Raw genomic sequence first — 72,089 nt, 5'->3', positions numbered from 1 at the left:
TAGTCAGCTTAGGATAGGATTGTACCATTGGTTCTATCGTGTAAGACCCTGAAAGTTGGAAATTCGAAAAACAAGGAATAAAGGATGAAATCCCAGAAAAATGCAACTTTTAGCACCAGGTGATGACGAAAAAGGCCATCACCGACCCTAGTTAGCACTATGGCTCGTGGTGAGCCACCGTGGTGATGGTTTTGAAATTCAGTCATGTAGGTAAGGGACCACGAAAATGACTAAGGGTCGTGGTAAGAACTACAAGATGTGGTACCCTCCATGGTGACCCCTCCTTTGAGACCTTAGAAAATATTCCCAAGGAAGGGACCACGCCTCACAACCACCGGCCGTCTAGTCCTTCACGAACTGTGGTGGTCAGTCCTACAGTCCCTCCTGCAGTTTGTGCACCACTCTCGAGATTCACAGACCAAAAGGACTCCACCGACCATGAAGGTCTCCATGGAGGAAGTCTTGAAACTACTCCCTACAACCCCGAGATTCAAAATCAAGTCAAACACCACGGATGAACAGCACGGGCCATGATGACCTTAATGGACTGTGATGTGTCCCATAGTGGCACCACCTTTTTACAAGAAATTTTTTCTAAAGTTAAGTACTAACTCCATAGACACCACCATGGACCGTGGTGAGCATCATGGCCTATGATGGGTCCTCCATATAATCCCAATTTTTAGTTAAATAAAGGGTATTTCGGTCATTCCCTACTCTTTCATTATTAAATGTGGACATTTTGGGGACTAGATTTATTATGTAATTATCCTAAATAATCCTAAGTCTATTATTTTCCCTCATTAACTCCCAAATAAATTTAAGACTTCTCTCTCAAGGTTTGTTCAAGAGATCATCTCATTCATTAAGGTTTAGGCTAGGGTTTCTTCCAGAACAAGTCTTTTCCTCTCTATTTCAAGGTCAATTCACCAATGTATATGGGGATTGATCAATGGTTCTCTTTAACCCATGGAGTCCCAATTTTTTCCCCAAAATTCTCTAACATTTCCATTACTTTTAAACCTTAAATTTTGATAAACTGTGTTGGGTTGTTTCAATTATGTTTTTTATAGTTCTCAATAATTATTATAAGAATGATTTTATATTAATTGCATGATTTCAAGTTGAATTATGAATATCCATCCATGAAGCTAATTTCAATGGTGATTTACATGAATTATGATTATGAAGTTCAATAATTTTCAAGTATTCCATGATTTTCAATCAAATTGACTATGTATTCAAGTTTTACTCTAAATTCAAGTATGAACTATGGTTATGGATTTTGATATGATCAAGGTATGAATTTCATGCAAGTTGTGAAGAGAGGTGACTTAGGATCCTTAATTGGTGACCTAGGAACCTAATGACATGAATATGCAAGTATGATATTGTGATATTGAAAAGCATATGCTCACATTGCGAATATGACATGAAAATAATCTAATCTACAGATTATGGAGTTTATGAACAAGTTTATGATATATGTTAAGTATAATTACTATGTTATGTATTCTGTAGAATTTGACTTAGCACCAAATAATGACTTGAGGTGGGGGATCGTCCTACGGGGTCCTTATATAAAGTCTCTTATCTCATAACTATATGTCACCATAGGATTGCCCTTTTTGCTAGATAGTGGATCCACATATAGCGTATGTATATGACCCGCCTAGCAGGATAAAGTCTACTTTGGCAAGTAGATTCCCCTTTCTTCTGTTGTATGGAGAGATATCGGGATTCCATGCTATAGCTCACATGGTCTAATTATTTGTTATGGTCCTATCCCACATATGTATATTCTCTTTATGATGTTTTATGATTTAAACTATGTGTCTTAAATGCTTTGATCATTATAGTTTTCTCATGACTTTACTTATCCTCTTTATCATGTATGTTAATTGATCATTGCATTCTATGATTCATATTACATGGCATGCCCACTTACTTAGTATATTCAAATGTACAAATGCACATTGTTGCCTATATTGTCTTATAATAAAGAGGTTGAGGATCACATTCCCATACATGGCTAGTTGAGTTTTCATCCGGTGATGATTTTGGTGTGTCCTGATCTATCGAGGGAGAATTATGAGTTGTTTCCATTTTAAAGACTTTTGTTATAGTTCTATTGAGAGTGAGCTAGGGACATGTCTTAGCCCCTGCCCGTCTTGGGTAGTAAAAGCATGTTTGGAAAAATAATATAGAGTCTATATAGTTTTACACTCTCTTTTATGATTCATGTTTTAGACTCCCCCTATGTTATTTCCGCATTTACTGTACCCTATGCATGCTTATGATATGTTAAGAGTCTTGGTTGGAGCCTTTTGGGGTTTTCATCATCGTGTTACGGCTAGACCCTAGGTTGAGTCATGACAAACTTTGTAGCAGATCTCAAGGGTTAAGATATCCTAGGGAATCCAACATGCAGCGTCAAGTAGAGTCTTATTCATGGTTATGAAGTACACCATATCTACGAATAGGAGGCTATAAGGCATTCTAGTAAATTTTCACTTCTTTCATGATCTATGTCTTGTGATAGAGTATACTCTAAGATCTCCTTTCCCTAACCATTTTTCCTTTGCAATTTTCAAAAATTTCTCCAAGAAGAGCATCTATGAAAATAGGGGTCAATTCTAATGAATACCAAGACCCTCTGTGCCTCAAGACAGTGGTCCCCTACCTGATCAAGTGACTAATGCAAATTTTCGAACCACTATTACCATGCTATCCCAAGTTATGGCCAACCAAGGGGTTGCAGTTCCTTCTTATACTCCTACTCCAACTTCTAGAGTGATGGACTTTGCAAGGATGAACCCTCTCAAGTTCCATGGTTCAAAGGTTGGTGAGGATCCTCAAGAGTTCATTAATGAGGTTTATACCATAGTGAGTATTATTGGGGTATTTTCAAAAGAAAAGGCAGAGTTGGCGGCTTGCCAACTCAAGAGTGTTGCTAGAGTTTGGTATACTCAATGGAAGTTGGAGAGGGTGGATGAAGGCCCATTGAATGGGAAGTCTTCATGTTTATTACATCTTCCCTCTTGAGCAAGGTGTTGGAGTTTATCAATCTTCGGAGAGGAAATATGTATGAAGGATTATGCCCTCAAGTTCACCAAGCTATCCAAGTATGCTTTTTCATTGATTGTCGATCCACATGCCCGAATGCGCCAATTTATATTGAGGGTATCCGACTTGGTTGCAAAGGAATGTCATAACATTATGCTTGTTAAAGAAATAGACATATCTTGGCGCATAACTTTTGTAGGATAAATTAAAGGAGAGAAACTCAAAGAGATGAGGATGAGAGACTCTAAGAGGGCCCAGTATGAAGGTGGGTTTCAAATTCTAAGACCGATGGTAGTAGTGACCGTTCTCAACAAGGCTAAGGTTCAGGAAAGAAGTTTGTTAAGGATAGGGTTCCATACACTAAGGGTAAAGATGGAGGTGTGAGTGCTAGTATCCCCACATTTTTAAAGTGTGCTAAGTGTGGAAAGAATCATGGAGGAAGGTATTTTATAGTATGGAGTGCTTGCTATGGATATGGCAAGGTGGTCCACAAGCAATACGAGTGCCCTCATATTGCCAACAAAGGTAGAGAAGGTCGTCGTCAAGGACAAGTAGCCCAATGAGTCAAAGTACAACAAGGTTCCCAAACTCAACCAAAGGGTGGCTAATGCAACAACCGATTCTACGCTCTTCAGGCTAGGCAAGACATGGATGAGACTCCTAATGTGGTCACGGGTAGTTACGAGTTTTTCACTTTGATGTTTATGCATTCTTTGATCCTGGTGCCAATTTTTCTTTTGTTACTCCTTACTTTGCTATGAGATTTGATATGTTCCACAAAGTCTTGTTAGAACCTTTTTTGGTTTATACTCCCATTGGTGATATGTGTTAGCCAAGATAGTTTATAGAAATCTTATATAAAGTTATCCCTTGTGATATTGTTGAACATGACATGATCAATTTCAACATTATTCTTGGTATGGATTGGTTACATACCTCTTATGTATCCATTGATTGTAGAACCCGTAGGGTAAACTTTCAATTTCCTAATGAGTCTATTCTTGAATAGAAGGGTAATTATTCGGTGATTAAGAGTCGATTATGCTTATGTCTTAAGGACAGGAAAATGATTTCAAAAAGGTGTACTTACTACATAGTGTGAATTAGGGATGTTGATTCTGAAGCTCTAACATTTGAGTCGGTCTCAATAGTTAATGAGTTTCCAAATGTGGTTCTCAATGATTTGTTTGATGTTCCTCTGAAAAGGGAAATTAACTTTGGTATAGATTTCTTTCCCGATAATTTACCTATTTCTATTCCTCCCTACAGTATGGTTCTAGCGAAACTGAAGGAGTTGAAAGATTAATTGAAGGATTTGTTAGATAATAGTTTCATAAGGCCAAGTATTTCACTATGGGGTGCTTCCATGTTGTTTATTAGGAAGAAAGATAGGTCACTCCGAATATGTATAGTTTACCAGCAATTGAATAAGGTCACAATTAAGAATAATATCCCATTCCAAAGATTGAAGACTTGTTCGATCAACATCAAAGAGCAAGCTACTTTTCAATGATTGATCTTCGATAAAGTTATCATCAGCTCTGAGTGAGGGAGTGTGACATTCCGAAGAAGGCTTTTAGAACTCGATATGGTCACTTTGAAATCTTGGTTATGTCTTTTGCACTAACGAATGCCCCTACAACTTGTTGGATATGTTCATGATTGTGTTCATTGATGATATTTTGATCTATTCTCAAATTGAAAAAGAGCATGCCGATCATTTGAGGATTGTGTTGCAAATTCTCAAGGAACGTCAGTTGTATGAAAAGTTATACTAAGCTTAACCTTAGTACCAAGAACCTTTCGGAAGGATCTCCAAAATTGGGATGTGTATTAAGTAACTCTATTCAAAATGATGGACAATGGAACACCAAGTTAGAAAGTTGAGAAACAAAGAAATAGCTTCAGTTAAAGTGTTATGGAGGAACCAAGAGATTGAGGGTGATACATGGGAAGCTGAAGCCGATATGATGTCCCAATAACCTCATCTCTTTCCTTCCATGCCTAGTTGAGGTATTTAGTTCCTTCATGACCCAATTAACCCAAATCATGCATTTCAGTTGTTCTCATGGTTTCATATGCATTCATATTCATGAAATGAGTTTTACAGTTACGTTTTATCTTGAGATTAAAGATTTCATGTTTTATGCATTATAGAGATGCTTTGTATCCATTTGTGCTGTTATGTTCCCTTCCTAATCCATTCATGATAGTTTGAGTCCTATTCGAGGATGAATGTTCCCAAAAGGGAGATATTGTAAGAACACAAAGTTGGAAAATCAGAAAACAAGGACCAGAGGATAGAATCCCAGAAAAATATGCACTAAGTGATGACCACGAAGGCCATCATGGGCCGTAGACAGCACCACAGCTAGTGGTGAGCCACCATGGTGGCAGTTCTCAAAATTCAGTCGTGTAGGGAATGGACAATGACAAAAGACCACCGGCCGTGGTAAGAACCACGAGACCTGGTACCCTCTGTGGTAACCCCTCCCTTGAGACCTCAAGAAATGTTCCCAAGGTAGGGACCACTCCTCACCACCATGGGTTGTATAGCCCTTCACGGGCCGTGGTTGGTTTTGTGGTGGTCGCTCTTGCAAATCCTTTTGTGGGTCGTACACCATGCTTGAGATTCATGGACTATAATGACCTCCATGGACTGTGAATGTCTCTGTAGAGGAAGTCCTGAAACTCCTCCCTGCAACCCAAAAATTCAAGATCAAGTCAAGCACCACGGATGATCACCATAGGCCATGGTGTGTCCTATGGTGGCACCCCCTTTTCCAAGACCTTTTTCCTAAAGTTAAGTATAACTCCACGGATACCACCATGGGCCATGGTGATCATTATGGACCATGATGGGTCCTCCATGTAGTCCCAGTTTTTAGTTAAATGAAGGGTATTTTTATCATTCCCTAATCTTTGAATAATGAATGTACATATTTTGGGGACAAGATTCATTATGTAATTGTTCTAAATACTCCTAAGTCTATTATTTTTCCTCATTAACTCCTAAACAATTTTAAGACTTCTCTCTCAAGGTATTGGCTAGGGTTTCTTCATGAAAAAGTCTTTTTCTCTCTATTTCAAGGTGAATTCACCAAGGTATGTGGGGATTGATCCATGCGGCCCTTTCACCCATGGAGTCCCAAGGTCTTCCCCAAATTTCTCTTGAATTTCCATTACTTTTAAACCCTAGATTTTGATGAGCTGTGTTGGGCTATTTCAATTACATTTTTTAAAGTTATCAATAACCATTATAAGCATGATTTTACATTAATCGCATGATTTCAAGTTAAATTATGAATGCCCATGCATAAAGCTAATTTCAATGGTGATTTACATGAATTATGATTTTGAAGGTCTATGATTTTAAATCAAATTGACTATGTATTCAAGTTTTACCCTAAATTCAAATATGAACCGTGGTTATGTATTTTGATTATGATCAAGATATGAAATTAATGTAAGTTATGAAGAGAGGTGATTTAGGATTCTTAATTGGTGACCTAGGAACCTAATGACATGAATTATGCAAGTAAGATATTGTGATGTTGAAATACTTATACTAACATTGCATGTATGACATAAAAAATAACCTAATCTATGAATTATGAAGTTTATAAATAAGTTTATGATATATGTTAAGTATAATTACTATGTTTTGTATTCCATGGGATTTGACTTAGCACCGAATGATAACATAAGGTGGGGGCTTGATCTACGGGGTTCTTGTATAATAACTATGTGCCACGATAGGATTTCCCTTTGTCCTAGCTAGTTGATCCACATATAACATGTGTACATGACTTGCCTTGTGGGATAGAGTCTACTTTGGCAAGTAGATTCCCCTTTCTTCCATTGTATGGGGAGACATTGAGATTCCTTGTTATAGCTTGCATGGTCTTATTCTCTATTATGGTCCTATCCCATATATGTATATTCTCTCTATGATCTTTTATGATTTTAACTATGTCTCCTAAATTCTTTGATCATTATGGTTTTCTCATGACTTTACTTATCCTATTTATCATGTATGTTAATTGATCATTATATATTATGATTCATTTTTCATGTCATGCCCACATACTTATTACACTCAAATGTACTAAAGCATAGTGTTTCCTAGTTGAGTTTCCATCCAGCGAAGATTTTTGTGAGTCCTCATCTATCGAGGAAGAATTATTAGTTTTTTCTATATTAAAGAATTTTGTTATAGTTATGTTGAGGGTAAGCTAGGGACATGTCTTATTCTCTGCCCATCTTGAGTAGTAAAGGCATGTTTGGACAAATGATGTAGAGTCTATATAGTCTTCCTATGTTATTTCTGCATTTACCTTACCTTATGTATGTTTATGATATGTCAAGAGGCTTAGTTGGAGCCCTTCGAGGTTTTGACCATCGTGTTACGGCTAGGCCTTAGGTCGGGTGATGACAAAGCGACTCCTACTTCCCTACCTAATACAGTCTTTTATATGGATCCATGAGTTGAGTTTGCTTTCTTTATCTTGTAAGGTAAAGGATGGCTTTGGCAACATGAGCAGTATGTTGTATCATCACGAGGCTTATAGTGATGGTTGTCGGTTAGAGAAACTCCCTAAAAGAGAAATTATTAATTTTATTTTGAGTTGCATTTATTTTATCTTATATTTTGTAAGGTCTTGACATTTTACCATAGTTGCATGCTTTACATTCACATTAAGTTTAGTTACTTTTCAGTATTTCTTTCACAGTATTTGATTTCAATTGTTTATACATTAGTCGTCTTATATACTAAATATTCCATGTACTGACGTCTTTTGACGCTGCATCATTTTATGATGAAGATACATATGTTAGATATCCTCTACAGGTGCATCATTGAAGGTCATACTTCTCCATCTTTTTTGTGAGACCTCCTTGCTTTCATAGGAACTCCTTTCTTTATTTCATTTATTTTAGCATAATTAGTTCTTTTGAGGTAGTCGTGGTCTTGTCCCTGCACCTATCTATTGTATTTTAGAGGCTTTATCGACAGAGTAGAGAGTTAGTTCAGTATTTTCTGTGATTGTGTTTAAACATTGCTTTTACGTAATCAGACTATTTTTAGACAGCCTTTATGAGTTTATATTTTCTTAAGTATTTAAAATGCTTAATAACCTTTTACTTTTGTATCAATTTGAGTCTTCAGCTTAGTAGTCAGCTAGGCCAAGGGTTTTCTTGGGACCAGCAATGGTTTTCAAGTGCCGGCTATGCCTAGATTATTAACTCGAGGCGTGATAATCTTGGTATCAGAGCATAGAGTTTAAGGGTCCAAGGATATCTATGAAGTCGAGTCTAGTAGAGTCCTTCTTATTGGTATGAAGTATGCCGCATCTCTATTAGGGAGGCTATATGACATTAGGATGTATCACCCTTCTTTCATACTCTAAATTCGTGCAATATAGTTAAACTCATTACAAGTTTCTTCTAACTCATTTAGTTATTTATTTTCAAATCATGCCTCCAAAATGCATCATCGATTAGAGGAACGTCGATATCATTGAGATTCCATCAACTACCATGCCTCCACCTCCGAGAATGTAGACAAGGAATGGAGCTTGTCTATCTGACCAAGCTGATAATACTGGAACTCAAGAGGTTCCACAGACACTTGCTCTACAGTCTTCCTTTACTTCTAAGAGAGAATTTGAAGGAGTGATCAACATTCTCATGCAACTTATGGCTTCCCAGTCAGGACTTTATGCCACTCCTATCACTAGTTCTAGTTTCCAAGAGTCTTCAGCTGCTACAAAGATTAGAGGCTTCTTGAAGATGAATCCACCAATCTTTCTAGGGTCCAAGGTAGAGGAGGATCCCCAAAATTTTATTGATGAGATGTAGAAAATTCTCAAGACCATGCATTCTACCAAGGTTAGGGGAGATGAGCTTGTTTCTTAACAGCTCAAAGATGTAGCTAACATCTGCTACAATCAATGGAAAAAGAGTCATGGTGTAGATGTTGAGCCAGCTGCATGGGATGAGTTTGATGGTGCATTCTTAGACTATTTCTTCCCAAGGGAGTTGAAAGAGGCGGAGGTGGAATATTTTTTGAATTTGAATTAGGAGGGGTTGATAGTAAAGGAGTACAATCTTGAGTTTATTTAGTTGTCCATATACGCTCTAGAGATTGTTCCTGATGTGAGATCAAAGATGAGAATGTTTGTCTGTAGATTGGGCAAATATGTGAAGAAGCAGTGTAAGGTTGACTTGCTGATTTCCGATATGGACACCTCCAGACTTATGGTGTATGCACAATAGATTGAGGAGGAAAAGAAAGGAGAGAGAGAGAGAGAAGCATCAGAATAAGAAATCAAAGTTTGTGGGACATGAGCCTAATCACTAGAACAATGGATATGGCAACCTGTCATTATTTTCGAAGGGATCTCCGGGATATGAACCACCATTAGCAAGTGCACCAGCATTGAACAATAGAAATGATGAGAGACCGTAGAGTAATCAGAATTTTAGAGTTTAATGTTCTCAGTCTCAAGAAAGTATGGCCCAAGGTTTTTTGCAGAATTTGCCTTTTTTTTTCATTGTTCCCAGGGATTTTTTGGGGAATCTGCTTCCATGCTGCAAACAGTCAAATCTGTGTGGTAAGTGTGGTAGACTCTATTTAGGAGAGTGTCGTGATGGCCTAGTGGTTGAAATAAGTGTAGTCATATGGGTCACTATATAAGAGACTGTCCGTTGGAAAGACAAGGTAATGAGGCAACAAGGCCCAGTCTTCAGCAGCAGCACCACTCGGTAGTTTCCCAAAGGGGCACTATTTCAGGGACAGACGGAGGCTCAAACCGTTTGTATGCCATGGCTAGCCGCTAAGATCAAAGAACTTGCCAAATTTATCACTAGTATGCTAAAACGCTTTTCAATTAATGTTTATGCCTTACTTGATTCGGGTGAAAATCTATCCTTTGTGATTCCTTATATGGCAGTGAAGTTTCTATCTCAAATGCCTTCTAAATCCTTTCAATGTTTCTACTCCTTTTGGTGAGTCCATTCTAGCTAAAAGTGTCTATAGAGATTGTATAGTTTCCGTCTATCATAAAGACACAATAGCCGACTTAGTTGAGTTGGATATGTTAATTTCCAAGGGGTGCATCTACCACATTGTTTGAGTTAAAGATAATAGTGCAAAACACCATCCGTTTGGTAAGTTCTAGTAATGAATGAGTTTCTAGAAGTTTTCCATGAGGATCTACCTAGAGTCCCTCCCGATAGGGAGAATACTCAACCTATCTCTATTCTGCCATATAGAATGGCTCCAGCTAAGTAGAAAGAGTTAAAAAAGTAGTTAAAAGATCTTCTTGACAAAGGTTTCATTAGTCCAAGTGTCTCATCTTGGGGAACTCTTGTCCTATTCATGTGAAAGAAATATGGCTCCCTTAAAATGTGTATCAACTACCACCAGTTGAATAAGGTCACCATAAAGAATAAGTAGTCTTTTTCTAGGATTTATGACTTGTTCGACCAACATTAGGGTTCCACTTGTTTCTCTAAGATAAATCTTAAATTTGGATATCATTAGTTGAAGGTGAAAGAGAGTGACACCACAAAGACTGCTTTCAGAACACGTTATGGTCATTATGAGTTTCTTGTTATGTCATTTGATTTGACTAATGCTCCTTCAACATTTATGGTCTCGTGAACCAAGTATTTTAAGTAGGACATGTTTGTAATTATGTTCATCGATGACATCCTGATCTACTTCAGAAATGAGGAGTAGCATGCAAACCATCTCAAATTGTTCTCCAGACTCTCAAAGATAGGGAATAGTATGCTAAATTTACCAAGTGTGAGTTTTGGCTTGCATTTATGGTGTTTATACATCTGAGTTGATTCGCAAAATATAGAGGTAGTAAAAAATTAGTCCAAACCCACATCCCCAATCGATATAAGGAGTTTATTGGGTTTGGCGGGTTACTACAGAAGATTTACAAAGAGATTCTCATCCATATCATCTCCATTGAATAAATTGACCTAGAAGAAGACTAATTTCTAATTTTCTAAAACTTGTGACAAAAGCTTTTAAGAGCTCACAACCAAATTGACCACTAATCTAGTGTTGTGCCTACCCGAGCGATCAGATGGTTTTGTTATTTATTATAATGCATCTAGAATTGGACTGGGTTGCGTGTTGATGCTGAAACATAAAGTTATATCTTATGCCTATGGACAACTTAAAATCAATGAGAGAAATTACCAACCTCTTGACCTCGAGTTTGTAGCAGTTGTATTTTCTCTCAAGATATGGTGTCATTATCTCTATGGCATGCATATGGATGTACTTACTGATAAAAAAAGTCTTCAATATGTCTTAGTCAAAAAGGGTAAACCTGAGGCAGAGAAGATGAGTTGAGTTACTCATGGATTATGATATGCGAATTCTATACCACCACGGTAAAGCTAATGTGGTTGTTGATTCTCTTAGCAAGTTATCCATAGTTTGTACTGCTCATATTGAGGAAGGAATGAAGGATTTGGCTAAAAAGGTGCATAAACTTGCATATTTGGGAGTTCGCCTTGTAGAATCAAATGAAGGTGGTGTCATTATTTAAAATGGGTCTAAATCTTCATTGGTGGTAGAAGTGATGGGCAAACTAAGACCCCATCCTACTTCAGTTAAAGGAAGATATTCATAACTAGAAAGTGATGGCTATTGTACAATGGGGGATGGTGTGTTGGAATATCAAAGTAGATTATGTGTTTCGAATATTAATTGTCTCTAGGAAGAATCATCATAGAGGACCATAGCTTCAGATATTTGATTCATTCGGGTTACACAAAGATGTACCATAACTTGAGAAAAGTCTATTAGTTGAGCGACATAAATATAGATATTAGAGACTTCATTTCTAAAAGCCTGAATTGTCAACAAGTCAAAGTTGAACATCAAAGGTCTTGTGGTGTAGCTCAGAATATAGAGTTTTTAGAATGAAAATGGGAGATGACCAATCTGGATTTTATTAGAGGCTTAACATAATCTTGTCGATAGCATGATTCTATTTGGGTTATTGTAGATCAGATGACTAAACCATCCTATTTTATGCCAATTAAGACTACAAATTCGGGTGAGGATTATGCTAGATTGTACATTCGTGAGACTGTCACTGTCATAGACTTAGATGAATTTATAGAGTTCTTTTTTTCATCATTTTAGATAGGGGAGATTAGTTCACTGCTTAGTTTTGAAGTCATTTCAGAAAGGTCAAGGTTTAAAAGTGAATCATACTACCACATTCCATCCATAAACAAATGGTCAGGTAGGGCATACTATTCACAATCTAGAGAACATGTTAAGAGCTTTTGTCATAGAGTTTAAAGGAAATTTGGATGATCATTTGCCTATTATAAAGTTTGCATACAATAACAGTTATCACTCAAGCATTCAGATGGCTCCTTATGAGGCTCTTTCTGGGAGGAGATATAGATCTCCAATTAGTTGGTTGGAAGTTGGTGAAGTTAAGTTGATAGGGCTAGACTTGGTTTATCAGGATATAGAGAAGGTGAAGATCATCCAAAAGAGGTTGAAAGCCGTGAAAAGTCATCCGAAGTCCTACACTAATGTTAAGAGGAGAGACTTAGAATTTGAGGCGAATTCTTGGGTATATTTAAAGGTTTCACCTATGAAGGGTGTTATAAGATTTGGGAAGAAAGGGAAACTTATTCCCCATTACATTGTGTCCTACAATATTTTAAAGGGGGAGTTTTTAATGTAGCTTATGAGTTAGAGCTACCAACAGATTTAGTGGTCGTTCATCCAGTGTATCACATTTATATGCTTAAGAAGTGCTTAGGATATCCTTTGCTCATTATTCCTATAGAAATCATTACTGTCAAAGATAACTTCTCTTATGAGGAGTTTCTAGTTCAGATTCTTAATCATCAGGTTCGCAAGTTAAGAACCAAAAAGGTCGCTTAGGTCAAAGTTTTATGGAGAACCCAGCTTGTTGAAAAGGCTACATGGAAAGCCATAGAAGATTGAGTATTTAAATTCTTGGTTTGCATTCGCACCTTGTAAAAATTTTATAGCTTGGTCATCATTCGAGGATAAATGATCCCAAGGAGGAGATATTGTAACAACCCAAAATATTCTAACTTAGATCAGTCTAGGAGAGGCCAAAATTTTGAGTGACAAAGATCCTCAGAATCTGTGTTGTAAACCACAAGTGAAACCTACAGACCGTAGATGGAACTAGGGGCAGAGGTGGGACTCGTAGTTGACTTCATGACCTCCTGAAATTTTGAAGTTTTCTTTCAACTCTCCCATGGATGGCTTCTACGGCCCGTAGGAGTTACTACAGGCCATAAGTGGTGCCTCTAAAGATTTAGAGAATCAGAAACTCATAATTTCCAAGTGTATAGGATGAAGGGACCACACACTCCGTAGAAAGTTATATGGACCAGAAGGTTTGGTATATTAGGGTCCTAAAACCCCCATAATCAGACCTTGAGGGTTTACTGTCATGACCCAAGCTAGGCCCTGGATGTGACACGATAATTAAAATCCCGAGGGACTCAAACCAAGCCTCTAAGCATACATTGCATACATAAGGTAAGTAAAGACATAAATCAAATCATAATGTAGATGATAAGTCTCAAAATAGAATCTCGAATAAGGAAAAAACTCAAAGATATATGTCTGAATAAACGAAGTTACATACCCATGATAGTCTAAAAATGCATTTACTAGTCTAGATGGGGGTGTAAGAAAAACCCTAACACACCCATAAGATACAAGGTAACTCCATAATGAAAGAATCTAAACTCATGTTGGTTGCACCCTTGAATCATGAAGACTCACCAATCAAGTGATGCTAGCAATGGACCAAATCTAGCCACGAGCTGGAGGATGAATGTGATTATCATCGAGCCCTACATTATGATATAATGTAAGCAAAAAGTATTTGTTAGTACATGGAATGTACTAAGTATGTGAAAAATATGTGTAATGCAAACATGATAGCATGATGAGCATTAAATGTCTGATGCTAGACCAATGATCATTAAAAGCATGAGATTTAAAATCATACGTCAAAACATGTAGACAATGCATCATTTGAAATTTATAGAAAGACTTATAAGAACACATAGTTCATTTGTGGAATATAATCGTTAACCAACATTTAAGATAATGTGATCTATAATATGGAATTCGGTGTTATTCCCACACCAAAAAGAGAGAGGATACTTGCCAAAGTATACTTTTACAACCATTATACTTACTTGAAACATCCTTGAAAACATTCATTACTATCATAAGTCCTTCATCAAGTCTATGATCAAATTTCATAAATTCCTATTTGAAAATAGCATAAAGCATGGGTCCATGAAAACTCAATTGTAAACATCCAATTATATTTGAATCATGCATGGTTAGATTATTTCCCTTGAAATAAATCATAATTAAATCCATCCAATGCAAATTGATCAAAATCCCAAAATCATTGAATTGAAATTAAGGAAAAAGGGAGAAAACCTTTGGGACTCCATGGATGAAAAGGATCCATGCATGAATTCCAAATATACCTTGATTAATCAAAGCCCTAAATTCAATTTAAATAAGGAGACTTGAACTTAAGGATCCTTGAACCTTTAACTTGAAGAACAAGATAGACTTGGGAGAGAAATTCTAGAGAGATGATTTTTTGTTAAGAGTAGTTGAGGGAGTGAGGGATTTGAAAGAGGTTTTGGGTAGTTAATAGGCTAGGAACTAACCCCGAAAAATGTCCAAATACAATATTAAAATAATGTGAAAAGAACAAAACACCCCTAATAAAAACTGGTGAAAGGCACTAGATTGCCACCATATACGATCCGTGAAATACTCCATGGACCATAGAGTGGTCCATAGAAATGAGGGGTCAAGTTGGGCAAGGGGGAAAACTTGATAGACATGGTTATGGGTCATAGAGTGCATGACAGGACATGATGGACCTCATGAAAACACCCCAATCAATGTATTAAAATGCTTATTTACATGATAGGGTCTATGGATCATCGTCCTCTCTATGGTTCATAGAAGGCTTCGTGAAGATAGGCTCGCTAAGGATTCTGAGGGTCAAGTTCCCTAGACCACCTTACAATTTAAGAAGTTATCTACAGGTTGTTGACCCTATCATAGATTTCATTCTATTTTTCCCTTTGTATGATCACTTCAACGGGGACACCTTCAAGGGTCTTTGTTCATTTCACGGTCCATATAGTTCTTCCTTGTGCCACACTACAGTGGCACTTTATACGATTGGGTCTAATGTCCGAAGGACCTTGTAGGGATCGTAAGACCTTCCATTTAAGGTCATTTGTAGAAAATCCTCTTATAGAAGGTTTCGTGGTTGGTCTCCACAGACCGTGAACATTTGTATGGTCTTTGAAGGACCTCTATAGAATTCAAAAAACTGTACTTTCTTAGATTTTTCTTTCCAACTCCATTGTTCAATTTTCCAACATCTTAAGGTCTTATAATATCTCCCTCTTGGGTACATTCTTCCTCGAATAGGACCCAAGCTAGTATGAATAGATTACATAAAGAGACTATCAACCCATCATGAATGCAATTATACATCAAATGCATAAAAACATGGAATATTCAATTCCAAGCTAAAATATAACTTTAAAACTCATTTCATGAACATACATGCATATAAAAACATGAGAATAATTGAAACACATGAATTCAAAGGAGTGCTCATGAAGGAACTCAATACCTCAACTATGAACGAAAGGAAAGAGATGAGGATATAGTGTCATCATATCGACCTCGGCCTGCCATTTAGTACCCTCAATCTCTTGTATCCTCGATAAGACCTTAACATAAGTTGCTTCTTTATTTCTCAACCTTCAAATTTGCCGGTCTAGAATTTCATAGGAAATCTCCTCATAAGATAAGCTCTCCTTTACAGCAATACTTTCCAAAGGAACAATTGAGCAAGGATCATCCACATACTTCTTCAACAATGAAACATGAAACACAGGATGCATCGATGCCAACTCCGAAGGCAAATCCAACTCGTATGCCATCTTGACAATCTATCTTAAGATCTGATATAGGCCTATATCTCAGGAACTAACTTCCCATTCTTTCCAAACTGCATCATACCCTTCATGAGTGATATTTTCAAGTAAACCTAATCATTTACTTTGAATTCAAGTTCCCTTCTTCTTATATCCGAATAGGACTTTTGTGTACTTTGAGAAGTTTTCAATCTTTCTCTAATGAGTATAAATTTATCCATAGCATCATGCACCAACTCGGGTCCTATCAAGGAAACTTCACCAACTTCAAACCAACCAATAGAAGACCTATATCTGCTACTATATAAAGCCTCAAATAGAGCCATCTGGACATTAGAATGCTAACTATTATTGTAAGAAAACTCTATCAATGACAAATGATCATCCCACAGTCGATGACAGGAGGTATCAACATGTCTTCCAAGGTAGGAATTGTACACTTATCTTGACCATTGATCTAAGGGTGAAATGTTGTGCTTAACTTGAGTGCCAAGACCCTTTTGAAAATACCTCTAAAATAGAGATGTGAATTAAGTATCTCGATCCAAAATAATAGATAAAAGTAACACCATGAAGATTAACCAACTCACAAATATAAAGTCTAGCATAATCCTTAGTTAAATAGGATGTCCTAACAGGAAGAAAATGTGTTGACTCTGTCATTTGGTCAACAACAACCCAAATTGAATCATATTGCCTACGAGTACAAGGCAAACCTATAATGAAGTCAATATTCAAGTTTTCCCACTTCCAAGTAGGAACCTCAATATCTTGAGCTATACCTCCTAATTTTTGATGTTTAACCTTCACTTGTTGACAATTAGGACAATTGTCCACGAACTCCACAATATCATTCTTCATGCCATTCCACCAATACACTTCCCTCAAATCTCGATACATCTTTATGGAGCTTAAAAAAATAGAATACCACAAATTATGAGCTTCCGACAATATCATTTACCTAAAGCCATCAATATTTGGAACACATAATCGACCTTGATATCTAAGTACACCATCTCCCCCTTAGGATAAATCCACAATGTCTTTTTCGAAACCGCTTCTTCATCTCTACCAAAGTTGGATCATTATGTTATTTTTCCTTCACATCTGCTACAAGAGAAGATTTAGTACCACTTTGAACAACAACAACACCGTCATTTGAATCAACTAAGCAAACACCTAAATAAGCTAGTCTATGAACATAACGAACCAGTTCCTTCCTTTCTTCCTCAACATGGGAAACACTTTTCATGGATAACCTATTAAGAGCATCATCAACCACATTCACCTTACTCAAATGGTACAACACACTCATATCATAATCCTTCAACAAATTAAGCCATCTTTTTTGTCGAAGGTTCAAGTTCTTTTGGTTTAACACATTACAAACTTTTGTGGTCGGTGAATACATCAACATAGATGATAAACATAGTGCCTCCAAATATTCAAAGCAAACACAACCATCGCTAACTCCAAGTTATGAGTTGGATAATTTCTTTTGTGCACCTTAAGTTACCTAGAAGCATAGGCTATCAACTTACCATTTTGCATTAAAACACAACCAAGACCAACCCTTGAGGCATCATAATATACAATAACCCATCGGATCCTTTCGGTAAAGTCAACACCAGAGCAAAAATAAGTCTATCTTTCAACTCTTGGAAGCTCTTCTCATATGCCGAGAACCATTGGAATTTTACCTTCTTCTTAGTCAAAGTATTCAAGGGAGATGCAGTGGAGGACAATTCTTCCACAAACCATCTATAATAACTAGTTAAGAACAAGAAACTTCAAATATCATAAGGAGATAAAGTATTAGGCCAATTCTTAACTACTTCTATTTTATTTGGATCTACTATAATACCTTTACCGAAAATAATATGGCCAAGGAAAGAGACCGACCTCAACCAAAACTCACTCTTGCTAAACTTAGAAAATAGTTGATGATACTTGAGAATTTTCAAGACAGACATTAAATGATCGGCATGCTCATCCCTACTTCGAGAATAGATCAATATGTCATCAATAAACACAATAACAAACATATCCAAATGTTACTTCAACACTCTATTCGTCAAATCCATAAAAGCTGCAGGAGCATTTATTAGTCCAAACGACATAACCAAAAATTCAAAGTAACTATACCGAGTTCTAAAGGTCATCTTTGGAATGTCATATTCCCTTGCTGGAAATTGATGATAACCCCATCAAAGATTAATCTTTGAGAAATTACTTGCTCCTTGAAGTTGATCAAACAAATCATCAATCCTTGGGAATGGATATTTATTCTTAATCATAACCTTGTTCAATTGTCGGTATTCAATACACATGTGAAGAAAACCATCCTTCTTCCTAACAAAGTGTAAGACCCTTTAAGTCAAAACAAAGGAAAATCCTCTAGAAAGTGATCTGCCCTAAGTCTACGAGTCTACCCTATGAGTCGTAGGTACTTCTACGAGTCATAGGAATGATCATAGAGAGGGTACTAAGGGAAATAAAATTGTACCAAGGAAGGGGCAAGTTTACGAATCATAGGAGTTTTTATGAGTCATAGAGATGACTCATCAAGAAACTTCAGAGGCATGGAATTGCAGGGTTTCCAAACCCTGTAGGTCGACTTGAGTCTATGACTCTTCGTTGAGACTACAACTCATAGAAATGAGTCGTAGAGAAAGTTCATAGACTCAGTCCTCATGGTTCCCCCAACCCTTCAGGACAAGTCGCCTTGATGATTCCTAGAAGAGTCTATGACTCATCGAGATGAGTCATAGAAAAACTTCTGAGGGTCAGTCCTCAAGGTCTTCCTCAGACACTACAATACAATTCCTCTCTATGACTCGTAGAAGTCCTATGATTCATAAGGAGGAGTCGTAAGTTAGTTTCGGCCAATTGTTTAAAGGGTATTTAGTCTTTTCCCATATTTTATCATCAAAGTGTTGTTGTTTTAGGGATTGAATTGACTCTATCTAAGGCCCTAAACTATCCCAAACCCCTCATTTCTCACTCTCAGACTCAAACACATAAATTCTTTCTTCTCAAGTTCTCCCAAGGGTTTCAAGCCAAGTCTAAGGTTTCACTTCAAGGTTCTTCAAGTCTCCATTTTGAAAGCTGCATTAGGGCTTTATTCCCCAAGGTATATGGGTCTCATTCATTGGTTATTCCACCCATGGAGACCAAGTATTTTCCAACTTACTAGTTTAATTTCAAATGGCAAATTTTATGGGTTTTCATGTTATGTTTCTTAATGTAAAGATTATTGAATATTTGAAGTTTACTTACCTATCTTAGTTCATATTTTCGCTTAATTACATAAAAGCTTTGAGGTATTAAAGGTCTTTATATGAAGGCATAAAAGGAGTTTTAAAGGGTATTGGTGGGTTATTTTAATGATTTCCTAAGTGATGCATTCCACTACTCTCATACATGCTAGCATTGATCTTAATGATTTGAAAATCGATTGAATAGAACCTGCCTAGTTTCACTATGTTTCAATGAAGTGTGAATTTGTCATGATCCGAACTAGGACCTAGTCATAACACGGCGATCAAAACCCTGGAGGGCTCTAAAGAAGCCACTTGACATATCATAAACCATACATAAGGTAAAGTAAGTGTGGAAAATAATATAAGAAGGAGTCTAGATCATGAATCATAAAAAGTATGAGAATTTGACAACATAGACTCTAAATATATGTCCAACAAATTCCTCTACTATATGATAATGATTGGGCAAATACATATCCGTAGATTACCCTCAAAATGAAAGAAATATAACAAAGTCTTTGAAATGGAAACAATCTACTCATAACTAGTCCCCGATGGATGAGGACTCACCAAAACTGCATCGGAAAAAGCTCTACTAGCCACGTGTGGGAATATGATCCTCAACCCCTACATTATGAAATAATGTAGGAAATAATATGTGTTAGTAATTTTGAATGTACTAAGTCTTAGGGAATCATATGCAATGTAAATCTTAATATGCAATGATCAAATAAAGCACAATAGTAAAAAGGTATAATTAAAGTCATGAGAGAATCATAATGATCAAAGCATTTGGACAACATAGTTGAAATCATGAAAGTACATAATAAGGTTATACATATGTGTGATAGAACCATAACCGACAATAAGACCATGCAAGCTGTGGCATGAAATCCTGATGTCTCCCCATACAACGAAAGAAAGGGGAATCTACTTGCCAAGGTAGACTCTATCCCACTAAGTGGGTCATAACATATGCTATATGTGGATCTAGCTATTACGGTGGCACATATTTTAAGAGACTTGAGCTTGCTACTAAGGCTTTTGATAGGGTCCCCCACCTCAAGTCCATCCGGTGCTAAGTCAAATCCCATGGAATGCATAATGTAGTAAACATAGTTAGCATATATCATAACTTGTTAATGAACTTCACAATTCATAGAATAGCTTATTTAGTAACATAATTGCAATGTGGGAATTGGTTTTTCATCATTACAAATCATACTTGCATAATTCATATAATGAGGTCTTAGGTCACCACATAGGGTCGTAAGTCACCGTCCTTCATAACTTGCATGAAATTCATATCTTGAACATACTTGTAATTCAGAATCATAATTTGTACTTGAATTTGGAGTAAAACTCATATATATATATATAGTCAATTTGAATGAAAATAATGATAATACCTTGAAATCATTGAATCCATAATCATACTTTATACTATCATCATTGAAAATAGGTTCATGCATGGGCAATCATAATTCAACTTTAAAATCATGTAATTCATGAAGAAACATACTTACAATGATCAACTATAATGATTTAAACCATAATTTAAATAGTCCAACACAATTCATCAAATTATGGTTACAAACCCAATTAAAATTCACAAAAATTTGAGTAGAAACCTTGGAACTCCATGGGTGAAAGGAACCCATGGATCCATATATACTAATTGAATTTGACCTTAAAATTAAAAAAGGAGACTTATTATTGAATAAATACTAGATAAAACTTGATGAAGAAGATGAACCCTTAAATGAACCTTGAGAGAGAAGTCATAAAGTTGATTGGGAATTAATGAGAGAAAACAATAGGTTTAGGAATACTTAGGATAATTTTTTAATGAATTTAGTCCCAAAAATATCCACATACATTAATAAAAGAATATGAAAATGACTGGAGTACCCTTCATTAAACTAGAATTAGAACCCACCATGGAGGACCCATAACGGTTTATGATGCTCACCACGGCCTGTGGTGGTGTCTGTGATAATTAACTTGGGATTGGATCATAGGTCCGCTACTTCAAAGGTATCGCCTCACTTAGATCTTCGAGGTTGGATCTTCTTCGACCTCTAGCCATGACGCTCCAGTTTTAGAACTTCCTCCATAGAACCCTTCACGGTCCGTGGAGTATATTACGGCACGTGAAGAGTAGGTGTGGTATAAGCCCTGTAGGTGGGTCAGCAAGAGTTACCACCATGGTACCCACTATGGTCCATGAAGAGCTACATGGCCCGTGGTGTAAAATCATGGTCCTAGCCTTGGAGTCATGTTATGAGGTCTCAAGGGAGGGGTAACCACGGAGGGCTTCACGGCCCGTAGTGTCTTGTCGTGGTCTTCGCCCTTCAAGAGTGAACCTCAAGGTTACTACCAAGGTGGCTCACCATGAGGTGTGGTGCCCAACATGGCCCATGATGGCCTTCGTGGTCATCACCTGGTGTCAAAATTTTAGGTTTTCAGAAATTTCATATTTTGATCCCGATTTTTCCGACTTTCAAAATTTTGGGTTATTACAATATCTCCCCCTTGGGAACATTCATTCTCGAATGGGACTCAATCTAGCATGAATGGAATAGGAAAGGAACATAATATCCCAATATAAAAGCAAAACATCTTGGTAATGCATAAAAACATGTAATCTTTAATCTCAAGCGAAAACATAATTTTAAAACTCATTTCATGAACATGAAAGCAAATAAATTACATGATTTAGGTTGGTTGGATTAAGAAGGAGGTAAATACCTCAACTAGTCATGAAAGGAAAGAGATGAGGATATCGGGACATTATATCGGTTTCAGTCTCCCATGTAGCACCCTCAACCTCTTGATTCCTCCATCATAAATCCATGCATTATGCTATTTTCAACTATGAATTTATGGAATTTGATCATAGACTTGATGAAGGATTTATGAAAGTAATAAATTATGTTTTCAAGGATGTTTTTTAAGTATAATCTTTGTGAAAGGATTTATCACATATTCATATAAGGATGAAAGGTTTCCTCACCTACTCATGGACTCATAAAGGTGAAAGGTTTTCTCATAATTGTATGAATCATGATGTTATTGAGCTACTTTTATGACTATTTTATAATGTGGATGGGTATTGATTAGTGCCTTTTCTAATGTTATTAATGACTATGATTATGTATTTCTGTTGGGATATTGACTAAGCACTGAGAGGACTTTGATGTGGGGCTTGGCCAGGAAGCTCAAGTAGCAACCTATGGGAACTTTAGCAGGAACCTCTAGTCCTAAACTACGTTCCCTCATAGGTTTGACTTAATTAGCCTAGATAGTGGATCCACAAATAGGTCAATGTTAAATGATGTTACTTAAAGAGTCTACCTTCTAAAGTAGTCTCTCTCTTTTGGATGTGGAAGAAATACTGGATTCTATGTTATAGCTCGAATGGTCTTAAATGTTGGCTAAAGGTTATATCCCACAAATGAACTATGTGTGTTATGAGTCCTTATAATGATATCAAATGATGCATTGACCACTTGTTTCAACTTATGATTTTAAATCTTATTATTTTAAATGATTATTGGTCTTGTATCACATGTTTTATGCTCATCATGCTATCATATATACATTACATATATGTGATGTATGCTAAGAGGTTTAGTGGGAGTCCCTCGGGATTCTAATTATCATATCATGCCTAGGGTCTAGCTTGGATTGTGCACCCATATATGGGTAAGGTGGTAATAAGGGTTTGTGATTTTATGAGGATGAGTCCACCGAAGTTTCATGGGGTCTAAAGTGGAAGAGGATCCACAAGAATTTATAGAGAGCATTCATAAGATTGTGGAGATTATAAGAGTTAGCCTGGTGGAGAAGGGGAAGTTGGCCGCTTACCAGTTGAAAGGAGTTGCTAGAATTTGGTTTGATCAATGGAAAGGCGATCAAATTGGAGGAGCCGGTCCAAGGTGTTTCTTGACCATTTCTTATCCTTTGAGATAAGGGAGTCTAAAATTCAAAAGTTCATCAACTTGAAGAAAGGTAACATGAGGATGAGGGAGTATGCCCTCAATACATAATTGTCTAAGTATACTCCATTTATGGTTGTCGATCCAAGGCTTGAATGAGCAAGTTTGTCTTGAGTGTTTCGAATTTGGTGTCCAAAGAGTGCAAAACTGTCATGCTAATCAAGAAGATGGAAATCTCGAGAATCATGACACATGCTGAGCAAATCAAGGAGAAAAAGTTAAAAGAGAGGTCTAGAAGGGAGTCCAAAAGGGCTTGGACCGATGGTGGAGAATTTTCCCATGGAGAGTCAGGTAATAGCGGTCGTTCTCAATTTCACCTAAAGTGATCGAGTCAAAATGCTTCTAACACTCCATCTCTAAAGTTCGACAAGGATAGGGTATCTAACCTAAGATTCATGGAGAAGCATCGGGTGGCCAATCCATTCCCGCATTCAAAAAGTGTGAAAAGAACCATAAAGAGAATACTTGGCAGGATCGGGTGCATTTTATAGGTGTGGAAAGTTGTGTCACCATGTAAGGGATTGTAAAGGTGGTGGTTGACCCTAGGCTCAGACTCAAACCATAAGACAGTCGACTCAGCAAGGTGCTACTATAGGTTTTGGTGGCGGTCAGCGCTAGAACTGATTCTACTCCTTTCAAATTAGGAAGGATTTGAAGGAGTGTCCCGGTATGGTGACTCGTATGTTAAAAGTCTTTAAGTTTGATATTTATGCATTGTTAGATCCAGATGCTACTCTATCATTTGTTACTTCTTATCCTGCTATGAAATATATTATTAGTCCAAAGATCCCGTTAGAATCTTTTATGGTCTATACTCCTATTGGTAATTTAGTTTTGGCTAAAAGAGTCTATCGAAACTACCCACTTTTGATTTTTCATAAATCACCTTGGTTGATCTTATAGAGCTTGATATGATTGATTTTGATATTATTTTTGGTATGGATTGGACTTATGCATGTTATGGTTCCATATGATGTAGAACCTGTGCGGTTAAGTTTCAGTTTCTAAATGAACCAGTCCTTGAATGGAAAGGTAGTAATTATGTGTTTAAAGGTCAGTTCATCTTGTGCCTCAAATCTCAGAAAATAATTTCCAAAGGTTGTATTTATCATCTAGTACAGGTTAGGGATACAAATTCTGAAGCTTCTACTCTTCAGTTAGTTTCAGTTGTTAATGAGTTTCTGGAATTATTTTCCAATGATCTCTTGGGTTTTTCTCCCTAAAGGGAAATAGACTTCGATTTTAATCTTCTCCATGATACCCAACCTATCTCTATTCCTTCTTACTGAATGGCTGCAGCAAAACTTAAAGAATTAAATGATCAGTTGAAGGATTTATTGGACAAGTTCATTAGACCAAGTATCTTTCCATAATGTGCTCTGGTTCATTTTTTGACACTACCCAATCCAATAGCCTAGATGCGACATAGTGAATGAGACACCCGGAGATACCTCACGCAAGCCTCTTAACATTCATTTAGCTTTTCATAGGTAATGTGATTTAATAATAAGCGTAAATAAAAAGGGAAAATGGGACCAAGAGAAACATTTAAATGAGAACCAAATTAGTCAAACCTTACTTATACATATCAAGCAATACCTCTAAATTATAGACTTGGCGGGGGCGAAGACATGTCCCTAGCTCACCCTCAATCAAAATAAAATGAAATCCAAAATATAATGTCTAGAAGTATCAACATTTAATAAGCTAGATTGTTCCCGAAACATGGGAACTCACCCAAAAGTAGCCTTCAATGATCTGTACTAGCCACGTGGAGGAGAATGAGGAGGAACGCCCATCCCTACGTGGTGATATTATGTAGGCAAAAGAATATGCATTAGTATTTTGAATGTACTAAGTATGTAGGCATGCATTAATATTTAAGTAATATTATAACATTAACATGGTATGAAATATAGTGCAATGCATGTATGATCAATCAAGTAAATACATTTGAAACGTTCATTTGTAGGGAGATGACCATAATTGACATTTAAGACTATGAGAGCTATAACATGGAATCCAACATAATCCCCTACGTTGGCATGGGGAGAATACTTGTTAGGTAGAACTCTGTCAACTTCGTTCATTTCTTTAACATTTAGGTCTATTTATGGATCCACTAGCCTAAGCCTACGAGGACTCCTATGTTGGCACATAATTAATGAGACAAGAGGTTGCTACTAGGATCCCCTTATCGAATCTCATCTCAATGCCCCATTCGGTGCTAAGTCAATCCCATAGAATAGTTCATATAATAAGAACATAATCATTTACATACATTTAGATCATCAAAACATCATTCAATGGAATAGCTCATTAAAATCTTTCTTTGTTTCACACAAGTGAGAATTGGCCTTTCACAAGTGGAATCTATCATTTCATAATAATTTCATCATTCTTTCATTTCATAAGACTCCCTTTAATCATAGACATTTGTTTTCATAAACATTCATTTTGGAGTCAAAGCTTTCAATTCAAACTTTATTGAAACATAGTGAAACTAGGTGGGTTCTTTTCAATCAACTTTCAAATCATATAAATGAATGCTAGCATGTATGAGAGTAATTGAATGCATCCCTTAGGACATCTTTAAAATAACCCATCAATACACTTTAAAACTCCTTTCATGACTTCATATAAAAACCTTTAATACCTCAAAGCTATTATGCAATTAAAAGCAAATATGAACTAACATAGGTAAGTAAACTTCAAATATTCAATTATCTTTATATTTGGAAACATAACATGAAAACCCATCAAATTTGTCATTTGAAATTGAACTAGTAAGTTAGTAAATATTTTGGATCCATGGGTGAAAGAACCCATGAATGAGACCCACATACCTTTGGGAATAAAGCCCTAATGCAGCTTTGAAAATGGAGTTTGAAGAACTTTGAAGTGAAACCCTAGACTTGGCTTGAAACCTTTTGGAAAACTTGAGAGAAAGGAATTTGTGTGTTTGAGTCTAAGTTTGAGAAATGAGGGGTTTGGGATAGTTTAGGGCCTTCGACAGAGTCAATTCAGTATGAAAAACGACCAGACTTTGATGTTAAAATACAGCAAAAGACTAAAATATCCTTTAAAAATTTGGCAAAAACTGAACTTACGACTCTTCCTTACGACTCATAGGAACTTCTACGAGTCATAGAGAGGACTCATTCTGTAGGGTGTGAGAAAGACCCTGAGGACTGACCCTTAGAAGTTTCTCTATAGCTCATCTTCTACTAATTGTCAAGGGAACTTGTCCTGCAGGGTTGGGGGAACCCTGAGGACTGAGTCTCTGAGCTTCCTCTATGACTCATTTCTATGAGTCATAGACATAACTACGATCGTAGACTCGAGTCATCCTGTGGGGTAGATCACTTTCCAGAGGTTTTTCCTTTGTTTTGACTTACGGGGTTTTACAATATCTCCCTCTTGGAAATATTTTTCCTCGAATGAGATTTAACTAGTATAGAAAGGACACGTAATGAGGAATAGAAACCCAACATGAATGCAATAACACAAAAATATTCATAAACCATGAAACTTTCATACTTATTGTAAAACATGACATTAAACTCAACTTTATGAACATGAATGCATATAAAAGACTTAGGAAAATTTGAAATGTAGGAGTCTTAACAATTCGAGCATAATAACTTAGTACCTTAGGCTTGAGCAGAATGAAAGAGATGAGGATATCGCTTCATCATGTCCACTTCCGCTTCCCATGTAGCATTTTCAACTTTTTCATTCCTCTAAATGAATTTAATGGACACAACTTCCTTGTTCTTCAATCTTTTGACTTGCCGGTCCAAAATTTCAACTGAAACTTCTACATAGATTAAGTTTTCTACAACATTTACTACTTTCTAAGGCACAATGGAACTTGGATCACCCACACATTTCCTCGACATAGACACATTGAACATCGGATGAACTATGGCCATTTTTAAAGGCAAATCCAACTCATAAGAAACCTTGCCAACACGTCTCAAGATTCTATAAGGCCCAACATACCTAGGGCTCAATTTCCCCTTCTTACCAAACCAAACTATACCCTTCATGGGTGAAACCTTCAAGTACACCCAATTATTCATATTAAAATTGAGATCCCTTCTCCTAGTGTCGAAATAGGACTTTTGACAACTTTGAGCCATCTTTAACCTTTCTCTAATAACTCTCACCTTCTCCAAAGCTCAAGCACCAAATCAGGACCCAACAAGGTCATCTGACCCACTTCAAACCAATTAATCAGACACCTACATCATATCCTTTACAAAGCCTCAAATGGTGCCATCTCGATACTTGAGTGGTAGCTATTATTATAGCTGAACTCAATAAGCGGTAGATGGTCATCCCAACTCCCCTTGAACTCTAACACACAAGCCCTTAACATATCATCTAGTGTTTTAATTGTCCGTTTGACTTGCCCATCGGTTTGAGGATTGAATGCGGTGCTCAACTTTACCTTTGTACCAACACCTCTTTGAAATGATCTCCATAAATGAGAAGTTAATTGGGTACCACGATCCAAAATAATTGACAAAGGCACACCATGAAACCTTATTGATTCTCAAATATATAACTTAGCATAATCCTCGGCACTATAGGAAGTCTTGATCGTAAAAAGTGAGCCGACTTTGTTATTCTATCAATAATTACCCAAATTGAGTCATGATGTTTCTGAGTATGAGGCAAACCCACTACAAAGTCCATATTCACATCTTTCCACTTCTAAGTGGAGATTTCAATGTCTTGTGCTAAGCCACTCGGCCTTTAGTGTTCGGTCTTAACATGTTGGAAATTTGGGCATTCATCCATAAACCTTGCTATGTTATTTTTCATTCCACCCCATTATTTGAGCTCTTTTAAGTCATGGTATATTTTAATCGAATAAGGATGAATAGAGTATGAAGAATTATGAGCCTCCTTCAAGATCAAACCCCTTAAGCCATCCACATCCGGGACACATAACTAACTTTGGTTGTGAAGTACCCCATCTCCCCCTTGTGAAAAGACTTCTACTTTATTTTCTTTCACCAACTTCTTTAACTCCACAAATATCGCTTCAAGGTCTTGTTTTGATTTAACATCCATCATCAAAGATGATTTTGACCCGTTATGAACAAACATACCACCATCATCGGAACCGCTCAACTTCACCCCTAATCTAGCTAACCGATGAAAATCCTTTACCAACTCTCTCTTTCCTTCATCAACATGAGCCACACTCCCCATAGACACTCTACTAAGTGCATCAACAACTACATTAGCTCTACCCAAATGATAATGCACACTCATATGATAATTCACACTCATGTTATAGTCCACGAGGAGTTAAAGCCACCTACTTTGACTTACATTGAGGTCCTTTGGGGTGAACACATATTGGAGACTCTTATGATCGGTGAAAACGTCCATGTGTACCCCATAGAGGTAATGCCGCCAAATTTTTAAGGCAAAACTAATGGCCACTAACTCAAGGTCATGGGTAGGTAGTTACGCTCGTCCACCTTCAATTGCTTAGATGCATAGGCTATAAACTTGCCATTTTACATCAAGACACACCCCCAACAAACCCTTGAAGCATCACAATACACCACGAATCCTTCCAACACATTCGGTAGATTCAAAATAGGGTAGACGTAAGTCGATCTTTCAAAGTTTGGAAACTCCTCTCACACTCACCCATCCACAGGAACTTTGCCTTCTTTTGAGTCAATATTGTCATAGGATATGAGATGGAAGAGATCCCTTCAATGAACCTTCTATAATACCTGGCTAGCCCCAAAAAGCTCCTAATGTCCGAAGGAGACAATGGTTTAGGCCAATTCTTTACCACCTCTATTTTCTTAGGATCAACCTTGAATCCATCACCAGACACTATGTGGCCAAGAAACGCCACTACTTTCAACCAAAATTCACACCTACTAAACTCAGCAAATAATTGCTTTTCCCTCATGGTTTTTATCACAACTCTCAATTGATCCTTATACTCTTCCTCACCCCAAGAGTAAATCAAGATGTCATTAATGAAGACCACCAAAAATATGTCAAGGTAGGGCTTGAACACCTTATTCATTAGATCCATAAACACTGATTGTGCATGGGTTAATCCAAAAGACATCACTAAAAAATCAAAATGACTATGTCGTGTTCGAAATGTCATCTTAGGATTGTCACACTCCTTTACCCTTAGTTGATGATAGCCGGACCGGAGAACAATCTTGGAGAAGTGACTTGCCCCTTGCAATTGGTCAAGAAAATCATCTATCCTAGGAATCTAATATTTGTTCTTAATAGTTACCTTGTTCAATTATCGGTAATCTATGCACATTTAAAGAAACCCATTCTTCTTCCTTACAAACAACACGAGAGAACCCCATGGTGAAATACTTGACCTTATGAATTATTTCTCCAATAAGTCTTTCAATTGTTCTTTTAACTCTTTTAATTTTTCAGGGGCTATTCAGTAGGGAGTAATCGAGATACGTTGGGTATCGAGGAGATGATTGATACCAAAATCAACTTTCCTTTTGGGAGAGACACCGAGAAGTTCATCGAGAGAGACATTGGGAAACTCATTGACCACGAGAATGGACTCAAGAGAAGGAATTTTGGATTCGACATCCCTAACTCTCATAATATGGTAGATGCAACCCTTAGAAATCAACTTTTGGGCCTTAAGACAAGAAATGAACCTACCCTTCACTATCGAATCATCACCCTTCTATTCAAGAATAGACTCATTTGGGAATTGAAACTTGACTCTATGAGTTATACAATCTATGGAAGCATATAAGATGCATGCAACCAATCCATCCCAAGTATAATATCAAAGTCTACCTTTTCAAGCTCTATGAGGTCACAAGGAACAACTTTATACAAGATAGACACAGGACAACCCCTATAGACCTTTCTACCAATAACCGACTCACCAATGGGTAGACACCAAATAAGGCTCTATCAATATTTTGAGTAACACATCAAACCTATTAGCAAGGAATGGAGTATAAAATGAAAAATTTGCACCCGGATCTAATAAGGCATATACATCAAAATCAAAGACCTTTAACATATCAGTAACAACATTGGGTGCTTCCTCACCCTCTTATTTTCCATGCAAGGCATAAAAGTGGTTGGTGCATTGGACACTTCCTTGAGCTTGTTGACTATGAGAAATTTGGACTTGAGGCCTACCACCACCACCTCTACAATCTCTAGTATGGTGACCTGACTTACAAACTTGAAGCATGTATTAGAGTCGGCTAAGCATTCTCTTTTGTGAGTCTTTCCACACTTTTTACAAGCGGGGAAAGCTTGAGCACCAACATTCTCTCTTGGGAACATCGGGTTAGCACCCTTTTCCTTGTTAAACCTTAGAGGAGGAGAATAGGTAGAACCTTGTCCCATAAATTATTGCCCAACTTGTCCCTTACCACTACCACCATAACCGGACCTTTGATGAGTGAACCTTTCACCATCAATTCTAGCTTTCTTAAACCCTCTTGACCTCTCCCTGAACTTCTCTTCCTTAATTTGTTCCACATATGTCATGAGTCAGGAGGTGTCCATCTCTTTGACCAAATAGTCGTCTTGCATTCTTTGGACACCAAACTAAAAATGCCAGAGATGAACTTGCTCATCCTTTCCCTTGGGTCGAAGACCATGAAAGGAGCATACTTAGACAGTTTAGTTAATTTGAATGCATACTCCCTCACACTCATGCTCCCTTGGCAAAGGTTGATGAACTCTGGGATCTTTACCTCCCTTAGCTCCAAAGGAAAGTAGCAGTCTAGGAAGGCTCCTTTGAATATTTCCCATTCTACAGGCTTCATATCTTTACCCCTTTCAACCACCCATTGCTCATACCAAACATTTACCATACCCTTGAGTTTATAGGCCACTATCTCGGCCTTTAATGTGAAGGTACACCCATTATAGCCATAATCTGATAGACCTCCTCAATGAAGTCCATAGGGTCCTCATTTACTTTAGAACCATCAAACTTGAGCAAATTCATTCTCTTGAAATCTTGAATCCTAAAAGCCAAAGTAGGCACTTAAGGAGGAGGAGAAGGAATAATGCCTTAGTTAGTGTGGTTAGCTACGGCTTGGGCCAACAAAGTGATGATGTTGTAAAATTCTGCATGTGTCACTCCTTGCTCATGATGTGGAGCTTCGGAACCAGAGGAGCTTCAAACTCATCTTCAACCCTTGCTCTAGGTAGAGGTACCCTTATTAGAGGCATGATCTAGAAGACACAAAATTATTCGTTAGTTAGAGGAAGTGTTAGGACAACTTTAGGGCATGACTTGAATTTGAAAGAAGTGAAACTTTCCTAAACTCTCTATAGTCTCCTATTCATAGTTGTGCCACACTTCAAAACTATGAACAAGACCCTATTCGATGCGGTGTGTTAGACTCCAAGAACCATTCAAAACTTTGATCTCTGATAGTAAGTTTTTCATAACTCAAGCCTAGAGCTAAGATGCGACACGACGAATAAGACACCCAGAGGTACCTCAACCAAGCCTCTTAGCATTCATTTAGCTTTCCATACATAATGTCATTTAAGAATAAAAGGAAATAAAAAGGCAAAATGGGACTAAGGGAAACATTTAAATAAGAACCAAATCAATTAAACCTTACTTATACATGTCTAACAATACCTCTAAATCATAGACTTGGCGGGGCTAAGACATGTCCCTAGATCACCCTCAATAAAAATAAAACAAAAGCCAAAATATAATGTCTAGAAGTCTCAACGTTTAATAAGCTAGAAAGACAAATGACTATTATTACCAAAACATGGGAACTCTCCCAAAAGTAGCTTCAATGATCTCTACTAGCGATGTGGAGGAGAATAAGGAGCAACACACATCCCTACATAATGATATTATGTAGGCAAAAGAGTATGCATTAGTACTTAGAATATACTAAGTATGTAGGTATGCATTAACATTGAAGTAACATTATAACATTAACATGGTATGAAATATAGTGCAATGCATTTATGATCAATCAAGTAAATATATTTGAAGCATTCATTTTTGGGAAGATGACCATAATCGACATTTAAGACTATGCGAGCTATTAAATGAAATCGAACATAATTCCCTATGTTGGCATGAGGAGACTACTTGCCAGGTATAACTTCGTCAACTTTATTTATTTCTTTAAATTTAGGGCTATTTATGGATCCACTAGTCTAAGCCTACAAAAGCTCCTATGTTGGTACATAATTAATGAGACAAGGTGTTGCTACTAGGATTCTCTTATCGAACCCCACCTCAATGCCCCATTCAGTTCTAAGTCAATCCCGTAAAATAGTTCATATAATAAGAACATAATTATTCACATAGCTTTAGATCATCAAAACATCATTCAATGGAATAGATCATTGAAATATTTCTTTGGTTCACACAAGCGATAATTGGCCTTTCACAAGTGGAATCCATCATTTCATTATCATTTCATCATTCTTTTATTTCATAAGACTCTATTTGATCATAGACATTTGATTTCATAAACATTCATTATGGAGTCAAGGCTTTTAATTCTGTAAGACCCTGAAATTTGGAAATTTGGAAAAATGGGGATCAAAATATGAAATTTCTGAATACATGAAATTTTGGCACCAGGTAATGACCACAAAGGCCATTATGGGCCATAGTGGGAACCACACCCTGTGTTGAGCCCCCGTGGTGGTGACACTGAGGTTCACTTCTGAAGGGTAAAGACAATGATAGGGTACCACAGACCATGGTGAGCACCACAGACTCTGAAGCTCTCAATGGTGACCCCTCCCTGAGACCTCAGAACATGACTCTAAATCTAGGATGACGATTGTCGACCATGGGCCGTATAGCTCATCACAGCCTGTGGTGGGTACCATGGTGGTCACTCCTGCAGACCCACCTACAGGGATTGCACCACGCCCACTATTCATGTCCCGTAATACACTCTACGGAATTTGAAGGGTTCAGTAGAGGAAGTTCTGAAACCTTTCCCTGTAACTCCCAAAATCCAAGCCTAAGTCAATCATCATGGACACCACCACGGGCCGTGGTGAGCATCACAGACTGTGATGGGTTCTCTTTGGTAGGTTTCAATTCTAGTTAAATGAAGGGTACTCAGGTCATTTCCCTATTATTTTATTAATGTATGTGGATATTTTTGGAACTAGATTCATTACAAAAATATCCTAAATACTCCTACATCTATTCTTTTCCCTCATTAATTCTCAATAACCTTTAAGACTTCTCTTTCTAGGTTTATTCAAGGGTTCATATTATTCATCAAGTTTTGACTAGGGTTTCTTCAAGAAAAAGTCTCTTTTTTCAATTCTAAAGTTAAAATCAATCAAGGTATGTGGGGATTGATTCATGAGTTCCTTTCATCCATGGATTTCCAAGGTTTCTACTCAAAATATCGTGAATTTAAATTGGGTTTGTAACCCTAATTTGATGAATTGCATTGGGCTATTAAAAATTATATTTTAAATCATTATAGTTGATCATTATAGGTATGTTTCTTCGTGAATTACATAATTTTTAAGTTGAATTATGATTTCCCATGCATGAACCTATTTTCAATTATGCTAGTATGAAGTATGATAATGAATTCAATGATTTAAAGTTATTATCATGATTTACATTGAAATTGACTATTTTATGAGTTTTAATCCAAATTCAAGTACAAATTATGATCATGAATTATAAGTATGTTCAAGATATGAATTTCATATAAGTTATGAAGGAAGGTGACTTAGGGCCTTATATGATGACCTAGGACCTCATTATATGAATTATGCAAGTATGATTTGTCAATTCCCATATTGCAATTATGTTATGAAATGAGCTATTCTATGAATTATGAAGTTTATGAACATGTTATGATATATGCTAAGTATGTTTACTATATTATGTATTCTGTGGGATTTGAGTTAGTAACGAGTGGACTTGAGGTGGGGGACCCTACCAAAAGCCTTAGTTGCAGCCTCAAGTCTCTTATACTACGTGCCACCGTAGGTTACCTTCATGGCTCAGCTAATGGATCCACATATGGCATAAGTTATGACCCACCTAGAGGGGTAGAGTCTACCTTAGCAAGTGGATTTCGCTTTCTTTCATTGTATGGGGAGACATTGGGATTCCATGTTATAGCTCAAATGGTCTTATTATCAGTTGTGGTTTTATCCCATATATGTATGACCTTCTTATGTAGTTTCATGATATTAACTACGCTGTCCAAATGCTTTGATCATTATGATTCTCTCATGACTTTACTTATCCCTTTTTACTCTTCTGCTTTACTTGATCATTGCATCTTAAGATTTACATTGCATGTCATGCCATCATACTTAGTACATTCAAAAGTACTAACACATATTATTGCCTACATTATTTCATAATATAGGGGTTGAGGATCATATTCCCACGCGTTGCTAGTAGAGCTTATTCTGGTGAAATTTGGTGAGTCCCCTTCACCAAGGAATAGTTATGAGTAGATTGTTTCCATTTCAAAGAATTTGTTATATTTCTTTCATTTTAAGGGTGATCTAGGGACATGTCTTAGACCCCACTATTTTCATGTAGTGGAGGCATTTTGTTGGACATATGTTTAGAGTCTATGTTGTCAAATTCTCAAATTCTTTATGATTCATGATCTAGACTCCTTCTTATGTTATTTTCCGCACTTACTTTACCTTATGTATGCTTTATGATATGCTAAGAGGATTGGTAGGAGCCCTCCGGGGTTTTTCAATCACCATGTTATAACTAGGCCCTAGATTGGGTTGTGATAAACTTGGTATCAGTGCCACATTTAAGATATCCTAGTGTGTCCAACATGCCATATCACGTAAAGTCTTATTCATAGTTGTGAAGCGCGTCACAACTATAGATGGGAGGCTATAAGGCATTTTATGAAATTCTCATTTCTTTCATGGTCTATGTCATGCTATAGAGTGTATCCTAAGACTTTCTTTCCCTAACGATCTTCCTTTGCAATTTTCAAAAAATGCCTCAAAGAAGACCACATTTTCCAAGAGGGATCAATGCTAACGGAGCTCAAGATCCTCCATCTCTATAAGACAATTGTCTCCTACCAGACCAATTGACTAATGCAGAGTTTTAGACCACTATTACTATGCTAGACCAAGTTGTTTCAAACCAAGAGGTTGTGGCTCCTCCCAATGTTCCTACTCCGGTTTTAAGGATAAGGAATTTTGCAGGGATGAAGGTCCTAGAGTTTCATGGCTTAAAAGTTGATGAGGATCCTTAAGAATTCATTGATGAGCTTTACAAAATAGTGAACATTATGGTTGTGACATTGGAAGAAAAAGAGGAGTTGGCGACTTACCAACTTAATGATGTTTCTCAAGTTTAGTACACTCAATGGAATATAGAGAGGGTGGACGAAGGTCCTATTGAATGGCAAGCCTTCAAACTTTCCTTCCTTAATCACTTTTTCCCGCTTGATCTAAGGGAAACCAAGGTGTTAGAGTTCATCAATCTTCAACAAGGAAACATGGGTATGAGGGACTATTCCCTTAAGTTCACCAATCTATCCAAGTATGCTTCTTCATTAGTTGCCCATCCACGTTCCCAAATGAGTCAATTCATAATGAGGGTATCCAACTTGGTTTCTAAAGTATAGAGTACCTCTATGATTATCAAGGAAATGGACAAATCACAGCTCATGAGTTTCACTGAGTGAATTGAGGGAGAAAAGCTCAAAAAGTTGAGAGTGAGAGATTCTAAGAGAGCTCAGTATAAAGGTGGGTTCTCAAATGCTAGATTCGGTGGTAGCAGTGTCCATTCTCAACAAGGCCAAAGTTTGGGAAAGAAGTTTGTAAATGATAGGGTACCATACCTTAAGTCTTAAGGAGGAGGTATGAATGTTACTAGCCCTTAATTTTCCAAGTGTGCAAAATATGGAAAGAATCGTAGAGAGAGATGTTTGATAGGAACAGGTGCTTTCTTTGAATGTTTTAAAATGGGAAATAGGCAATCTGAATGCCCTCATATTACCAACAGGGGTAGAAAAGGTTGTCCTCAAGGTCAAGTTGCTCAAGATAGATAATCTCCACAAGGTGCCCAAGCTCAACCTAAGGGTGGTCTACGCAACAACCGATTTTATTCTCTTTATGGTAGGAAAGAGGTTGAGGAGACTCTTGATGTTGTTACTGGTATGTTATGGGTCTTTCACTATAATGTTTATGCCTTACTTAATCCGGGTGTAAAATTTTCTTTTGTTACTTCTTATATGGATATGAGGTTTGATGTTAGATCCAAAATATTAATGGAGCCATTTTCCATTTATACTCTCGTAGGTGAGTCAGTTATGACTAAAAGAGTCTATAGAAATTGTCCTATGTCAATTCTACATAAAGTTATCCTGTGTGATCTTTTTGAACTTGACATGTCCGATTTTGACATCATTCTTGGTATGGATTGGCTACATGATTCTTATACAACCATTGATTGTAGAACCTGTAGAGTCAAGTTTCAGTTTCCTAAAGCCTATTCTTGAATGAAAGGGTAACAATTCAGTGGTTAAGGGTCGATTCATTTCATGTCTTAAGGCCCAAAAAATGATTTCCTAGGGTTAAATCTACCATCTAGTTTGGGTTAGAGATACTAACTCCGAGACTCCTACTCTTGAGTCAGTTTCAGTTGTTAATGAGTTTTTGGAAGTTTTTCCTGAAGTTCTCTCAGGTATTCATCCCGAAAGGGAAATAGACTTTGGTATTGATCTCTTACTTGATACGCAACCCATCTCTATTTTTCCTTATCGTATGGCTCCAGCAGAACTTAAGGAGTTAAAAGAGCAATTGAATGATTTTTTGGATAAGGGTTTTATACGACCAAGCATTTCACCTTGGGGTCCTCCCGTGTTGTTTGTTAGGAAGAAAGATGGGTTACTCCGAATGTATATATATTATCGACAATTGAATAAGGTCACAATTAAGAATATGTATCCCATCCCAAGGATCGATGACTTATTCGATCAACTTCAAGGGGCCAGTTACTTTTCAAATATTGACCTCTGATTAGGTTATAATCAACTCCAAGTGAGAGAGTGTGACATTCCAAAGACAACTTTTAGAACTTGGTATGATCATTTTAAAGTTTTGGTTGTCTTTTGGACAAACAAATGCCCCTATAGCTTTTATGGATTTAATAAACATGGTATTTAGGCAATATTTGGATATGTTTGTGATCATCTTTATTGATGTTATTCTAATTTACTCACGGAGTAAGGAAGAACATGCCAATCATTTGAAAATTGTGTTGCAAATTCTCAAAGACCGACAGTTGTATCCAAAGTTTAGCAAATGTGATTTTTAGCTAAGGTTGGTTACTTTCCTTGGTCACATTGTTTCTAGAGAAGGAATTATGGTTGAATCAAAAAAGATTGAGGAAGTTAAGAATTGGCCTAGACCGTTGATTCCTTCTGATATTCAGAGTTTCTTAGGATTAGACGGTTATTATAGACAGTTTGTGGAAGGTTTATGTTCCATTTCATCGCCTTTGACTGTTTTGACTAAAAAGAAGGTAAAGTTCCAATGGTTTGAGACATGTGAGAAAAGCTTCCAAGAATTGAAGGATAGACTCATCTCCACTCCTGTGTTGACTTTACTAGAAGGTTTCGATGGGTTTGTTTTCTATTGTGATGCTTCATGAGTTGGTCTTGGTTGTGTGCTAATGCAAAATAGAAAAGTGATAGCTTACGCTTCAAGGAAACTCAAGATGGATGAGAAGAATTACCCAACACATGACTTGGAGTTAGCGGTGGTGGTATTTGCTTTGAAATTATGGAGACACTATCTTTATGGTGTTCATGTAGATGTTTTCACCGATCACAAGAGTTTGCAATATGTGTTCACTCAAAAACACTTGAATCTTTGACAAATGAGGTGGCTTGAACTGTTAAAGGATTATGGCATGAGTATGCCATATGATCCAAATAAAGCGAATGTGGTTGCCAACTCTCTTTGGAGATTGTCTATGAATAGAGTTGCTCATATTGATAATGAAAATAGAGAGTTAGAGCGGGATATGCATAGGCTTGCCCATTTAGGTGTTAGATTGGTTGATTCCAAAGATGGTGGTATTATTGTCCAGAACCATTTCGAATCATCTTTTGTGGCAGATGTAAAGGAAAAGAAAAATAATGATCCTACTTTGGTTGAATTGAAGAAAACGGTTGCCGAAAAAGGCATTAAGGCTTTCTTCCGAGGAAGAGATGGTGTTTTGAGATACCAAGGCCGATTGTGTGTGTCGAATGTTGATGGCCTGAAAGATATGATATTGTCCAAAGATCATAGTTCACGATATTTTATTCATTTTGGTTCTACAAAGATGTATCAAGATTTGACTAAAGTGTATTGGTGGTATGGCATGAAGAGGGACATTGCAGAATTTGTGGCTAAGTGTCCTAATTGCCAACAAGTCAAGGTTGAGCATAAAAAAACCTTAAGGTTTGGCTGAAGATATTGAGATTCCTACTTGAAAGTAGGAAGACTTAAATATGGACTTTGTTACTGGTTTGCCGTGTACTCGTTGGCAACATGATTCCATTTGGGTGATAGTTGACCGAATGACTAAGTCAGCTCATTTTCTCCTAGTTAAGACCTCATATTCAGCCAAGAACTATGCTAAATTGTATATTCGAGAGTTCGTCAAGCTTCATGGTGTTCTATTTTCTGTCATTTCTGATCGAGGTACTCAGTTTACGTCTCTATTTGGGAGAGTATTCCAAAAGGGTCTTGGTACCTAAGCGAAACTTAGTATGGCTTTTCAGCCACAAATGGATGTTCAGGACGAACATACTATTCAGACGTTAGAGGATATGTTGAGGGAATGGGTGATTGAATTTAAGGAAAATTGGGATGACCATTTTCCATTAATAGAGTTTGCTTATAATAACAGTTATCACTCTAGCATTGAGATGGCTCCATTTGAAGTCTTGTATAGTAGGAGGTGTAGATCCCCTATCGGTTGGTTTGTGGTAGGTGAAATTGTTTTGATAGGAACCAAGTTGGTATTTAAGGCTATGGATAAAGTAAGACTCATTAGACAAAGATTGAAAACGGCCTAAAGTCAATAAAAGTCCTACTCAGATGTGAGGAGAAGAGAACTTGAATTGAAAGTTAATGATTGGATTTACTTAAAAATTTCACCCATGAAGAGTGTGATGCATTTTGGTAAGAAAGGGAAGCTAAGTCCCTGTTATGTTGGCCCATATTAGATTTTGAGGCGTATTGGTAAGGTGGCTTATGAGTTCGATTTGCCTTTAGATTTGGCATCGGTGCATCCGATGTTCCATGTGTTATTATTGTGGAAGTTTATAGGTGATCCAAGCTCCATTTTGCCATTGGAAAGCATTGAGGTCAAGGAGTCTTTCTTATTCAGAGGTTCCAGTTGAGATCTTGGACTGACAAGTTAGGAAGTTGAGAATTGAATCATGGATGGTTAGATCATTTCCATTGAAATAACTCATAATTAAATCGACCCAATGCAAATTGATCAAAATCCTAGAATCATTTAATTGAAATTAAGGAAAAAGGAAGAAAACCTTTGGGACACATGGATGGAAAGGATCCATGGATGAATTCCCAACATACCTTGATTAATCAAACGCCTAAATTTAATTTGAATAAGGATACTTGAACTTGACGATCCTTGAACCTTTAACTTAAAGAAGAAGATAGACTTGGGAAAGAAATTCTGGAGAGATGATTTTGTGTTAAGAGTAGTTAAGGGAATGGGGAATTTTAAGAGAGTTTTGGGTAGTTAATAGGATAGGAACTAACCCCCAAAAATGTCCAAATACAATATTAAAATAATATAAAAAGACCCAAACACCCCAAATAAAAACTGGTGAAGGGCACTAGACGACCACCTTATACGGTCCGTGAAACATTCGATGGACCATAGAGTAGTCTGTAGAAATGAGAGGTCAAGTCTGGGAAAGGGGGAAAACTTGGCATACAGGGTTATGGATTGTAGAGTGAATGACGGGTCGTGATGGCCCTCGTGAAAATTCCCCAATCAACCTATTAAAACACTCTTTTACATGATAGGGTCTATGGATCGCCATCTTCTCTACGGTTCGTAGAAGGCTTCGTGAAGATAGGCTCACTTAGGATTCTGAGGGTCAAATTCCACAGACCACCCTATGGTCCGTGAAGTTGTCTACGATTTTTTGACCCTGTCATAGACTTTATTCTATTTTGCCCTTTGTCTGATCACTTCCACGGGACATCATCACGAGTCGTGGTTCCTTTTATGGTCTTTAGAAGGGTTCTTATAGTTATTCCTTATGCCACTTCCCAATGGCCCTTTTTTGGTTGGGTATACGGTCCATAAGACCTTGTACAGACCGTAAGACCTTCCTTATAAGGTAACTTGTTCAAACTCCTCCTAGGACAGGTTTCACAGTTGGTCTCCATGGATCTTGAATATTTTACGATCCGTGAAGGACCTTTGTAGTACCCAAAAAAACTGCAATTGTAAGATTTTTCTTTCCAACTCCATTTTTTGACTTTCCAACTTCTGATATCTTACATCTACGATCTATAGAAGGGACCCGTAGACCCAAACGTTGAACTCTAGTGAGCTCCATGCCAAGTTTCTACAAGAGGGATCCTAAGTCCTATAAAGACTTGTAAGGACCTAGGAGGTACCCATACATGAACCCTGTCATTTTAATGAAGAGCGATTCCATATTTTCCCCACCCCTATTTTAGTTAAAGCTTAGACGTTTGAGGACTAATTTGAATCTCTTAGTACTACCCTATGAGCCTTTTCCCCTCAAAATCATTTCAAGGACTTAGAACGAGGATTTAAAAGGAGAAAAGCTGGGGTTTCGAGCGTATTCATTGAGTTCTTTGAGTTCTGCCAATAACATTGTTCTCAGGTATGAAAGGTTATTTTTAGTGTTGGACTGCGTTCATCCTCGTACCCTACATCTCAATTCTATCATTAAAGAGTTCAAGTTTGAGTTTTAGTCTGAATTGTATTGAGTATCAAATGAGTTATAATTTTCTTTTGTTAAGTTCCTTGTATATTTATTGATATTGTGAATATTCCTATGATTCAAATTCTTGAAATTATTTTTCAGGGTTACTTCCACATGAACCCCAATTGAGTTACTACATTGCTTACTATTATGCATTATTTTAGAATAAAGAGAGAGTATTTCCATGCTTCGAGAAAAAGAAGAGTTTGTCAGGGAACATGAGTTTTCCAAGTGTATTACATTACTTGAGTCTATGAAGTTTTACATTATTGATTTTATCCATGATTTTCAGGGTTTAAATGAGTTAGATTACTATGCATAATTGATATTTTGTGAATGATTTTTAAGGAACACGAGTAGTCCCAAATACATGTTATTTTCAAAAGAGAGAGATTAGAGAGTTTGAGAAAGAGTTGAGTTGATCAAGTAAAGTCCAATAAGACTAAATGAGAAGTATTTTGAGTATATTACTCACTTTATTATATGAGAATTATTGTATGATTTTGGAACTAGTATTGAGCACCAATTTGGGTAAGCATTTAGATAACTATAACCCTATAAACTACGTAGCTAGCGTATGATAGGATCATACCGTTGGTTCGGACGACTACCTACTTCAGTCCTTGATACGGACATTTAGATGGATCCATGAGTTGAGTTTGCATCCTTTATACTAGCAAGGTAATGGAAGGATCTGGTAACATGATCAGTACGTTGCATCATCGCGAGTTTCTTAGAGATTGTTGTCGGTTAGAGAAACTCCCCAAAAGATAAATCATTACTTTTATTTTGATTTGCATTTATTATATTATATTTTATAAAGTCTTGAGATTTTACCATACTTGCATGCTTTACATTCACATTCATTTGGGTTACTTTTTAGTATTTTTTTCATGAATATTCAGCTTTATGTATTTACACATTCAGCTTCTTACATACCTTACATTCCATGTACCGGCATCTTTCAATGTTGCATCATTTTATGGTGTAGATATAGGTGTTAGAGATCCTAAACAGGCTCATCATTGAAGGTCATACTTCTCTTGATATTTTGTGAGACCTCCTTACTTTCGGAGGAACTCCTTTCTTTAGTTCATTTATTTCAGTATTATTAGTTCTTTTGAGGAAGTCGTGGGCCTGTTCCGATACTATCTACATGATTTTAGAGGCTTCATAAGCAGAGTAGAGAGTTAGTTTAGTATTTTCTGAGATTGTGTTTAAGCATTGCTTTTACATAATCAGAGTATTTTCAGAAAACCTTTATGAGTTTATATTTTTTTTTAAGTATTTAAAATGCTCATTACCTTTTTACTTTTGCTTCAAGTTAAGCTTTCCACTTAGTAGTCAGCTAGGCCAACGATTCGCTTGGGACCAACAATGATTTCTAAGTGCCGGTCATGCCTAAGGTGTAGACATGGGGCGTGGCAATGTGATTGTTGTAGGTTATTATTTTTTTTCGTTTGCTAAGTGTCATTATGTGATAGTTGTGTCGCTTAAGGACAAGCAGCGATTTTAAGTTGAGGGTATTGATGTACCTTGAATATACGGTACTTGTAATTACTTAAACTTGAGATTTTAAAAGTCTTTTAAGCATTTGTTAGTAGATTTGATTGTGTTTTGTCTCTAATTTGCAGGAAAATAGGTTTTGGCAGCTGAGAAGAAGAATACAGTATTGGCAGCAAAGTTTTGACCATCTACGAGCCAATCTATGAGTCGTGGTCCTTTCCACGGCCATCGGTGGAACTTGTAGGAGAGAAGTCTGTGGTATTCAAGTCAAGTATGAGTCACGAGAGAAGCTACGAGCCATAGATGGATGGTTGTGGATAACATTCAGAGATTAAAATATTTGGACTCAAATTACAATTGAATAGGATGGGCCGTACATTGGTCTACGAACCATAGGTCCTATCCGTAGAAGATATTCTAAAAGTTAACTAAACACTGCCTTCCATGAATGGAATCCACAAACTGTGCAAGGATGTATGGTACGTAGGTCATGAGTGGTAGAATGTTGCTGAATCCTACTTTTCCTATAAAAAAAATGTTTAGATTTTAGATGTCTATAAATAACTTTTTCGGCTTTATTTATTTTATCATATTTGTTTTGGAGTTCAAGAATTAAGCGTGAACTACTTTTATTTTAATTCTTGAATTCATGGGATCTTAATCATATTTAGATCATCGATTTTGATTTTGCAATTCAATTCAAGATTTTAGATTTTCATACTCATTCTTGTAAGTGCGTGATTTATTTTAACCAAATTACTATGAATTATGATCAAACAACTATGAGTAGATAATTTCACAACTAGGGTTATGGGAATCATGAATAATTAATGATATAAACATAATAAATATTAATTCTTGAATAATGTGCATGCATGTTTTGTTTTCCCTTTGCTTTGATTGCTTTTTAACAGTTGCAAACTTTAGAACTCATGTTATTCTTACTTGCCAGACCAATGAGGTAATAAATGGAAAAGAACATTATACAACGAAGATTTGATGTTGTCAACCATCATCTAATAGCTTGAACGGACCAAGTGATAGCCAATTTGGGATCAAGGGTAAGGGTTGTAAAGAATACACCCATAAACGGACCAAGTTGCGTGATGATATTCACTTATTTAGGGAATCAACCACTTAGGTGAAATTAACTTACCGATCTTTCATATTACACACTAGACAGGAGTACTACTATGAAGTTCTACTGAGTTAAAAATTTGTGGGAACACATACGCCCTAATTTTGTCTTTTATTGAACTCAAACACATGAATTTGTTACTTTGATACTTGTTTCTTGCAATCATTAATCTCAATTAACCCCCCTACATAACACGACTAAGAGTACGACTAATACCAATTAAGCTAAGTCTAAACCTCATTCCTCGTGAGATCTAACCTATGTTAGGTTCTTTATTTGAACAACGACCGCTTTATACTTCTCTTAGAGGTGTAAAATAGGCATATCATGACCCTAAATTACTTTCAATACACTTCCCACACATAAGAATGAACCTTAACACATAAGGACAAGTACGACATCACTCAGTTCAATCTTATATATTATGGCGGAAGATTCAGATTCGAAGAATAGAGTTGCGAGGTGTTACACAAAACCACATCTGATACATTTCCTACACTTGGTAAAGGACCTTAACAAACATGAATAAATAGGATATCACCCGGTCAAGCTTATATACTAATGACGAAAGATTCAGATTCTAAGAATAGTGTTGTGAGTTGTTACAGACAGACACAAAGAGAATGTCAAAAGATTTTATCTTACTGAATCACAAAATTTGTAGTAAAAGAATCAAAATACATGAGAACAATTTAAATAAAATTAACCTCGTACTTCACTTTATAAATACCAGTTATTACTTGAAAGTTTCTTAAGCTGTAAAATCATGGTAGATTTGTAGATAAATCTCAAAGAATGACAGAAGTTTTGTCTCCTATATTTCATCCAATAGATGAAGAGAAGTAAGCTATTTCTTCATTTATCCAGAAGATAATGTTTCCCCCTTTTTGTTACATATTTATATTTATCTCACTTAAAACTTAATAGCACTTTTGAGCTTCCTAATGAAAGTCTAAAGAGAGTAACTTTTTTTTCTTATAATGCAGATTATAAGTTTTAACTAATATTGATAATTTAAAATGTTAAACAATTATTTCTTGTTGGAGCCTACAATAAAAAGGGTAAATTGTGGGAGATTAAAACTGCAATTCATGAAGGTTATAAGCCTCTGCAAATTGGAATGTTAACCTCTGCAATTTACCATTTTTTATAGTGGAGACGTGAGCGGAAGAGTACTGATCATTATTTAGAAGACTTGAATTGCCAAAAATTAATAAGAAAATAGTTTTCATTAAAACTAATTACAACACTGAACAGTAAGAAAAAATAATGGGCAGAAGATACGTCACATTATTAGACCATAATTATAATATAGATACATCCAACTCTTAGAATCCTCACATTTCAAAGAAAATTCAAAAATATTAAATGAGAAAATGTTTAGATTCAAGTGCATATAGTGTACAGTCAATATTCAGTGAACCCTAAAGCAAATGTTAAATGAAAACTAATTTTTTGGGTTAATTTCATGGGAATAAATTAATAGTTGAAGCATAAATAACTTCTTAACTCTTCAAGAATATATTTGTAATTCAACTTGTGATTAAAACATGCTTTCTTTTCCTCTGGCTACTAAGATGTTTAAGGTTGGATAACTATTGTACTCCTACACCAAATTAACATATTATAAAATATTTAACTAAATATTAAATTATAAATTATAAATGAAATAACAGTACTTTAATATTAGAAAACTCAATTCAATGGGTTGAGGTAGTTAATTCTCTCCACAGTTATTTGTTAAGTTAAATGAAGGAGCCCAAAAGTTGAAACAAACTCATTACGTATGCAACAATTTATTAAATTTTGAGGATTAAAAATCTTCACAAATAAATAATAAATTAAACATAATTAACTCTTTAAATTTTTCAACTTTTAAATTTTATTATAATATGATATTTAATTAATTAGATGTTTAATTTAGTGTGGGGCAAAATGATAATTTAACTCTTGTCTAACACTCTTTCCACTTAAAATATAACTAGTTCTGGACACGTGCTTTGCACTGAGACCCATAAATATTATATAATTATATCAAAATCACATTATAATGAGTATCGCAAGTTATTCAACAAAAGAATATTACAATTTGAAATTGATGAACAATCAAACCTATTCAAATAAAATAACATCTTTATTGTATGCCAAATAATTAGACATTTGATGAACCTGGAAAATGTGTACAGTAAAACTTGGTTTGGTAATTAAAATAATGAATTACATTTTTATGTTATTACGTCCAAACATGTGATATAGTATATACAAAAATGATTAAATGGCTTTGATTTGACTGTAGAAGGAAATTTCTGCATAGCTAATACTTTGTAGCTATTCTCTATTATTTCATCCAATGACCGGTGAGGATTAAACAAATTCTTGATATTCATTTATAAAAGAATTTAACAGGAATTCACCATTAATGCAAATTGATAATTGAAGGAAATCAAAAGGTTTGTCAATAATAGGATTTGATTAAATCGCATACATCCTCTGTTGATATTTATGTTATCTATTTTAGAAGACACATATACAAGATATTTATATAGAGAATTCGATAATATTGAATGAAATATAAGTTATTCAAATATTAGAATAAGACGTTATTAAAACATAATTCAGTCAGACCCGTTACGATAATATTATTTATTCCTCTTAAATACATAAATAGAATACGATATATTAAGATATAGTTGGCTTTACGACGAAATACAATATAGATTTGAACTTAGACAATCCTTAAAACGACTAAAAGAACATCTAAATTGGATAGAGGAACAATAAGCTAAAGACATATTTATAACTTCGTTTATAGAATCTCTTATAAGACATCAGGCTAACCTACTCAAGGAAATTAATAACGTAGAATTAGATATTGCATACAGTACTAATAGAATAAAATATTACCAGCAGACCAGTCAGATTACAAGCTCTTTAGGTTAATATCTCAAAATAGATTCTCTTAAAATTTTTGAATATTTAAATCTAAGAATTCATCCTGAAAAGATATAAATCATTACCAGAAAACAATATCATAAGATGTAACTTCGCGAAAGGAGAACATATATTACATTCTGAAGATAAGCAACATAATACCTTAATAGACTTGATAATAAATATAAGTGATAAAATTCAACAACAAGATAAAACTATAATAAGACTCCTAGAAGTAATATAAGTCACTCAAAATAAACAGAAGAAGGTACTAGAACGATTAGAACAAAACTTTGATTTCTTAAAATCTCAAGAATAAGAAATAGATAGAAAACTCCAATACTTAAATATAAAGTTTAATTTAGAAAAAATACCTACAAAGAAGGAAATAGAAAAACTAATTAAAACAATAATTGAAAAATCCAATGAATTAGAAATTAAAAATACTCAAGTGGTAACAAAAATCATCGAACAAGTAGAAGTAATAACTACTGAGATAAGCGACTTAAAAGGAATAATTAAAAGACTAGAACAAATTTCACTTTCATGAATGAAGAAGATATAAATTACAAAAAAGCATAAGAATATACAACAAACTTTCACGCCGACCCAGTAGGATTTTTGTAACGACCCATTAGGTAGTTTTGAGTATTAAGAATTTTTAATTCATAAAAGATTCATTCCGTAAATTTTTAATTGGGTATTTTGGACTTTTTGATAATTACAGTTATTTAGTTGAGGGGAAAACTTAGGTAACTTATTTAATTAGTGGGTTAAAGTGTTAATTTAATTAATACTCTATACCAATTATTAAGGAAAAAGGATAGGGTTTATAAATTTTTATACATAATTCGTTTGATAAAAAAAACAGTGACGACGAACAAAACGCAAAAGCTAGGAAAAAAAAATTACGGAGGAAGAAAGAAAAGAAATGGGAAAAGAAAAATAAAGGAGAAGAGAAAAATATGAATTTTCATTCCAAAGCGTCAAGGTAATTATTCTCATCCTTTTCATTAAATTTTTATGTGATTATGAACATATTTTTTTAGGGTATATTGGTGGAGAAATAACGCTGAAATAAGAAAATATGACCCTAGGGTTCTTCACATAAAATCTTGAATTTGGGGTCGAATAACGATCCGTTTTAGCTGAAATTTGACATGTGGGTTTATTTTATCATAAGTGAACATAATCGGAAAGAAATTTCATATTTGACTTCAATGACTCAGGATGACTTTTTGATCCAATTTTTGATCTAAAAATAAATATAGCAATATGGGTGTCATTGGATTTGTATTCTTATGAAGATTATGTATTTGAATAGATTTTGATCGTTCGGAAGCATTACAAAAGGCTCAAGTTTTAAAGTAATTATTTAATTTAATTGAGGTTTAACCCTAGTTTTAAAATTCAAAAAAATATGGGAGTTGACATGTTAAGTGACATCAAAATTAGGAACGTGTTTATAGAATTGGGTGAGTTATTAGGTCTAGGTTAAACATATATATAATATTGGTGTTTACGGATTAGTTTACTTATAAATATTATATATTTGATAGATTGAAATTGGTCTGAGGCATTGAAGAAAGGAAAGAGATTGGTGGATTAGCTTGCTTTATTTCGGTTCTTCGGTTGAGGTAGGTTATGGTTTTTTATTCTATATCATAGATAGACTCACAGGCTATAAAATAAAATAGGTTTTATTTTGTGGAGTGCAGCGAGTGTTCCACCGACTTTGACTCGACCTCAGCTCTAGTCAGTCTCCAATTCATAAGATTTCAGGGTGAGTTATCCTTCTAGATGGCGATGGAATCTCTTGTCATGGCATGGTGTACTTAATTTGTGGACACACTATGTTAATTGTTTATTCTGGTGCTGATATTTTTGAGACTTAGTTTTAGAATTTAGATGTCCTTCATGTGATGATTTTCAGGTTTTGTGAAAAACGTATTTATTTGAGCTTCTACGTTATTGTCATATTTATTAGTTGGAGTTTGTATCGTTGATTCTCCCACCTAGGAGGTTAAATATAGGTGTCACTCACAACCCATTTTGGGTCATGACAAACTTAGTATCAGAGCTTTAGATTCGGTAATCTCATCACACAAGGACATGTCTAGTAGAGTCTTGCGGAACGGTATGGGGACGCCTTTAATTTTCTTTGAGAGGCTACGGAACTTTAGGAAATCTCCATTCCTTCTTTCTTTTGTGTTATTACTTGAATCCAATTGGTATCTAGGTGATACAAATTGGTATCTGACCTTCTTCACTATATTTTCGCAAATGTTCAGAACTAAAACAATAGCATCTCCTGACCCAGCCATTAGGGTTGTAGCCAGAATCTCTACTGCAGTTTCATAGATTGAGTGTATATCAAAGAGGGTCATGATATGTGTCACGCCCCGGGAGGGTACCCTAGACGTAACCGGCACCCGAAGGCCATCTCTGACCTCCGAGCGAACCACTTGGGACAATCACTCATTCATTCAAGCACATTCTATTAGCAGAAAACTCAATTTAAGAAATACTTCTCATATCATAAGGGCCGAAGGCCAAACATTTACAATCAAGACGATAATCAAAATAGGAATCCTCAAGATGGCCGCTCGACCTCCTCACATCTTAGTCTATGAAGCCTCTATTCCAGTCTAAAAGGTGCCAATGACAAGCCCATGGCTACCGACAATCCAAATAAAGAAGAGACAATCCAAAAACTGTACAGGAAGGCCCAATATCCTCCAGGAACTAGGAGGACTCACCGACTGGCTGAAAGTGTAAGTTGATCTTCAACGGAGCGCCGGTTGATGATCTCTAGTACCTGTCTCTGCATCATGAAATGATGCAGGCCAAATGGCGTCAGTACATGGAATGTACGAGTATGTAAAATGGCCGAATACAATGAACATCAAGGAAGAATAATTCAACTCGGGAGCTCAACTTAAAAGGGATGACAACTCAATCAAATGTCCTAAGTCTAAACAAGGATATGATTTAGACTAGACCAATCATATACAATTCAACTCAATCTGACTCAGAGTACTATCAACACTTATTTGGGAGTTTCTCTTAACCGACAACCAACACTTATGAGACAGTGAAGGTACAATGAAACGACGTCGTTGCCACGCCCGTTCATACCTTGCCAGGGCATGAACGACGAACACTCATGGATCCAATCCAACCAGGTTCTATAATGTCAGGACAAAAGCTCTCGGGGAAACATCCGACTTTAACGGTTCAATCCCCCCTACGTTTGGCAACACAGGTATTGGGTTCGAGTATGGACTATACTCTTGCCCAATTCGGTGCTCGATACTCCTCCCAAGACTCAATGCTCATAAAACTCCATCAACTCAACTCAATCAACTCATATCAACAAGTCTCATTACAACCTTGTCGACTCATCAACTCTGTCACAATCAAATATCAATCTCAGTGCTCAATCTCAATCATATCTTCAAGGAAGCTTTAAATGCACATGTATAACATCATCTAGATATAATCAATCATTACCTCATCCATTTGAGAAAATCCTCATGACTCACCACATCTTCAAGACTTCAAATCGACATTTTTATAATAGGCAACATTTTTAAGAAAGTAATATACTTTATCAAATCTACATAATTAAGAAGATCAATAAAACATATTTAGCAACTCATTCCTTCATCATCTCATACTCACATAAGGGCTCATTTTAGGAACCTCTTAGCTCAACAACATTGGCACATAAATAATTAAATAAAATGGAGACCAAGTTCATTCAAACATGTACCATACCAAGAAACTCAATTTTCATGGATATCTAACCTCAAGACAAGAATAGGGCACATGGGTGGACTCAACCCATGTTTTGGTTAGCCTTACATACCTTAGTGAAGACTTGAAGAAAACCTTGTAGTTGGGTCTTCAATGGAGGACTCAAATCTTGAAGTTCTTGGACTCTTTTTTGTTGGAAATGGAGAAGAAGAGAAGAGAAGAGAGAGGAGCTAGGGCTTTTAGAGAGAGAGTGAGGGCTGAAGAAAATGGTCCCAAAATATACAAGGCTTGGGTATATATAATTTGGGAAAATTCCCAAATTGCCCTTCCTCCAAAATTCTGAAAAATTAGGCCAAAACGCCCTTGGCGCGATAGTGGCGCGTCGCGCCCTTGCAGCGCCAAGGCCAATTACGCCTAAAAACCTGCACACCTCGTAGTGGCGCGCCGCGCCAGAGACCAAACTACTGAGGCATGTTTTTGGCGCGATAGTGGCGCGTCGCGCCCTTACAGCGCCAAGCCCATTGTTCTGAATTCTGGGAATTTGGCCTGAAAAACCCTGCACACTTTTAGTGGCGCGTCGCGCCAGGGACCAAACTACTGAGGCATGTTCCTGGCGCGATAGTGGCGCGTCGCGCCCTTACGGCGCCAGGGCCATTTCCCCAGCAGTGGTAACCCAGGCCAAAATGAAGTCCCTATCGTGCTAGTTCGTCTTCGAATCGTCATATCTTTTGGCCCCGAACTCCAAAATCTACGTTCTTGGTGGCGTTGGAAAGAAAACTCGACGACCTTTAATTTGATAGGTCGTGGGCCACCCGAATTAAAGTCTTTCAAATGATAGGGTCATTGAAAGTCGACCCTTACGTGAACTCGTCCTAAACTTAGCCACGACGGATCTTTTGGACTTAGCTCGGTCCTAGGGGTCCTCAATGACCCCACATCACCTCCAACGCTCTTAAACTCCTCAAGGACTCATCTTAACTCAAGCACGTACTTCGAAATAAATATGATGGGCCCCACACGTGTACAAAAAAGGCCCGAATCTTGGGAAAAAGTTTGAGGGGTGTTACAATATGACTACTACAATGATATCGATGCTTATTTGGTTAGATTATGGATTGTGTTACTTCTGCTAGCGACCTGACCTACGAAAGAATGCATATCGCTTGGGATAGAGACAGAATGGGTCGAATTTGGAAATGTTTTATAGTTATTCAATGTGTAGGAAGGTGCGGGTCATTTGGGGTACGGTCTTCTCAATAGGTATAATGTGTTCTAGGGGTAGATCTTAGATACGATTAATGTGTTTAGGTTGTTGAGTATATTCCAAAGATTCTAAATAAGGATCGGTGACTTCATCTAAGCTCTAAGAAAGTGGATCAGTATAGGAACGATAAGATTATGGGTATAGAAAGACCCAACAAGTAAACTTAGGTAAAGGCAATCAAAGATTTTAGTAAGAACGTGCATATAAAATTGGGTTAGACCTTTAGAAGTGGTTGATTTTGTGATAGAGGTGGAGGGGGTAAAGCCAAATAGCTTTGCTACAGAGCCCATTATTATGCTTTTGTCACGACCCAACCCCGTAGGCCGTGACGAGTGCCCGAACCGGACACACGCGTACCCCTGCTACCTATACATAACCTGTCTCCTGTTTATACCCAAAATGCATCAATATATATGAAAACATACAAGCCGACAAGGCTGTAGTACTATATATAGGGTCGTTCCATAACACACATATCCTCAAGCCGACAAGGCTGCCACAATATAGGGAACGCCCAAAATCACAAGTCATATCAGTACAGTTGTACATACATATATATATAACTCAGATCCCACTCATATACAGGCACAACCCACATACGTATCCACAGACCTCTAAGAGTAAGAAAACAGTAACATAAGGCGGGACAGGGCCCCCACCATACCCGTAACCAAACGAATATATACACCACGTTTAGTACCAAAATCAGGCTCCAGCACAATGGAGCACTTCTGGACTGCTGAGTGGGACTCCTACGCTGACGGATCCCCAAACTGTGTACCTGTACCTGCGGGCATGAACGCAGCCCCCCAGAGAAGGGGGTCAGTACGACATATGTACTGAGTATGTAAAACATAATATGGCACAACTGAACACATATCTGAAACAGCGAAGCAGGGGATAACATATCATATGAAAACTTATACCTGTACCCTGTGAAGTGTCAAAACATGCATGTTCAAATTATATCGTATAGCCGGCCCTATCAGGGGTCCGGTGGATACCTCTGTAATATCATCACAGCCCAATGCCATCACCACCTTATTACCACATATCATCATATATATATATATACACGTATCCCGGCCCTCTAGTGAGGGACTCGAGGAATAATGCAGTGAGTTGCGCACGAGAACATATCCTGGCCCGGGACTCAGGGAAAGATGGGTCACAGTATACACAAGTAGATTAATGAGCAACTATATGCAATTTAAATCATTATCGAAGACTCAATCGTAGAAGAAAATTAAGCTATTGTCTGAGAATCAGGATTGTAATGTAATCACCTTAAATGCCCTTTAAATGCCATTAGGGGCTATACTAGTTAGTGTTTTAGGGTCCTTAGACACGTACTAAGATAATGCTAACTGCTTAAGGACTCCAGAATACATGTTTTTATATAGTCCTTACAACTAGGAGCCCGTATATTCATTAAACCCTTAGTATAGGTAAGGCTCAAGGAAAGTAGCTTAACTGTTATAAAAGTTCATTACCCAGAAGTGAATAAAAGACACTTAGGAATGGAATTACTTCAGAGATCACATCATTGTTTACTTACCTCTACGACATGCCAAAAGAAGAGAAAGAATAGGCTTTACCTACCTCTTATGGATTTCCCGTAATCGTGTCCACGTCGTTGTCCTCGAAACCTATTTAACATGGAAGTAAGGAAAGTATTAACAATCTTAGACTTTTCAGCAACTTAGACTACCTACGAGTATTCATCGAGCTCGTCCCCTCGCTCGCACCCTCGACTAGTTCCTTAACCAGTTTAAGAAGTTAACAAAAATCGGACAGCACCTCCCCTATAATGTGCCCTATCCGAATACACAACCATGTACTTAGAACCTGCAGCTAACCAACAATACAACCAGCAGCCCAAAAATATACATATTACGACAATATTACACAATATAAACCCTCAACAATTTACTCAAAACTAAGATACCAAAACTAGAGTTTTTAATCTTTCTTTCGCGAATTCTTTAATTGCAAAATGGAGGGTCGTGTGGCTGAAACCAGCAGCCACCCATGCCCTTAGCAACACACATTCCAGCACCCTAACAACTCATCACACGACCAGCAGTCACATACCACAAGTACGAGGCATTATTCGATTACAATTAACTATAGCGATTCCAATTTCGCTTATTTCGAACGTCGAACTTTTGAAGCCTTTTACCCAACTTCCAGCAGATACTAAGGTGTATAATACACTCCAATTTAACATCATAAACTTCAAATTAGAGGGGAAGAACTTACCTTTCCCGAAATTGGTTAAAACTAGCCGAAATTGTGCCTCGGAACTTCTTCAATGTGCTAAAATTGAGCGGGCTGCTTGTGGTACTTCCTTGCTGCCCCAAATTGAGTTTTTAGGTTATAAAACACTAATATACAACTTAGGGACACGTCAAATAATTAATTCACGGAACGAAACCCGGAAGCTTACCCAACAAGGGTCAAATCCGTAACCCTCTCCCTTGCCCCTTTTCACGTTTTCTCCTTTTTTTTCCTTCCAAATTTCAGTTGCAACGCTGGAGTTTCAGTTCCATAAACGTCTTAAAACACATATATACGTATCCACGTACTTAATATACACCGTATATAATTAATTCACGGAAGAAAGTTGAGAAACTTACCTTTAATTTTCAAGAACCAAAGTTGCCTCTCTTTTCTCTCCTCACGTATTTTTTTCTAAGTATAGCAGCTGTTTTTGGGATAAGTTAACAGCTGAAACATTACATATTAATATATATATAATGTGACACGTGTCAGCCCCTAAGGGTGACACGTGTCGGGCCATCATTGGGCCACTTCAACCATGCGACCAATGGGGTGCTGCCACGTGGCAGCGGGGTCCACCTCCCCCAAGCAGGTGGGTCACCTACTTGACCTCAAGTAGGTGGGTCACCTGCTTGCTTAGGGCTGCCACGTGTCACTCTCCTATTGGCTGCCCCACGAAATTTTTTTTTCTTCCTCGTGCGTTCGTAATCTCGTCTTAGTTTAAGAGCCTATGTCATTCATGCTATGGAAGCTTGGTGTGTACTCAAATATCTTTAGGTAAGTAAACTTCTAAGTTAGAGGCGTACGTAAGCAAATCAAGTCCTACGACTCATCGCTTGGCCTCCAACTTCCTCCGACTTCTCTTGACCTTATCTCCAATCTTCCCTACTATGGGGTGTCACATTCTCCCTTCTTAGAATTATTTAATAGTGTCGTAACTTAGGCGGATCACATGATAGCTTCTAAGTAGCTTTAGGAACCTTTCGAGTTCAAGAATGTGGGGTGTAACATCCTTCCCCCCTTTAGAACATTCGTCCCCGAATATTGAATAAAACTTCTCTTAAAACTTTATGCCGATTATAGGGAGGTTTTCTTCTACTATGATGACATACATTTTTATCTAAATAATTAATATACCAGTTCTAAGAGTTGGGGTTACCTGTAGATGTCGAAAATAGGTACGGATATTTGTTTTTCATGTCCTCCTCAGCTTCCCAGGTCATTTCTTCCCGATTCCTATTTCGCCACAACACCTTGACAGAAGCTATGTCCTTAGTCCGCAGTCTTCTGATTTGCCGATCCAGGATGGCGATAGGTTGCTCTTCATAGGCTAACTCCTCTGTGACCTGGATATCGTCTACGGGATGTACCCGGGATGGATCACCTACACATTTACGAAGCATTGACACGTGAAAGACTGGATGTACAGCTTCTAGATCCGCTGGTAAGTTTAGTTCGTATGCCACTTTGCCTATTCGGCGAAGAATTAGGTAAGGGCCAATATATCTCGGACTCAGCTTCCCTTTCTTTCCGAACCTCATTACCCCTTTCATGGGCGATACTTTTAAGAACACCCAATCACCTACTTGAAATTCCAAGGGTCGACGTCGATTATCTGCATATGATTTTTGTCGACTCTGGGCTGTTAATAATCTTTCCCGAATAAGCCTTACTTTATCTACCGCCTGCTGGACCATGTCTGGGCCTATTAGTTGTGTTTCACCAACCTCAAACCACCCGATAGGCGACCTGCACTTCCTGCCGTATAAAGCCTCATACGACGCCATCTGGATGCTAGAGTGATAACTGTTATTGTAGGCAAACTCAATAAGGGGTACATGATCATCCCAGCTACCTTTGAAGTCAATTATGCAGGCCCGCAACATGTCCTCTAACGTTTGAATCGTACGCTCTGCTTGCCCATCAGTTTGAGGATGAAATGCTGTACTAAGGCTTACCTGTGTCCCCAAGCCTTCCTGGAATGACTTCCAAAAGTGGGCTGTGAACTGAGCTCCTCTGTCTGAAATAATGGATGTGGGAACTCCATGAAGTCGTACTATTTCCTTAATGTACAACTTTGCATAGTCCTCGGCTGAGTAAGTGGTCCGGACTGGAAGGAAGTGGGCTGATTTTGTCAGCCTGTCCACGATAACCCATATGGAATCCTGCTTTCGAAGAGTCCGAGGCAAACCTGTAATGAAGTCCATATTAATCGCTTCCCATTTCCAAGTTGGAATCTCCATCTCCTGTAGTAGCCCACCCGGTTTCTGATGTTCAACTTTAACTTGTTGGCAGTTTGGGCATTGGGCTACGAACTCTGCTATATCTCTTTTCATACCATCCCACCAATACAGACATCTGAGGTCGTGATACATCTTGGTTGACCCTGGATGAATAGAATAGCGAGCGTAATGTGCCTCTCCTAGTACTTGCTGTCGTAGTCCTGCAACCTCCGGTACACAGACTCTGCCTTGGTATCGTAATATCCCACCGGCCGTAAGGTCAAATGGAGTCTTTTTCTTTCGGAGAATTTCATCTCTATACTTCGTTATAACAGGGTCCTGGTATTGACATCGCTTTACTTCCTCCATGACAGAGGATTCAGCAATTCCTCGAACAGAAACCCCGTCATCACCCGAATCAACTAAGCGGACTCCAAGACTGGCAAGCTGGCAGATCTCACGGATTATTTCCTTCTGTCCTGGTCGTACCTCTGCTAAGCTACCCATTGATTTACGGCTGAGCGCATCCGCCACCACATTCGCTTTCCCAGGGTGGTATAAGATGTCGACATCATAATCTTTCAGCAATTCCAACCACCTTCTCTGCCGTAAGTTCAATTCCTTTTGTTTAAAAATATACTGGAGGCTTTTGTGATCTGTATAAATATCCACATGCACACCATATAAATAGTGTCTCCATATTTTCAAGGCATGAATCACCGCTGCTAATTCCAAGTCATGAGTTGGATAATTCTTTTCATGTTTTCTGAGCTGTCGAGAGGCATAAGCTATAACTTTACCATGTTGCATCAATACACATCCAAGTCCAATACCGGAAGCATCACAATAAATAACAAGGCCATTGGGTCCTTCTGGAAGGGTTAGAACAGGAGCCGTAGTCAATTTTTCTTTTAACAGCTGAAAGCTCCGTTCACAAGCATCAGTCCACTGGAACTTAGCCGCCTTTTGAGTCAGTCTTGTTAAAGGCGCCGAAATGGAAGCAAACTGTTCTACGAACCTTCTGTAATATCCTGCTAATCCCAAAAAGCTACGTACCTCCGTAGGAGTTGTAGGTCTTGGCCATGCCTTCACGGCCTCAATCTTCTGCGTATCTACGCGAATACCATCAATCCCAATAATATGCCCCAGAAAAGCCACTGAAGTTAACCAAAATTCACATTTAGAAAATTTAGCATATAATTTCTGGTGTTGGAGTATTTCCAGCACTGCCCGCAAATGATCTGCATGTTCCTTTTCTGATCGTGAATAGATCAAAATATCATCAATAAATACAATAACGAACAAATCTAGAAATGGTTTGAACACTCGGTTCATCAAGTCCATAAACACCGCTGGAGCATTTGTCAACCCAAAAGACATCACTCTGAATTCATAATGTCCGTATCGGGTTCTGAATGCGGTCTTTGGGATATCTGCTTCTCTTACCCGTACCTGATGGTAGCCTGACCGCAGGTCTATCTTCGAAAAGCATTTAGCACCCTGTAACTGGTCAAACAAATCATCAATCCTGGGGAGGGGATATCTATTCTTAATTGTTACCTTGTTCAGCTGCCTATAGTCAATGCACATTCGCAGCGATCCATCTTTCTTTTTAACAAATAATACCGGCGCTCCCCATGGGGATGTACTGGGCCTAATGAAGCCTTTTTCCAGCAAGTCCTTCAGTTGCTCCTTTAGCTCCTTTAATTCCGCGGGTGCCATTCTATATGGGGGAATAGAAATAGGCTGAGTATCTGGTGGCATGTCTATCGTGAACTCTATCTCCCGTTCGGGAGGAAGACCTGGAAGTTCATCTGGAAACACATCCGGATATTCATTAACCACGGGTACCGATTGAAGAGTTGGCACCTCTGCTTCCAGATCATGCACGCGGACTAAATGATAAATACACCCCTTCCTGATCATTTTCCTTGCCTTAAGGTATGAAATAAACTTACCCTTCGGCGACGCCGTATTTCCTGTCCACTCAATAATTGATTCACCCGGAAACTGGAACCGAACTACTTTATTTCTACAGTCTACATTGGCACGACATGAAGCTAACCAATCCATACCCATAATAACATCAAATTCCACCATATCCAATTCTATCAAATCAGCCAAAGTACGATGACTATATACATTAACCGGGCAATTTCTATATACTTGTTTCACCATAAGAGAATCTCCTACTGGTGTAGCCACCTCAAATGCTTCTATTAATTCAGGCTTAATCCCAATTTTATTAGCAACAAAAGGAGATATATATGATAAAGTAGAGCCGGGATCCATCAACGCATATACGTCCCGAGCAAAGATTGATAATATACCTGTGACTACTTTTGGCGATGCTTCCTGATCTTGTCTACTAGCCAAAGCATATATACGATTAGAAGGGCCGTCAGAACTAGAAATTCCACCACGACCTCTACCACGGCCTGCCGGTATCTGCATACCCCGCCCTATCGGGCGCATAGACACAGAAGAAGAAGAACCCGCAACCGACCCAGTTGGCTGAGCTATACCACCTGGAGTATTTTTAAACGGACATTCCCTCGCAATATGGCCTTGGCGGCCACAAGAAAAACAGGCACCTATACTTCGGCGACATTCTCCAAAATGAAGTCTATTACAACGGGGACACTGTGGTACTAGTGGTCTTGACTGTCGAGAACTCTGGTCCATCTGTATACCTGATGCTCTGGAGCTTTGACTAGGCCCCAAATATCTGGTGCTCTCAACTCTTCCACCTGGAAACTGTGCAGGTACACTCCGAGCTGGCTGGGAGGGATACCTACTAGCTTGTTGGAATCGCCCGCTGCGAAATTCTCCTGGATAACCAGCTGACCTAGCCCTTTTAGCCTGAATTCTATCAAACCATCTGTCAGGCTGACGCCTCTTATGTCGCTCTTCTACCCCTTGGGCATATGCTTGTACCCGGGCAATGTCCACGCCTGGCTGAGAAGCCATGGCCATACAGCTATCAACCAAATAAAGGTCTAAGCCCATGATATACCGATGCACCCTGTCTGCCATATCTGCTACAACTGTGGGGGCATACCTCGCCAATGAGTCAAACTCGAGACTATAGTCACGAATACTCCTGTCGTTCTGCTTTAACTGCAAAAATTTATCAACCCTAGCTCGTTTCATTTCTGGAGGCAGGAAGTGGCTAAGAAGGGCTTCTGCAAATTCATCCCATTCAGCTGGAGAAGCACCCTCTCCCCTCGATAACTCCCAAGACTCGTGCCAGTTAGCAGCCACATCACGCAGCCGATAGGAGGCTAATTCCACCGACTCAGTCTTCGAGGCCCTAATGATTCGCAGTGTACGCTGCATCTGTCTAATGAACTCCTGTGGGTCCTCTGCAAGTCTCGATCCATGAAATTCTGGGGGATTGCAGGCTAGGAAGTCACGAACCCTCAAGCTATCTTGTCTATTTACATCATCTGGGCCATGCCTCCGAGCCTGTCCTGCCATCAGTCCAGTCAGCAACTGTACTGCATCTCTCATAGCTCTGTCTTCCGCCCCATGCTGTGGGACTGGAGGCTCCTGTACTAGAGGTTCGGGATCTGCACCTGCTGCTGCCCTAAACTCCTCTGGGGTTGGCGGCGTAGTAGAACTTGCCGACTGAAGTACAATCCTCGGCATAGACTGGGCACGGGCTCTGGTAATTCTTGGGGTCTGACTAGTTTCCCCAGCTACCGACTTGCCCTTCTGGGCAGTGGTTGCTTTCCGTGGAGGCATCACTACAAACATAAAGGTAGATTAGTGAAGGATCATCCTAAAACATAACTCTATTGCACGATCTATGATAAGAAAGAAAGTAACATCATAAATGTCCTGTAGCCTCCTGTTTATAGATGTGGTGCACAACACACCGATAAACAAGCCTCTACTAGACACGGTCTATGGACACTCCAAGGAAGAACTGCTCTGATACCACTTCTGTCACGACCCAACCCCGTAGGCCGTGATGAGTGCCCGAACCGGACACACACGCGTACCCCTGCTACCTATACATAACCTGTCTCCTGTTTATACCCAAAATGCATCAATATATATGAAAACATATAAGCCGACAAGGCTGTAGTACTATATATAGGGTCGTTCCATAACACACATATCCGCAAGCCGACAAGGCTGCCACAATATAGGGAACGCCCAAAATCACAAGTCATATCAGTACAGTTGTACATACATATATATATAACTCAGATCCCACTCATATACAGGCACAACCCACATACGTATCCACAGACCTCTAAGAGTAAGAAAACAGTAACATAAGGCGGGATAGGGCCCCCACCATACCCGTAACCAAACGAATATATACACCACATTTAGAACCAAAATCAGGCTCCAGCACAATGGAGCACTTCTAGACTGCTGAGTGGGACTCCTACGCTGACGGATCCCCAAACTGTGTACCTGTACCTGCGGGCATGAACGCAGCCCCCCAGAGAAGGGGGTCAGTACGACATATGTACTGAGTATGTAAAACATAATATGGCACAACTGAACACATATCTGAAACAGCGAAGCAGGGGATAACATATCATATGAAAACTTATACATGTACCCTGTGAAGTGTCAAAACATGCATGTTCAAATTATATCGTATAGCCGGCCCTATCAGGGGTCCGGTGGATACCTCTGTAATATCATCACAGCCCAATGCCATCACCACCTTATTACCACATATCATCATATATATATATACACGTATCCCGGCCCTCTAGTGAGGGACTCGAGGAATAATGCAGTGAGTTGCGCACGAGAACATATCCTGGCCCGGGACTCAGGGAAAGATGGGTCACAGTATACACGAGTAGATTAATGAGCAACTATATGCAATTTAAATCATTATCGAAGACTCAATCATAGAAGAAAATTAAGCTATTGTCTGAGAATCAGGATTGTAATGTAATCACCTTAAATGCCCTTTAAATGCCATTAGGGGCTATACTAGTTAGTGTTTTAGGGTCCTTAGACACGTACTAAGATAATGATAACTGCTTAAGGACTCCAGAATACATGTTTTTATATAGTCCTTACAACTAGGAGCCCGTATATTCATTAAACCCTTAGTATAGGTAAGGCTCAAGGAAAGTAGCTTAACTGTTATAAAAGTTCATTACCCAGAAGTGAATAAAAGACACTTAGGAATGGAATTACTTCAGAGATCACATCATTGTTTACTTACCTCTACGACATGCCAAAAGAAGAGAAAGAATAGGCTTTACCTACCTCTTATGGATTTCCCGTAATCGTGTCCACGTCGTTGTCCTCGAAACCTATTTAACATGGAAGTAAGGAAAGTATTAAAAATCTTAGACTTTTCAGCAACTTAGACTACCTACGAGTATTCATCGAGCTCGTCCCCTCGCTCGCACCCTCGACTAGTTCCTTAACCAGTTTAAGAAGTTAACAAAAATCGGACAGCACCTCCCCTATAATGTGCCCTATCCGAATACACAACCATGTCCTTAGAACCTGCAGCTAACCAACAATACAACCAGCAGCCCAAAAATATACATATTACGACAATATTACACAATATAAACCCTCAACAATTTACTCAAAACTAAGATACCAAAACTAGAGTTTTTAATCTTTCTTTCGCGAATTCTTTAATTGCAAAATGGAGGGTCGTGTGGCTGAAACCAGCAGCCACCCATGCCCTTAGAAACACACATTCCAGCACCCTAACAACTCATCACACGACCAGCAGTCACATACCACAAGTACGAGGCATTATTCGATTACAATTAACTATAGCGATTCCAATTTCGCTTATTTCGAACGTCGAACTTTTGAAGCCTTTTACCCAACTTCCAGCAGATAATAAGGTGTATAATACACTCCAATTTAACATCATAAACTTCAAATTAGAGGGGAAGAACTTACCTTTCCCGAAATTGGTTAAAACTAGCCGAAATTGTGCCTCGGAACTTCTTCAATGTGCTAAAATTGAGCGGGCTGCTTGTGGTACTTCCTTGCTGACCCAAATTGAGTTTTTAGGTTATAAAACACTAATATACAACTTAGGGACACGTCAAATAATTAATTCACGGAACGAAACCCGGAAGCTTACCCAACAAGGGTCAAATCCGTAACCCTCTCCCTTGCCCCTTTTCACGTTTTCTCCTTTTTTTTCCTTCCAAATTTCAGTTGCAACGCTGGAGTTTCAGTTCCATAAACGTCTTAAAACACATATATACGTATCCACGTACTTAATATACACCGTATATAATTAATTCACGGAAGAAAGTTGAGAAACTTACCTTTAATTTTCAAGAACCAAAGTTGCCTCTCTTTTCTCTCCTCACGTATTTTTTTCTAAGTATAGCAGCTGTTTTTGGGATAAGTTAACAGCTGAAACATTACATATTAATATATATATAATGTGACACGTGTCAGCCCCTAAGGGTGACACGTGTCGGGCCATCATTGGGCCACTTCAACCATGCGACCAATGGGGTGCTGCCACGTGGCAGCGGGGTCCACCTCCCCCAAGCAGGTGGGTCACCTACTTGACCTCAAGTAGGTGGGTCACCTGCTTGCTTAGGGCTGCCACGTGTCACTCTCCTATTGGCTGCCCCACGAAATTTTTTTTTCTTCCTCGTGCGTTCGTAATCTCGTCTTAGTTTAAGAGCCTATGTCATTCATGCTATGGAAGCTTGGTGTGTACTCAAATAGCTTTAGGTAAGTAAACTTCTAAGTTAGAGGCGTACGTAAGCAAATCAAGTCCTACGACTCATCGCTTGGCCTCCAACTTCCTCCGACTTCTCTTGACCTTATCTCCAATCTTCCCTACTATGGGGTGTCACATTCTCCCTTCTTAGAATTATTTAATAGTGTCGTAACTTAGGCGGATCACATGATAGCTTCTAAGTAGCTTTAGGAACCTTTCGAGTTCAAGAATGTGGGGTGTAACATCTTTCCCCGGGAGGTCAGAGGTAGAGACATTTGATGATGTTATCACAGGTACTTTTCTGGTTTGCGATAGCTTGGCTTTCATATTCTTTGATTCTGGATCCATATTTTCTTATGTATTTTTAGCATTTGCTGATGGACTCGATTTATATTGTGACTTACTTAACATGCCTATTCGTGTTTTTACTAGTGTTGGTAAGTTTGTGCTAGTTGGGAAAGTGTATAGGTCTTGCCTTATGACTTTTGTGGGGAGCAGAACTTATATAGATTTGATTATTCTGGAGAGGATTGACTTTGATATAATCTTGGGTATGACTTGGCTCTCTCCAAATTTTGCTATATTAGATTGCAATGCTAAGACTATGACATTATCCAAGCCTGGGATGGATTAATTGGTATGGGAGGGTGACTATCTTCCCGCTCCAGTTCAGATTATCTCTTTTCTTCATGCTAACAGGTTGGTAAGTAAAGGTTTTTTAGCCTTCCTAGCACATCTCAAGGATGATAGTTCTGAAGTGCCATCGATTGAGTCTATTTCGATAGTGCGTGAGTTTATGGATGTTTTTCCCACAGACTTACCTGGTATACCACCTGATAGGAATATAGATTTTTGTATCGACCTGGAGCTCGGCACTTGCCCTATTTCCATTCCACCTTATGGAATGGCCCCGTCTGAGTTGAGGGAGTTGAAGGCCCAACTTCAAGAGTTTTTGGGTAGAGATTTTATTAGACTGAGTGCCTCTTCTTGGGGTGCTTCAATTTTATTTGTAAAGAAGAAGGATGGTAGCCTTCGTATGTGCATAGATTACAAGCAGCTGAACAAGGTGAATATTAAAAATAGGCATCCCATTCCTCGCATTGATGACTTATTCGATCAGTTGGAGGGTTACTATCAGCTGAAAATACGGGTAGCAGATGTACCAAAAACTGTGATTCGAACCAGGTATGGACACTATGAATTCTTGGTAATGTCTTTTGGGCTTACAAATGCACCTGCTGCTTTAATGAGTCTGATAAATGGAATCTTTAAGCCATATTTAGATCTCTTTGTTATTTTTTTTATTGATGATATATTGATCTACTCAAAGAGCAGAAAAAAAACATAAAGAGCATCTGAGGATTGTTTTGGGATTGTTAAGTGAGAAAAGGCTATATGACAAATTTTCCAAGTGCCAGTGCTGGCTTGATTTAGTATCTTTCTTAGGGCATGTGGTTTCTAAGGATGGAGTGATGGTGGATCCCCAGAAGATTGAAGTAGTGAAGATTTGGGCAAGACCCATTAATGTCTCAGAGGTAAGGAGCTTTATTGCTTTGGCTAGCTACTACCACCGGTTCATCAAGGGATTTGCTTCCATTGCTTCCCAGCAAACCAATCTGACCAAGCAGAAAGTTCCATTTGTGTGGTCGGGTGACTATGAAGAGAGTTTTCTGAAACTCAAGACTTTATTGATTACTGTACCAATTCTTGCCTTGCCAATAGAAGGTAAGAATTTCATTGTTTATTATGATGCATCATATTCTGGTTTAGGTTAAATGCTAATGCAGGAGAAGAATGTAATTACCTATGCTTCAAGGCAATTGAAGGTACATGAATATAATTAATCCACTCACGATTTAGAGTTGGTTGCGGTTGTATTTGCATTGAAGCAGTGGAGACATTATCTATATGGGGTAAAGTGTGAAGTGTATACAGATCATCGCAGCTTGCAACATGTGTTCACTCAGAGAGACTTGAATTTGAGGCAGAGGAGGTGGATCGAATTGCTAAAGGACTATGATATTATTATTCTTTATCATCCGGGAAAAGCTAATGTAGTGGCCGATGCCTTGAGCAGAAAAGCAAGGAGCATGAGAAGTTTAGCTCATTTGCAGGTTTCCAAACGTCCATTGGCCAGAGAGGTTCAAACTCTGGCTAATGACTTTATGAGGCTGAAAGTAACCGAGAAAGAATGATTCTTGGCCTGTGTGGAGGCAAGATCTTCTTTCCTTGACAAGATTAAAGAAAAGCAATTTGAGGATGAGAAGCTGAGCCGGATTTGTGATATAGTCTCACAAGGAGAGGCCAAAGAGGCCGTGATCGATAAGGAAGGCATCTTTAGGATTAAGGGGCGGGTATGTGTGCCTCGTATTGATAATTTGATTCAGACTATTCTTGTAGAGGCTCACAGTTCGAGGTACTCTATACATCCTGGTGCAACCAAGATGTAACGCGATCTGAGATAACATTATTGGTGGAGCAGAATGAAGCGTGACATTATTGTTTTTGTTTCCTATTGTCCAAATTGTCAGCAGGTAAAATATGAGCACCAAAGGCCTGGAGGGACAGTTTAAAAAAATGTTCATTCCTGAATAGAAGTGGGAAAGGATTGCAATGTATTTTGTGGTCGGTCTTCCAAGGACCTTGGGTAAGTTTGATTCAATATGGGTGATTATTGATAGGTTAACTAAGTCTTCTCACTTCATTCTAGTCAAGGTGACTTATGATGCTGAGAAGTTAGCCAAACTCTATATCCGCGAGGTTGTTTGATTAAATGGAGATTCGGTTTCTATCATATCAGATAGAGGTACGCAATTTACTTCTAACTTTTGGAGGACCTTGCATGTATAGTTAGGTACTAGATTGGACCTTAGTACTGCATTTCACCCTCAGACCGATGGGTAGTCTGAGAGGACAATTCAAGTACTAGAGGATATGCTTCGTGCGTGCGTGATAGATTTTGGCGATCATTGGGATCAGTTCCTACCCTTGGCAGAGTTTTTGTATAATAATAGCTATCACTCGAGTATTGATATGGGTCAATTTAAGGCATTGTATGGAAGGAGATATAGGTCTCCTATTGGTTGGTTTGATGCATTTGAGGTGAGATCTTGGGGAACTGATCTTTTGAGGGAATCATTAGAGAAGGTGAAATTCATTTAGGAGAAGCTTCTAGCAGCTCAGAGCAGGCAGAAAGAGTATGCAGACCGAAAAGTCAGGGACATGGAGTTTATGGAGGACGAACAAGTGTTGTTGAAGGTTTCACCCATGAAGGGTGTTGTGAGATTCGGTAAGCGAGGTAAGCTCAGTCCAAGGTATATTAGGCCGTTTGAAGTCCTTAAGTGTGTTGGAGAGGTGGCCTATGAATTGGCTTTACCTCTAGGTTTATCTAGAGTACACCCAGTGTTTCATGTGTCTATGCTAAAGAAATATCATGGTGATGGAAATTATATTATTCGTTGGGATTCGATCTTGCTTGATGAGAATTTGTCTTATGAGGAGGAAGTTGTAGCTATTCTTGATAGGGAGGTCCACAAGTTGAGGTCAAGGGAGATTGCGTCTGTGAAGGTCCAGTGGAGGAATCATCCTGTTGAGAAGTCCACTTGGGAGACTGAGGCGGATATGCGTGGAAGATATCCACATCTGTTCGTCTAGTCAGGTACCCTTTTCAACCCTTGCTCTTCTTTTGACCGTTCGGGGATGAACGGTGGGTAAATTGGTATATGTTGTAACGACCCATTAGGTCGTTTTGAGTATTAGAAATTTTTAGTTCATAAAAGACTCATTCCGTAAATTTTTAATTGGGTATTTTGGAGTTTTCGATAATTATAGTTATTTAGTTGAGGGGAAAACTTAGGTAACTTATTTAATTAGTGGGTTAAAGTGTTAATTTAATTAATATTCTATACCAATTATTAAGGAAAAAGGATAGAGTTTACAAATTTTTATACATAATTCATTTGAGAAAAAAAAAGAGAACAGCGACGACGAACAAAATGCAGAAGCTAGGAAAAGAAATTACGGAGGAAGAAAGAAAAAAAGGGGAAAAGAAAAATAAAGGAGAAGAGAAAAATATGAATTTTCATTCCAAAGCGTCAAGGTAATTATTCTCATCCTTTTCATTAAATTTTTATGTGATTATGAACATATTTTTTTGGGGTATATTGGTGAAGAAATAACGCTGAAATAAAAAAATATGACCCTAGGGTTCTTCACATAAAATCTTGAATTTGGGGTCGAATAACGATCCGTTTTAGCTGAAATTTGACATGTGAGTTTATTTTATCATGAGTGAACATAATCGAAAAGAAAATTCTATATTTGATTTCAATGACTCAGGATGACTTTTTGATCCAATTTTTGATCCGAAAATAAATATGGCAATATGGGTGTCATTGGATTCGTATTCTTATGAAGATAATTTATTTGAACAGATTTTGATCATTTAGAAGCGTTACGAAAGGCTTAAGTTTTAAAGTAATTATTTTATTTAATTGAGGTTTAACCCTAGTTTTAAAATTCAAAAAAATATAGGAGTTGACATGTTAAGTGACATCAAAATTAGGAACGTGTTTATAGAATTGGGTGAGTTATTAGGTCTAGGTTAAACATATATATAATATTGGTATTTACGGATTAGTTTATTTTAAAATATTATATATTTGATAGATTGAAATTGGTCCGAGGCATTGAAGAAAGGAAAGACATTGGTGGATTAGCTTGCTTTACTTCGGTTCTTCGGTTGAGGTAGGTTATGGTATTTTATTCTATATCATAGATAGACTCTTAATAGTGTTTGATAGTCATTGAGTAATGCGTGAAGTTTACTATGCATTTAATTATTGTGGTTTGGATGGTTGATATGTTGTTGTGATTGGTCTGAAATCTTGAGGCCATGAAATCCATAATCTTGAACTTATCCTATCAAAAATGGTGCCTTGAATATAGAAGGCTTGATGAAATATTATTAATGAAGTGGAATGTAATAATAAAGAATGATAAAGTAATTATATTTGGATTGGGTGTCACGTTCCGACACGGTATATTTAGATCAGGTGTCACATTCTGATACGGTATATTTGGATCGGGTGTCACGTTCCGACATGATAATATGAAAGGAAAACAAATTCAAATGACTTAATACTACCCAATCTCCAATAACTCATTTTCCAAAAGAGTGTGATGTGGAGGCTTGAGTCCTCATGTGTGATCTTGATATTGTTGACTGGTTATGTAATTGTTCATTGGTTGCCACCTGTTAAGTGTTATTGTTGATTTTCCGCTATTACTTTATGCATATTGATTTCTATTTTGAGTCGCCCGATGATACCTACTCAGTACATATTATCCTGTACTGACCTCTACTTGGATCTTTTCATGTTTTATTTTGTGGAGTGCGGCGAGTGTTCCACCGACTTCGACTCGACCTCAGCTCTAGTCAGTCTCCAGTTCATAAGATTTCAGGGTGAGTTATCCTTCGAGCTGGCGATGGAATCTCTTCTCATGGCAGGTGTCCTTAGTTTACGGACACACTATGTTAATTGTTTATTCTGGTGCTGATATTTTCGAGATTTAGTTTTAGAATTTAGATGTCCTTCATGTGATGACTTTCAGGTTTTGGGAAAAACATATTTATTTGAGTTTCTGCATTATTGTCATATTTATTAGTTGGGTTTGTACCATTGGTTCTCCCACCTAGGAGGTTAAATGCGGGTGCCACTCACGACCCATTTTGGGTCGTGACAATTTTTGATGCATATTCTATCAAGTCAAGCAGATAAGGTCATACTAAAACAGAATAATACGATAATAGCTTTATTAATAGAATTAAAATATAAAATAGATAAATTAATAAAAGAAAAACAACCTGAAAATCAGGCACCTAAGAACACAGAAATAGAGGAATTAGTATATATATATATGCAAGCGGTCTCTGGCTAAAGAGAGCGAAAAAGAAGAAAGAGAAAACCACTACATATTCCCTCCTCCACCATTCACCTCTTTGTTTCCAGTCTACTACGAAATAAACCATATATATATATTAAATTAATGTATATTTGTATTTTTGTCCTAAATATACAATAATAATGTTGAATATAATTTTATGTGTATTTGCATTTTTGGCCATAAATATTATTACTTTATAAGGACACTTTCTTCGTAATTCTTTGACCATAAATTTTATTGCTTATAAGAAATTTTTGTAATTCAACTTTTATTGACAAGTCCTATACTTCTTGACATAAGTTTTAAGTATTGTTAGTTTGATGATTTCTATAATCAATCAACACCCTCCAAATATCAATCAAAGAATCATTATCCTTGATTTTACACTCACCATAATTTAATAAACTTATGGTGAAAATGATATTGGGTATCTTCCTATTACATTCAAGCTAAAATTGTGCCTTTTAATTCTCATTTTATTTATAAATTCTGTGTAAGATTTTTTTTGTATTCCAGTGTAACTGAAAACTTAACATTGATTTGTGATGGATAATATTATTGTTGTGAATAATTTTATCATATCAAAATAATGAAATTCTAACAAGCATTTTTTTAAGAAAAAAGAAGGTGAAAACTACAAAATATTAATATCAAAGGTCTAAAATAGGAAAGTAAACAAGAAAAGTTTGAATGGATTCTAAACTTATCCAATGTCTCCTTTAAATAGAATTTGAATGTATTTTGAAAATATATTATTGGAAAAATATCCTATAGCATCTTATTATTCAATTTGATGCATATATAGGTCAAAATCAAGTACAAATATGATAGAAAAACATGTGAAAAAAATCAAAAGTCTACTCTAATTTTAAGGACTCCTATAGTGCCCTAATTTAGTGTAATGACCCTCCAGGTCATTTCTGAATTTAAGCATTTATTTTGTCATTTAGAGCGTTCCTGTAGTGACCCCAAGTCATTTATGACTTGCTGCCACTGATTGTTCGATCACCTAGTCGTTCATTTGGGTTTTAGGCTCATTTAACTATTTTGGAGTAGTTATAACTTGAAAAGCTAACTTCGATATTCTGATGGTTCCATCAACTCCAAAATGGCCAAATTAGGCTAGTAGCATGGTCGGCATGAGTACCGAGGCAATCGGTATGAGTCTAGGACCATTTGACGCTTTTGCCTTTAAAATTTGGGCTATAGTTGACTTTGGTCAATATTCTTGAATAACGTGCTCAGATGAAAATTCTAACAGCGTGGCTAGTACTAAAATATCAAATTTGGTCTAGAATGATTTTTCGTTCGCTTTTCAAGGATTTTGTTGTAATCTCAAGGCCCGTTGTGGAATTTGGCTCAAAATGGTCCTTGGGTTTGGGACCCACTTTCAGTCATAATGACCACGTATGGAAATTTTGACTATGGCATTAAGTCCGGAACATCGAATTTGGTGGGGTAGCATATCTTGTTTGTGCACATGAGATTCTGAACGAATTTTGAGTACCCGTCGGAATATTTGAACTTGAGAAATATCAGCTTTTAAGCTGATATCTAGTGCAAGTGGCTTTCATCATCGTGTTCACAAACCCCGCACAAAGTTCTCTCTAAACTTGGCCGACGACGACGAAGGGAACCACCGCAGCTTCACGGCTCTCACCATTAACGCAGATTGAGTTTTTCATTCTTGTAGTCAAAGGTAGAAGTTAGCCTTGCTAGAAAGCAAGAACCTTGAGGTCAGATCTACCGGAATGGCCTCAGCGCTGCCGATGGAGCTCCCCAGGCCACTAGAGCACAATATGGATATAGCTTAACAAACTTCTTCTTCTAATCCAACTAAAAATACTTCAAATTTGCAAAAAGATAATGAAAATGCAGTAGCAATTTCAAGTGAAGTTTGATTTACAACTAAAAAATCTCAAATACCAAAAGGGAAACGAGACAAAAAAACCACTAGGGGTTACTTCCCAGGTCGGAATGCATCTGAAGGAACAAATACAGCCATTTCAGCTAAAGGTAAAATTGCCGGAGTGGAATATAATGGCGAAGCCAGAGCTCCGGCCACCCAAATTGAACTATACAAGTGCCAAAATGATCCTCAGGCGACAGAGCACCTCCCAATCCTAAAGCGCCACTCAGAAGCATCACCACTGAATTCGAATATCAATTATAACTCTGGCAAATGTAGTAGTCATAACATACAAACACTCAGGAACATTTGCACTAACAAATGAATGGAAAACAAGTGGTTGATTACATTAGTAAATACGATCAAGAATCACAAGGCCAACACACATCTAAGGAAAATGCAAACCATTCAAATATGCAGAGAGAAGGGACATGTGTAGGTACTTATAATTCAACTAACTTGATGTTGAATGATGTTAATGTGTTGAAATCCATTAGAGCTCATTTGCAATCTCATGTAAAGAAGAAACATGGTACTGCTGTAGTTAATACAATGTAGGGTATACAATCTGATCCTATCAAGGTTGATAACATCCTGGAATTAGTCACCAAAATGACTAATGGTGATGAGCCTCAACAATCCCAGCAGCAGAAGTTTCCTAATCCAATTCCATACCAAAACAACTTTCCTAACTCATGAGAGCAAAGTAGAAAGGAACACATGTATTGAATCAATGATCACAACCCCAACCCCTCCCCCCTCCCAATAAATTTCTAATGATACTGATTCTGAAGTTAATGGAGGTATGGATGGAAGAATAAAGGAGAAAATCACTAACCTGTAGGATGGGGGATCCAAAAGCGGTGGGGATTTATCTCATGCTTTGCATGAGAATAAAAACACTGACCCAAGGTGTGACTTTAGAGCCTCTGCTACCACTACATACAAACACAGAATACTACAACAATTCCTAAAGTTTCAGAAGAAAATGTGACAAAGTCTTCTCAAACAGGTCCTAATGAACATATTGATGGTCATGCCATTTTTAG

Source organism: Solanum dulcamara, chromosome 5, assembly GCF_947179165.1.
Source record: "Solanum dulcamara chromosome 5, daSolDulc1.2, whole genome shotgun sequence".
Classification (NCBI taxonomy): domain Eukaryota; kingdom Viridiplantae; phylum Streptophyta; class Magnoliopsida; order Solanales; family Solanaceae; genus Solanum; species Solanum dulcamara.
This window is presented reverse-complemented; position numbering follows the sequence as displayed.